Genomic DNA, 72089 nt, shown 5'->3' with positions numbered 1-72089 from the left:
TGATTAAAAGAAGTTTAACCGCCGGCAAACGAAAACCCGCCATTTCCCGTAAACCCCGGACTCGGCTCGTATAGTCAAAAGTATACGAAGAAAGTACCCAGGGAGTAAACTCATTTCCCGAACGATTTTTTATATGACTTTTTCACCACTAAAACGCATGAGACTTGTAGTTTTCAAAAATGTTTTCATTTTTGATGGGACGCTGAATAAAAGAAGTTTAATCGCCGGCACACGAAATACCGTGATTTCCCGTAAATCCCGGACTGGGCCCGTATAGTCAAAAGTATACAAAGAGAGTACCCAGGGAGTAAACTCATTTCCCGAACGATTTTTTAAATTATTTTTTCACCACTAAAACGCATGAGACTTGTAGTTTTCAAAAATGTTTTCATTTTTGATGAGACGCTGAATAAAAGGAGTTTAATCGCCGGCAAACGAAAACCTGCGATTTCTTGTCAATCCCGGACTCGGCCCGTATAGTCAAAAGTATACAAAGAAAGTACCCAGGGAGTAAACTCATTTCCCGAACGATTTTTTAAATTATTATTTCACCACTAAAGCCCATGAGACTTGTAGTTTTCAGAAATGTTTTCATTTTTGATGAGACGCTTAGTGAAAGTGGTTTAATCGCCGGCAAACGAAAACCCGCGATTTCCCGTAAATCCCGGGCTTGGCCCGTATAGTCGAATGTATACAAAGAAAATACCCTGTGAGTAAACTCATTTCCAAAACGATTTTTTGAATTATCTTTTCACCACTAAAAGGCATGAGACTTGTAGTTTTCAAAAATCTTTTCATTTTTGATGAGACGCTTAATGAATGTGGTTTAATAGCCGGCAAACGAAAACCCGCGATTTCCTGTAATCCCAGGCTTGGCCCGTATAGTTGAATGTATACAAAGAAAGTACCCAGGGAGTAAACTCATTTCCCGAACGATTTTTTAAATTATTATTTCACCACTAAAGCCAATGAGACTTGTAGTTTTCAGAAATGTTTTCATTTTTGATGAGACGCTTAATGAATGTGGTTTAATAGCCGGCAAACGAAATCCCGCGATTTCTTGTAAATCCCGGGCTTGGCCCGTATAGTCGAATGTATACAAAGAAAGTACCCTGTGAGTAAACTCATTTCCAAAACGGTTTTTTAAATTATCTTTTCACCACTAAAACGCATGAGACTTGTAGTTTTCAGAAATGTTTTCATTTTTAATGAGACGTTTAATGAAAGAGGTTTAATCGCCGGCAAACAAAAACCCGCGTTTTCACGTAAATTCCGGGCTTGGCCCGTATAGTCGAATGTGTACAAAGAAAGTACCCAGGGTTGTAAACTCATTTCCCGAACAATTTTTTAAATTTTTTTTCACCACTAAAACGCATGAGACTTGTAGTTTTTAAAAATGTTTTCATTTTTGATGAGACGCTGATTAAAAGAAGTTTAACCGCCGGCAAACGAAAACCCACCATTTCCCGTAAACCCCGGACTCGGCTCGTATAGTCAAAAGTATACGAAGAAAGTACCCAGGGAGTAAACTCATTTCCCGAACGATTTTTTATATGACTTTTTCACCACTAAAACGCATGAGACTTGTAGTTTTCAAAAATGTTTTCATTTTTGATGGGACGCTGAATAAAAGAAGTTTAATCGCCGGCACACGAAATACCGTGATTTCCCGTAAATCCCGGACTGGGCCCGTATAGTCAAAAGTATACAAAGAGAGTACCCAGGGAGTAAACTCATTTCCCGAACGATTTTTTAAATTATTTTTTCACCACTAAAACGCATGAGACTTGTAGTTTTCAAAAATGTTTTCATTTTTGATGAGACGCTGAATAAAAGGAGTTTAATCGCCGGCAAACGAAAACCTGCGATTTCCCGTCAATCCCGGACTCGGCCCGTATAGTCAAAAGTATACAAAGAAAGTACCCAGGGAGTAAACTCATTTCCCGAACGATTTTTTAAATTAATTATTTCACCACTAAAGCCCATGAGACTTGTAGTTTTCAGAAATGTTTTCATTTTTGATGAGACGCTTAGTGAAAGTGGTTTAATCGCCGGCAAACGAAAACCCGCGATTTCCCGTAAATCCCGGGCTTGGCCCGTATAGTCGAATGTATACAAAGAAAATACCCTGTGAGTAAACTCATTTCCAAAACGATTTTTTGAATTATCTTTTCACCACTAAAAGGCATGAGACTTGTAGTTTTCAAAAATCTTTTCATTTTTGATGAGACGCTGAATCAAAGGAGTTTAATCGCCGGCAAACTAAAACTTGCGATTTCCCGTAAATCCCGGACTCGGCCCGTATAGTTAAAAGTATACAAAGAAAGTACAAAGGGAGTAAACTCAATTCCCGAACGATTTTTTAAATTATTATTTCACCACTAAAGCCCATGAGACTTGTAGTTTTCAGAAATGTTTTCATTTTTGATGAGACGCTTAATGAATGTGGTTTAATAGCCGCAAAGGAAAACCCGCGATTTCCTGTAAATCCCGGGCTTGGCCCGTATAGTCGAATGTATACAAAGAAAGTACCCTGTGGGTAAACTCATTTCCAAAACGATTTTTTAATTTATTGTTTCACCACTAAAACGCATGAGACTTGTTGTTTTCAAAAATGTTTTCATTTTTGTTGAGACGCTGAATAAAAGGAGTTTAATCGCCGGCAATCGAAAACCTGCGATTTCCCGTAAATCCCTGACTCGGCCCGTATAGCCAAAAGTATACAAAGAAAGTACCCAGGGAGTAAACTCATTTTCCGATCGATTTTTTAAATTATTTTGTCACCACTAAAGCCCATGAGACTTGTAGTTTTCAAAAATGTTTTCATTTTTGATGAGACGCTGAATAAAAGGAGTTTAATCGCCGGCAAACGAAAACCTGCGATTTCCCGTCAATCCCGGACTCGGCCCGTATAGTCAAAAGTATACAAAGAAAGTACCCAGGGAGTAAACTCATTTCCCGAACGATTTTTTAAATTATTATTTCACCACTAAAGCCCATGAGACTTGTAGTTTTCAGAAATGTTTTCATTTTTGATGAGACGCTTAGTGAAAGTGGTTTAATCGCCGGCAAACGAAAACCCGCGATTTCCCGTAAATCCCGGGCTTGGCCCGTATAGTCGAATGTATACAAAGAAAATACCCTGTGAGTAAACTCATTTCCAAAACGATTTTTTGAATTATCTTTTCACCACTAAAAGGCATGAGACTTGTAGTTTTCAAAAATCTTTTCATTTTTGATGAGACGCTGAATCAAAGGAGTTTAATCGCCGGCAAACTAAAACTTGCGATTTCCCGTAAATCCCGGACTCGGCCCGTATAGTCAAAAGTATACAAAGAAAGTACAAAGGGAGTAAACTCAATTCCCGAACGATTTTTTAAATTATTATTTCACCACTAAAGCCCATGAGACTTGTAGTTTTCAGAAATGTTTTCATTTTTGATGAGACGCTTAATGAATGTGGTTTAATAGCCGGCAAAGGAAAACCCGCGATTTCCTGTAAATCCCGGGCTTGGCCCGTATAGTCGAATGTATACAAAGAAAGTACCCTGTGGGTAAACTCATTTCCAAAACGATTTTTTAATTTATTGTTTCACCACTAAAACGCATGAGACTTGTTGTTTTCAAAAATGTTTTCATTTTTGTTGAGACGCTGAATAAAAGGAGTTTAATCGCCGGCAATCGAAAACCTGCGATTTCCCGTAAATCCCTGACTCGGCCCGTATAGCCAAAAGTATACAAAGAAAGTACCCAGGGAGTAAACTCATTTTCCGATCGATTTTTTAAATTATTTTGTCACCACTAAAGCCCATGAGACTTGTAGTTTTTAAAAATGTTTTCATTTTTGATGAGACGCTGAATAAAAGAAGTTTAATTGCCGGCAAACGAAAACCCACGACTTCCCGTAACTCCCGGACTCGTCCCGTATAGTCAAAAGTATACAAAGAAAGTTCCCAGGCAGTAAACTCATTTCCCGAACGATTTTTTAAATTATTTTGTCACCACTAAAACGCATGAGACTTGTACTTTTCAAAAATGTTTTCATTTTTTATGAGACGCTGAATAAAAGAAGTTTAATCGCAGGCAAACGAAAACCTGCGATTTCCCGTAAATCCCGGACTCGGTCTGTAAAGTCAAAAGTATACAAAAAAAGTACCCAGGAAGTAAACTCATTTCCCGAACGATTTTTTAAATCATTATTTCACCACTAAAGCCCATGAGACTTGTAGTTTTTAAAAATGTTTTCATTTTTGATAGATGCTTAATGAAAGTGGTTTAATCGCCGGCAAACGAAAACCCGCGATTTCCCGTAAATCCCGGTCTTGGCCCGTATAGCCGAATATATACAAAGAAAGTACCCTGTGAGTAAACTCATTTCCAAAACGATTTTTTAAATTATCTTTTTACCACTAAAACGCATGAGACTTGTAGTTTTCAGAAATGTTTTCATTTTTGATGAGACGTTTAGTGAAAGTGGTTTAATCGCCTGCAAACGAAAACCCGCGATTTCCCGTAAATCCCGGGCTTGGCCGTATAGTCGAATGTATACAAAGAAAGTACCCTGTGAGTAAACTCATTTCCAAAACGGTTTTTTAAATTATCTTTTCACCACTAAGACGCATGAGACTTGTAGTTTTTAAAAATGTTTTCATTTTTGATGAGACGCTGAATAAAAGGAGTTTAATCGCCGGCAATCGAAAACCTGCGATTTCCCGTAAATCCCGGACTCGGCCCGTATAGTCAAAAGTATACAAATAAAGTACCCAGGGAGTAAACTCATTTCCCGAACGATTTTTAAAATTATTATTTCACCACTAAAGCCCATGAGACTTGTAGTTTTTAAAAATGTTTTCATTTTTGATGAGACGCTGAATAAAAGAAGTTTAATTGCCGGCAAACGAAAACCCACGACTTCCCGTAACTCCCGGACTCGTCCCGTATAGTCAAAAGTATACAAAGAAAGTTCCCAGGGAGTAAACTCATTTCCCGAACGATTTTTTAAATCATTATTTCACCACTAAAGCCCATGAGACTTGTAGTTTTTAAAAATGTTTTCATTTTTGATGAGATGCTTAATGAAAGTGGTTTAATCGCCGGCAAACGAAAACCCGCGATTTCCCGTAAATCCCGGTCTTGGCCCGTATAGTCGAATGTATACAAAGAAAGTACCCTGTGAGTAAACTCATTTCCAAAACGATTTTTTAAATTATCTTTTCACCACTAAAACGCATGAGACTTGTAGTTTTCAGAAATGTTTTCATTTTTGATGAGACGCTTAATGAATGTGGTTTAATAGCCGGCAAACGAAAACCCGCGATTTCCTGTAATCCCGGGCTTGGCCCGTATAGTTGAATGTATACAAAGAAAGTACCCAGGGAGTAAACTCATTTCCCGAACGATTTTTTAAATTATTATTTCACCGCTAAAGCCCATGAGACTTGTAGTTTTCAGAAATGTTTTCATTTTTGATGAGACGCTTAATGAATGTGGTTTAATAGCCGGCAAACGAAATCCCGCGATTTCTTGTAAATCCCGGGCTTCGCCCGTATAGTCGAATGTATACAAAGAAAGTACCCTGTGAGTAAACTCATTTCCAAAACGGTTTTTTAAATTATCTTTTCACCACTAAAACGCATGAGACTTGTAGTTTTCAGAAATGTTTTCATTTTTAATGAGACGTTTAATGAAAGAGGTTTAATCGCCGGCAAACAAAAACCCGCGTTTTCACGTAAATTCCGGGCTTGGCCCGTATAGTCGAATGTGTACAAAGAAAGTACCCAGGGTTGTAAACTCATTTCCCGAACAATTTTTTAAATTTTTTTTCACCACTAAAACGCATGAGACTTGTAGTTTTTAAAAATGTTTTCATTTTTGATGAGACGCTGATTAAAAGAAGTTTAACCGCCGGCAAACGAAAACCCGCCATTTCCCGTAAACCCCGGACTCGGCTCGTATAGTCAAAAGTATACGAAGAAAGTACCCAGGGAGTAAACTCATTTCCCGAACGATTTTTTATATGACTTTTTCACCACTAAAACGCATGAGACTTGTAGTTTTCAAAAATGTTTTCATTTTTGATGGGACGCTGAATAAAAGAAGTTTAATCGCCGGCACACGAAATACCGTTATTTCCCGTAAATCCCGGACTGGGCCCGTATAGTCAAAAGTATACAAAGAGAGTACCCAGGGAGTAAACTCATTTCCCGAACGATTTTTTAAATTATTTTTTCACCACTAAAACGCATGAGACTTGTAGTTTTCAAAAATGTTTTCATTTTTGATGAGACGCTTAATGAAAGAGGTTTAATCGCCGGCAAACGAAATCCCGCGATTTCACGTAAATCCCGGGCTTGGCCCGTATAGTCAAATGTAAACAAAGAAAGTACCCAGGGTGTAAACTCATTTCCCGAACGATTTTTTAAAATTTTTTTTCACCACTAAAATGCATGAGACTTGTAGTTTTCAAAAATGTTTTCATTTTTGATGAGACGCTTAATGAAAGAAGTTTAATCGCCGGCAAACGAAAACCCGCGATTTCTCGTAAATCCGGGCTTGGCCCGTGTAGTCGAATGTATACAAAGAAAGTACCCTGTGAGTAAACTCATTTCCAGAACGATTTTTTAAATTATTTTTTCACCACTAAAACGCGTAAGACTTGTAGTTTTCAAAAGTGTTTTCATTTTTGATGAGACGCTGAATAAAAGAAGTTTAATCGCCGGCAAACGAAAACCCGCGATTTCCCGTAAATCCCAGGCTTGGCCTGTACAGTTGAATGTATATAAAGAAGGTACCCAGGGAGTAAACTGATTTCCCGAACGATTTTTCAAATTATCTTTTCACCACTAAAGCGCAGGAGACTTGTAGTTTTTAAAAATGTTTTCATTTTTAATGAGACGCTTAATGAAAGAGGTTTAATCGCCGGCAAACGAAATCCCGCGATTTCACGTAAATCCCGGACTCGGCCCGTATAGTCAAAAGTATAAAAAGAAAGTACCCAGGAAGTAAACTCAATTCCCGTACGATTTTTTAAATTATATTTTCACCACTAAAAAGCATGAGACTTGTAGTTTTCAGAAATGTTTTCATTTTTGATGAGACGCTGAATCAAAGGAGTTTAATCGCCGGCAAACGAAAACCCGCGATTTCCCGTAAATCCCGGACTCGGCCCGTAAAGTCAAAAGTATACAAAGAAAGTACCCAGGGAGTAAACTCATTTCCCGGACGATTTTTTTAATTATTATTTCACCACTAAAGCCCATGAGACTTGTAGTTTTCAGAAATGTTTTCATTTTTGATGAGACGCTTAATGAATGTGGTTTAATAGCCGGCAAACGAAAACCCGCGATTTCCCGTAAATCCCGGGCTTGGCCCGTGTAGTCGAATGTATACAAAGAAAGTACCCTGTGAGTAAACTCATTTTCAAAACGATTTTTTAAATTTTCTTTTCACCACTAAAGCCCATGAGACTTGTAGTTTTCAGAAATGTCTTCATTTTTGATGAGACGCTTAGTGAAAGTGGTTTAATCGCCGGCAAACGAAAACCCGCGATTTCCTGTAATCCCGGGCTTGGCCCGTATAGTCGAATGTATACAAAGAAAGTACCCTGTGAGTAAACTCATTTCCAAAACGATTTTTTAAATTATCTTTTCACCACTAAAACGCATGAGACTTGTAGTTTTCAGAAATGTTTTCATTTTTGATGAGACGCTTAATGAATGTGGTTTAATAGCCGGCAAACGAAAACCCGCGATTTCCTGTAATCCCGGGCTTGGCCCGTATAGTTGAATGTATACAAAGAAAGTACCCAGGGAGTAAACTCATTTCCCGAACGATTTTTTAAATTATTATTTCACCACTAAAGCCCATGAGACTTGTAGTTTTCAGAAATGTTTTCATTTTTGATGAGACGCTTAATGAATGTGGTTTAATAGCCGGCAAACGAAATCCCGCGATTTCTTGTAAATCCCGGGCTTGGCCCGTATAGTCGAATGAATACAAAGAAAGTACCCTGTGAGTAAACTCATTTCCAAAACGGTTTTTTAAATTATCTTTTCACCACTAAAACGCATGAGACTTGTAGTTTTCAGAAATGTTTTCATTTTTGATGAGACGCTTAATGAATGTGGTTTAATAGCCGGCAAACGAAAACCCGCCATTTCCCGTAAACCCCGGACTCGGCTCGTATAGTCAAAAGTATACGAAGAAAGTACCCAGGGAGTAAACTCATTTCCCGAACGATTTTTTATATGATTTTTTCACCACTAAAACGCATGAGACTTGTAGTTTTCAAAAATGTTTTCATTTTTGATGGGACGCTGAATAAAAGAAGTTTAATCGCCGGCACACGAAATACCGTGATTTCCCGTAAATCCCGGACTGGGCCCGTATAGTCAAAAGTATACAAAGAGAGTACCCAGGGAGTAAACTCATTTCTTGAACGATTTTTTAAATTATTTTTTCACCACTAAAACGCATGAGACTTGTAGTTTTCAAAAATGTTTTCATTTTTGATGAGACGCTTAATGAAAGAGGTTTAATCGCCGGCAAAGGAAATCCCGCGATTTCACGTAAATCCCGGGCTTGGCCCGTATAGTCAAATGTAAACAAAGAAAGTACCCAGGGTGTAAACTCATTTCCCGAACGATTTTTTAAATTTTTTTTTCACCACTAAAATGCATGAGACTTGTAGTTTTCAAAAATGTTTTCATTTTTGATGGGACGCTTAATGAAAGAAGTTTAATCGCCGGCAAACGAAAACCCGCGATTTCTCGTAAATCCCGGGCTTGGCCCATGTAGTCGAATGTATACAAAGAAAGTACCCTGTGAGTAAACTCATTTCCAGAACGATTTTTTAAATTATTTTTTCACCACTAAAACGCGTAAGACTTGTAGTTTTCAAAAGTGTTTTTATTTTTGATGAGACGCTGAATAAAAGAAGTTTAATCGCCGGCAAACGAAAACCCGCGATTTCCCGTAAATCCCAGGCTTGGCCCGTACAGTTGAATGTATATAAAGAAGGTACCCAGGGAGTAAACTGATTTCCCGAACGATTTTTCAAAGTATCTTTTCACCACTAAAGCGCAGGAGACTTGTAGTTTTTAAAAATGTTTTCATTTTTAATGAGACGCTTAGTGAAAGTGGTTTAATCGCCGGCAAACGAAATACCACGATTTCCCTAAATCCCGGGCTTGTCCCGTATAGTCGAATGTTTACAAAGAAAGTACCCTGTGAGTAAACTCATTTCCAGAACGATTTTTTAAATTATCTTTTCACCACTAAAACGCATGAGACTTGTAGTTTTTAAAAATGTTTTCATTTTTGATGAGACGCTTAGTGAAAGTGGTTTAATCGCCGGCAAACGAAAACCCGCGATTTCCCGTAAATCCCGGGCTTAGCCCGTATAGTCGAATGTATACAAAGAAAGTTCCCAAGGAATAAACTCATTTCCCGTACGATTTTTTAAATTATTTTTTCACCACTAAAACGCATGAGACTTGTAGTTTTCAGAAATGTTTTCATTTTTGTTGAGACGCTTAATGAATGTGGTTTAATAGGCGGCAAACGAAATCCTGCGATTTCTTGTAAATCCCGGGCTTGGCCCGTATAGTCGAATGTATACAAAGAAAGTACCCTGTGAGTAAACTCATTTCCAAAACGGTTTTTTAAATTATCTTTTCACCACTAAAACGCATGAGACTTGTAGTTTTCAGAAATGTTTTCATTTTTAATGAGACGTTTAATGAAAGAGGTTTAATCGCCGGCAAACAAAAACCCGCGTTTTCACGTAAATTCCGGGCTTGGCCCGTATAGTCGAATGTGTACAAAGAAAGTACCCAGGGTTGTAAACTCATTTCCCGAACAATTTTTTAAATTTTTTTTTCACCACTAAAACGCATGAGACTTGTAGTTTTTAAAAATGTTTTCATTTTTGATGAGACGCTGATTAAAAGAAGTTTAACCGCCGGCAAACGAAAACCTGCCATTTCCCGTAAATCCCGGACTCGGCTCGTATAGTCAAAAGTATACGAAAAAAGTACCCAGGGAGTAAACTCATTTCCCGAACAATTTTTTATATGATTTTTTCACCACTAAAACGCATGAGACTTGTAGTTTTCAAAAATGTTTTCATTTTTGATGGGACGCTTAATGAATGTGGTTTAATAGCCGGCAAACGAAAACCCGCGATTTCCTGTAATCCCGGGCTTGGCTCGTATAGTCAAAAGTATACAAAGAAAGTACCCTGTGAGTAAACTCATTTCCAAAACGATTTTTTAAATTATCTTTTCACCACTAAAACGCATGAGACTTGTAGTTTTTAAAAATGTTTTCATTTTTGATGAGACGCTTAGTGAAAGTGGTTTAATCGCCGGCAAACGAAAACCCGCGATTTCCCGTAAATCCCGGGCTTAGCCCGTATAGTCGAATGTATACAAAGAAAGTTCCCAAGGAATAAACTCATTTCCCGAACGATTTTTTAAATTATTTTTTCACCACTAAAACGCATGAGACTTGTAGTTTTCAGAAATGTTTTCATTTTTGTTGAGACGCTTAATGAATGTGGTTTAATAGGCGGCAAACGAAATCCCGCGATTTCTTGTAAATCCCGGGCTTGGCCCGTATAGTCGAATGTATACAAAGAAAGTACCCTGTGAGTAAACTCATTTCCAAAACGGTTTTTTAAATTTTTTTTTCACCACTAAAACGCATGAGACTTGTAGTTTTTAAAAATGTTTTCATTTTTGATGAGACGCTGAATAAAAGAAGTTTAATCGCCGGCACACGAAATACCGTGATTTCCCGTAAATCCCGGACTGGGCCCGTATAGTCAAAAGTATACAAAGAGAGTACCCAGGGAGTAAACTCATTTCCCGAACGATTTTTTAAATTTTTTTTTCACCACTAAAATGCATGAGACTTGTAGTTTTCAAAAATGTTTTCATTTTTGATGAGACGCTTAATGAAAGAGGTTTAATCGCCGGCAAACGAAATCCCGCGATTTCACGTAAATCCCGGGCTTGGCCCGTATAGTCAAATGTAAACAAAGAAAGTACCCAGGGTGTAAACTCATTTCCCGAACGATTTTTTAAATTTTTTTTTCACCACTAAAATGCATGAGACTTGTAGTTTTCAAAAATGTTTTCATTTTTGATGAGACGCTTAATGAAAGAAGTTTAATCGCCGGCAAACGAAAACCCGCGATTTCTCGTAAATCCCGGGCTTGGCCCGTGTAGTCGAATGTATACAAAGAAAGTACACTGTGAGTAAACTCATTTCCAGAACGATTTTTTAAATTATTTTTTCACCACTAAAACGCGTAAGACTTGTAGTTTTCAAAAGTGTTTTCATTTTTGATGAGACGCTGAATAAAAGAAGTTTAATCGCCGGCAAACGAAAACCCGCGATTTCCCGTAAATCCCAGGCTTAGCCCGTACAGTTGAATGTATATAAAGAAGATACCCAGGGAGTAAACTGATTTCCCGAACGATTTTTCAAATTATCTTTTCACCACTAAAGCGCAGGAGACTTGTAGTTTTTAAAAATGGTTTCATTTTTAATGAGACGCTTAGTGAAAGTGGTTTAATCGCCGGCAAACGAAATACCACGATTTCCCTAAATCCCGGGCTTGTCCCGTATAGTCGAATGTTTACAAAGAAAGTACCCTGTGAGTAAACTCATTTCCAGAACGATTTTTTAAATTATCTTTTCACCACTAAAACGCATGAGACTTGTAGTTTTTAAAAATGTTTTCATTTTTGATGAGACGCTTAGTGAAAGTGGTTTAATCGCCGGCAAACGAAAACCCGCGATTTCCCGTAAATCCCGGGCTTAGCCCGTATAGTCGAATGTATACAAAGAAAGTTCCCAAGGAATAAACTCATTTCCCGAACGATTTTTTAAATTATTTTTTCACCACTAAAACGCATGAGACTTGTAGTTTTCAAAAATGTTTTCATTTTTGATGAGACGCTTAATGAAAGAGGTTTAATCGCCGGCAAACGAAATCCCGCGATTTCACGTAAATCCCGGGCTTGGCCCGTATAGTCAAATGTAAACAAAGAAAGTACCCAGGGTGTAAACTCATTTCCCGAACGATTTTTTAAATTTTTTTTTCACCACTAAAATGCATGAGACTTGTAGTTTTCAAAAATGTTTTCATTTTTGATGGGACGCTTAATGAAAGAAGTTTAATCGCCGGCAAACGAAAACCCGCGATTTCTCGTAAATCCCGGGCTTGGCCCATGTAGTCGAATGTATACAAAGAAAGTACCCTGTGAGTAAACTCATTTCCAGAACGATTTTTTAAATTATTTTTTCACCACTAAAACGCGTAAGACTTGTAGTTTTCAAAAGTGTTTTCATTTTTGATGAGACGCTGAATAAAAGAAGTTTAATCGCCGGCAAACGAAAACCCGCGATTTCCCGTAAATCCCAGGCTTGGCCCGTACAGTTGAATGTATATAAAGAAGGTACCAGGGAGTAAACTGATTTCCCGAACGATTTTTCAAACTATCTTTTCACCACTAAAGCGCAGGAGACTTGTAGTTTTTAAAAATGTTTTCATTTTTAATGAGACGCTTAGTGAAAGTGGTTTAATCGCCGGCAAACGAAATACCACGATTTCCCTAAATCCCGGGCTTGTCCCGTATAGTCGAATGTTTACAAAGAAAGTACCCTGTGAGTAAACTCATTTCCAGAACGATTTTTTAAATTATCTTTTCACCACTAAAACGCATGAGACTTGTAGTTTTTAAAAATGTTTTCATTTTTGATGAGACGCTTAGTGAAAGTGGTTTAATCGCCGGCAAACGAAAACCCGCGATTTCCCGTAAATCCCGGGCTTAGCCCGTATAGTCGAATGTATACAAAGAAAGTTCCCAAGGAATAAACTCATTTCCCGAACGATTTTTTAAATTATTTTTTCACCACTAAAACGCATGAGACTTGTAGTTTTCAGAAATGTTTTCATTTTTGTTGAGAGGCTTAATGAATGTGGTTTAATAGGCGGCAAACGAAATCCCGCGATTTCTTGTAAATCCCGGGCTTGGCCCGTATAGTCGAATGTATACAAAGAAAGTACCCTGTGAGTAAACTCATTTCCAAAACGGTTTTTTAAATTATCTTTTCACCACTAAAACGCATGAGACTTGTAGTTTTCAGAAATGTTTTCATTTTTAATGAGACGTTTAATGAAAGAGGTTTAATCGCCGGCAAACAAAAACCCGCGTTTTCACGTAAATTCCGGGCTTGGCCCGTATAGTCGAATGTGTACAAAGAAAGTACCCAGGGTTGTAAACTCATTTCCCGAACAATTTTTTAAATTTTTTTTTCACCACTAAAACGCATGAGACTTGTAGTTTTTAAAAATGTTTTCATTTTTGATGAGACGCTGATTAAAAGAAGTTTAACCGCCGGCAAACGAAAACCTGCCATTTCCCGTAAACCCCGGACTCGGCTCGTATAGTCAAAAGTATACGAAGAAAGTACCCAGGGAGTAAACTCATTTTCCGAACAATTTTTTATATGATTTTTTCACCACTAAAACGCATGAGACTTGTAGTTTTCAAAAATGTTTTCATTTTTGATGGGACGCTGAATAAAAGAAGTTTAATCGCCGGCACACGAAATACCGTGATTTCCCGTAAATCCCGGACTGGGCCCGTATAGTCAAAAGTATACAAAGAGAGTACCCAGGGAGTAAACTCATTTCCCGAACGATTTTTTAAATTATTTTTTCACCACTAAAACGCATGAGACTTGTAGTTTTCGAAAATGTTTTCATTTTTGATGAGACGCTAAATGAAAGAGGTTTAATCGCCGGCAAACGAAATCCCGCGATTTCACGTAAATCCCGGGCTTGGCCCGTATAGTCAAATGTAAACAAAGAAAGTACCCAGGGTGTAAACTCATTTCCCGAACGATTTTTTAAATTTTTTTTTCACCACTAAAATGCATGAGACTTGTAGTTTTCAAAAATGTTTTCATTTTTGATGAGACGCTTAATGAAAGAAGTTTAATCGCCGGCAAACGAAAACCCGCGATTTCTCGTAAATCCCGGGCTTGGCCCGTGTAGTCGAATGTATACAAAGAAAGTACACTGTGAGTAAACTCATTTCCAGAACGATTTTTTAAATTATTTTTTCACCACTAAAACGCGTAAGACTTGTAGTTTTCAAAAGTGTTTTCATTTTTGATGAGACGCTGAATAAAAGAAGTTTAATCGCCGGCAAACGAAAACCCGCGATTTCCCGTAAATCCCAGGCTTGGCCCGTACAGTTGAATGTATTTAAAGAAGATACCCAGGGAGTAAACTGATTTCCCGAACGATTTTTCAAATTATCTTTTCACCACTAAAGCGCAGGAGACTTGTAGTTTTTAAAAATGTTTTCATTTTTAATGAGACGCTTAGTAAAAGTGGTTTAATCGCCGGCAAACGAAATACCACGATTTCCCTAAATCCCGGGCTTGTCCCGTATAGTCGAATGTTTACAAAGAAAGTACCCTGTGAGTAAACTCATTTCCAGAACGATTTTTTAAATTATCTTTTCACCACTAAAACGCATGAGACTTGTAGTTTTTAAAAATGTTTTCATTTTTGATGAGACGCTTAGTGAAAGTGGTTTAATCGCCGGCAAACGAAAACCCGCGATTTCCCGTAAATCCCGGGCTTAGCCCGTATAGTCGAATGTATACAAAGAAAGTTCCCAAGGAATAAACTCATTTCCCGAACGATTTTTTAAATTATTTTTTCACCACTAAAACGCATGAGACTTGTAGTTTTCAGAAATGTTTTCATTTTTGTTGAGACGCTTAGTGAAAGTGGTTTAATCGCCGGCAAACGAAAACCTGCGATTTCCCGTAAATCCCGGGCTTGGCCCGTATAGTCGAATGTATACAAAGAAAGTACCCTGTGAGTAAACTCATTTCCAAAACGATTTTTTAAATTATTTTTTCACCACTAAAACGCGTGAGACTTGTAGTTTTCAAAAGTGTTTTCATATTTGATGAGACGCTGAATAAAAGAAGTTTAATTGCCGGCAAACGAAAAACCGCGATTTCCCGTAAATCCCAGGCTTGGCCCGTATAGTTGAATTTATATAAAGAAAGTACCCAGGGAGTAAACTGATTCCCGAACAATTTTTCAAATTATTATTTCACCACTAAAGCCCATGAGACTTGTAGTTTTCAGAAATGTTTTCATTTTTAATGAGACGCTTAATGAATGTGGTTTAATAGCCGGCAAACGAAAACCCGCGATTTCCTGTAAATCCCGGGCTTGGCCCGTATAGTCAAAAGTATACAAAGAAAGTACCCAGGAAGTAAACTCATTTCCCAAACGATTTTTTAAATTATCTTTTCACCACTAAAACGCATGAGACTTGTAGTTTTTAAAAATGTTTTCATTTTTGATGAGACGCTTAGTGAAAGTGGTTTAATCGCCGGCAAACGAAAACCCGCGATTTCCCGTAAATCCCGGGCTTAGCCCGTATAGTCGAATGTATACAAAGAAAGTTCCCAAGGAATAAACTCATTTCCCGAACGATTTTTTAAATTATTTTTTCACCACTAAAACGCATGAGACTTGTAGTTTTCAGAAATGTTTTCATTTTTGTTGAGACGCTTAGTGAAAGTGGTTTAATCGCCGGCAAACGAAAACCTGCGATTTCCCGTAAATCCCGGGCTTGGCCCGTATAGTCGAATGTATACAAAGAAAGTACCCTGTGAGTAAACTCATTTCCAAAACGATTTTTTAAATTATTTTTTCACCACTAAAACGCGTGAGACTTGTAGTTTTCAAAAGTGTTTTCATATTTGATGAGACGCTGAATAAAAGAAGTTTAATTGCCGGCAAACGAAAAACCGCGATTTCCCGTAAATCCCAGGCTTGGCCCGTATAGTTGAATTTATATAAAGAAAGTACCCAGGGAGTAAACTGATTCCCGAACAATTTTTCAAATTATTATTTCACCACTAAAGCCCATGAGACTTGTAGTTTTCAGAAATGTTTTCATTTTTAATGAGACGCTTAATGAATGTGGTTTAATAGCCGGCAAACGAAAACCCGCGATTTCCTGTAAATCCCGGGCTTGGCCCGTATAGTCAAAAGTATACAAAGAAAGTACCCAGGAAGTAAACTCATTTCCCAAACGATTTTTTAAATTATTATTTCACCACTAAAGCCCATGAGACTTGTAGTTTTCAGAAATGTTTTCATTTTTGATGAGACGCTTAATGAATGTGGTTTAATAGCCGGCAAACGAAAACCCCCGATTTCCTGTAAATCCCGGGCTTGGCCCGTATATCGAATGTATACAAAGAAAGTACCCTGTGAGTAAACTCATTTCCAAAAAGGGTTTCTAAATTATCTTTTCACCACTAAAACGCATGAGACTTGTAGTTTTCAAAAATGTTTTCATTTTTGATGAGACGCTTAATGAAAGAGGTTTAATCGCCAGCAAACGAAAACCCGCGATTTCACGTAAATTCCGGGCTTGGCCCGTATAGTCAAATGTATACAAAGAAAGTACCCAGGGTGTAAACTCATTTCCCGAACGATTTTTTAAATTATTTCTGTACACTAGAACGAATGAGACTTGTAGTTTCCAAAAATGTTTTCATTTTTAATGAGACGCTTAATGACAGAGGTTTAATCGCCAGCAAACGAAATACCACGATTTCCCTAAATCCCGGGCTTGTCCCGTATAGTCGAATGTTTACGAAGAAAGTATCCTGTGAGTAAACTCATTTCCAGAACGATTTTTTAAATTATTATTTCACCACTAAAGCCCATGAGACTTGTAGTTTTCAGAAATGTTTTCATTTTTGATGAGACGCTTAATAAATGTGGTTTAATAGCCGGCAAACGAAAACCCCTCGATTTCCTGTAAACCCCGGGCTTGGCCCGAATAGTCGAATGTATACAAAGGAAGTACCCTGTGAGTTAACTCATTTCCGAAACGATTTTTTAAATTATCGTTTCACCACTAAAACGCATGAGACTTGTAGTTTTCAAAAATGTTTTCATTTTTGATGAGACGCTGAATGAAAGGAGTTTAATCGCCGGCAAACGAAAACCTACGATTTCCCGTAAATCCCGGAGTCGGCCCGTATAGTCAAAAGTATACAAAGAAAGTACCCAGGGAGTAAACTCATTTCCAGAACGATTTTTTAAATTATCTTTTCACCACTAAAACGCATGAGACTTGTAGTTTTCAAAAATGTTCTCATTTTTGATGAGACGCTGAATAAAAAGACTTTAATAACCGGCAAACGAAAACCCGCGATTTCCCGTAAATCCCGGACTCGGCCCGTATAGTCAAAAGTATACAAAGAAAGTACCCAGGGAGTAAACTCATTTCCCGAACGATTTTTTAAATTATTATTTCACCACTAAAGCCCATGAGACTTGTAGTTTTCAGAAATGTTTTCATTTTTGATGACACGCTTAATGAATGTGGTTTAATAGCCGGCAAACGAAAACCCGCCATTTCCCGTAAACCCCGGACTCGGCTCGTATAGTCAAAAGTATACGAAGAAAGTACCCAGGGAGTAAACTCATTTCCCGAACGATTTTTTATATGATTTTTTCACCACTAAAACGCATGAGACTTGTAGTTTTCAAAAATGTTTTCATTTTTGATGGGACGCTGAATAAAAGAAGTTTAATCGCCGGCACACGAAATACCGTGATTTCCCGTAAATCCCGGACTGGGCCCGTATAGTCAAAAGTATACAAAGAGAGTACCCAGGGAGTAAACTCATTTCTTGAACGATTTTTTAAATTATTTTTTCACCACTAAAACGCATGAGACTTGTAGTTTTCAAAAATGTTTTCATTTTTGATGAGACGCTTAATGAAAGAGGTTTAATCGCCGGCAAACGAAATCCCGCGATTTCACGTAAATCCCGGGCTTGGCCCGTATAGTCAAATGTAAACAAAGAAAGTACCCAGGGTGTAAACTCATTTCCCGAACGATTTTTTAAATTTTTTTTTCACCACTAAAATGCATGAGACTTGTAGTTTTCAAAAATGTTTTCATTTTTGATGAGACGCTGAATAAAAGAAGTTTAATCGCCGGCAAACGAAAACCCGCTATTTCCCGTAAATCCCAGGCTTGGCCCGTACAGTTGAATGTATATAAAGAAGGTACCCAGGGAGTAAACTGATTTCCCGAACGATTTTTCAAATTATCTTTTCACCACTAAAGCGCAGGAGACTTGTAGTTTTTAAAAATGTTTTCATTTTTAATGAGACGCTTAGTGAAAGTGGTTTAATCGCCGGCAAACGAAATACCACGATTTCCCTAAATCCCGGGCTTGTCCCGTATAGTCGAATGTTTACAAAGAAAGTACCCTGTGAGTAAACTCATTTCCAGAACGATTTTTTAAATTATCTTTTCACCACTAAAACGCATGAGACTTGTAGTTTTTAAAAATGTTTTCATTTTTGATGAGACGCTTAGTGAAAGTGGTTTAATCGCCGGCAAACGAAAACCCGCGATTTCCCGTAAATCCCGGGCTTAGCCCGTATAGTCGAATGTATACAAAGAAAGTTCCCAAGGAATAAACTCATTTCCCGAACGATTTTTTAAATTATTTTTTCACCACTAAAACGCATGAGAATTGTAGTTTTCAGAAATGTTTTCATTTTTGTTGAGAGGCTTAATGAATGTGGTTTAATAGGCGGCAAACGAAATCCCGCGATTTCTTGTAAATCCCGGGCTTGGCCCGTATAGTCGAATGTATACAAAGAAAGTACCCTGTGAGTAAACTCATTTCCAAAACGGTTTTTTAAATTATCTTTTCACCACTAAAACGCATGAGACTTGTAGTTTTCAGAAATGTTTTCATTTTTAATGAGACGTTTAATGAAAGAGGTTTAATCGCCGGCAAACAAAAACCCGCGTTTTCACGTAAATTCCGGGCTTGGCCCGTATAGTCGAATGTGTACAAAGAAAGTACCCAGGGTTGTAAACTCATTTCCCGAACAATTTTTTAAATTTTTTTTTCACCACTAAAACGCATGAGACTTGTAGTTTTTAAAAATGTTTTCATTTTTGATGAGACGCTGATTAAAAGAAGTTTAACCGCCGGCAAACGAAAACCTGCCATTTCCCGTAAACCCCGGACTCGGCTCGTATAGTCAAAAGTATACGAAGAAAGTACCCAGGGAGTAAACTCATTTCCCGAACAATTTTTTATATGATTTTTTCACCACTAAAACGCATGAGACTTGTAGTTTTCAAAAATGTTTTCATTTTTGATGAGACGCTTAATGAAAGAAGTTTAATCGCCGGCAAACGAAAACCCGCGATTTCTCGTAAATCCCGGGCTTGGCCCGTGTAGTCGAATGTATACAAAGAAAGTACACTGTGAGTAAACTCATTTCCAGAACGATTTTTTAAATTATTTTTTCACCACTAAAACGCGTAAGACTTGTAGTTTTCAAAAGTGTTTTCATTTTTGATGAGACGCTGAATAAAAGAAGTTTAATCGCCGGCAAACGAAAACCCGCGATTTCCCGTAAATCCCAGGCTTGGCCCGTACAGTTGAATGTATATAAAGAAGATACCCAGGGAGTAAACTGATTTCCCGAACGATTTTTCAAATTATCTTTTCACCACTAAAGCGCATGAGACTTGTAGTTTTCAAAAATGTTTTCATTTTTGATGGGACGCTGAATAAAAGAAGTTTAATCGCCGGCACACGAAATACCGTGATTTCCCGTAAATCCCGGACTGGGCCCGTATAGTCAAAAGTATACAAAGAGAGTACCCAGGGAGTAAACTCATTTCCCGAACGATTTTTTAAATTATTTTTTCACCACTAAAACGCATGAGACTTGTAGTTTTCGAAAATGTTTTCATTTTTGATGAGACGCTAAATGAAAGAGGTTTAATCGCCGGCAAACGAAATCCCGCGATTTCACGTAAATCCCGGGCTTGGCCCGTATAGTCAAATGTAAACAAAGAAAGTACCCAGGGTGTAAACTCATTTCCCGAACGATTTTTTAAATTTTTTTTTCACCACTAAAATGCATGAGACTTGTAGTTTTCAAAAATGTTTTCATTTTTGATGAGACGCTTAATGAAAGAAGTTTAATCGCCGGCAAACGAAAACCCGCGATTTCTCGTAAATCCCGGGCTTGGCCCGTGTAGTCGAATGTATACAAAGAAAGTACACTGTGAGTAAACTCATTTCCAGAACGATTTTTTAAATTATTTTTTCACCACTAAAACGCGTAAGACTTGTAGTTTTCAAAAGTGTTTTCATTTTTGATGAGACGCTGAATAAAAGAAGTTTAATCGCCGGCAAACGAAAACCCGCGATTTCCCGTAAATCCCAGGCTTGGCCCGTACAGTTGAATGTATATAAAGAAGATACCCAGGGAGTAAACTGATTTCCCGAACGATTTTTCAAATTATCTTTTCACCACTAAAGCGCAGGAGACTTGTAGTTTTTAAAAATGTTTTCATTTTTAATGAGACGCTTAGTGAAAGTGGTTTAATCGCCGGCAAACGAAATACCACGATTTCCCTAAATCCCGGGCTTGTCCCGTATAGTCGAATGTTTACAAAGAAAGTACCCTGTGAGTAAACTCATTTCCAGAACGATTTTTTAAATTATCTTTTCACCACTAAAACGCATGAGACTTGTAGTTTTTAAAAGTGTTTTCATTTTTGATGAGACGCTTAGTGAAAGTGGTTTAATCGCCGGCAAACGAAAACCCGCGATTTCCCGTAAATCCCGGGCTTAGCCCGTATAGTCGAATGTATACAAAGAAAGTTCCCAAGGAATAAACTCATTTCCCGAACGATTTTTTAAATTATTTTTTCACCACTAAAACGCATGAGACTTGTAGTTTTCAGAAATGTTTTCATTTTTGTTGAGACGCTTAGTGAAAGTGGTTTAATCGCCGGCAAACGAAAACCTGCGATTTCCCGTAAATCCCGGGCTTGGCCCGTATAGTCGAATGTATACAAAGAAAGTACCCTGTGAGTAAACTCATTTCCAAAACGATTTTTTAAATTATTTTTTCACCACTAAAACGCGTGAGACTTGTAGTTTTCAAAAGTGTTTTCATATTTGATGAGACGCTGAATAAAAGAAGTTTAATTGCCGGCAAACGAAAAACCGCGATTTCCCGTAAATCCCAGGCTTGGCCCGTATAGTTGAATTTATATAAAGAAAGTACCCAGGGAGTAAACTGATTCCCGAACAATTTTTCAAATTATTATTTCACCACTAAAGCCCATGAGACTTGTAGTTTTCAGAAATGTTTTCATTTTTAATGAGACGCTTAATGAATGTGGTTTAATAGCCGGCAAACGAAAACCCGCGATTTCCTGTAAATCCCGGGCTTGGCCCGTATAGTCAAAAGTATACAAAGAAAGTACCCAGGAAGTAAACTCATTTCCCAAACGATTTTTTAAATTATTATTTCACCACTAAAGCCCATGAGACTTGTAGTTTTCAGAAATGTTTTCATTTTTGATGAGACGCTTAATGAATGTGGTTTAATAGCCGGCAAACGAAAACCCCCGATTTCCTGTAAATCCCGGGCTTGGCCCGTATATCGAATGTATACAAAGAAAGTACCCTGTGAGTAAACTCATTTCCAAAAAGGGTTTCTAAATTATCTTTTCACCACTAAAACGCATGAGACTTGTAGTTTTCAAAAATGTTTTCATTTTTGATGAGACGCTTAATGAAAGAGGTTTAATCGCCAGCAAACGAAAACCCGCGATTTCACGTAAATTCCGGGCTTGGCCCGTATAGTCAAATGTATACAAAGAAAGTACCCAGGGTGTAAACTCATTTCCGGAACGATTTTTTAAATTATTTCTGTACACTAGAACGAATGAGACTTGTAGTTTCCAAAAATGTTTTCATTTTTAATGAGACGCTTAATGAAAGAGGTTTAATCGCCAGCAAACGAAATACCACGATTTCCCTAAATCCCGGGCTTGTCCCGTATAGTCGAATGTTTACGAAGAAAGTATCCTGTGAGTAAACTCATTTCCAGAACGATTTTTTAAATTATTATTTCACCACTAAAGCCCATGAGACTTGTAGTTTTCAGAAATGTTTTCATTTTTGTTGAGAGGCTTAATGAATGTGGTTTAATAGGCGGCAAACGAAATCCCGCGATTTCTTGTAAATCCCGGGCTTGGCCCGTATAGTCGAATGTATACAAAGAAAGTACCCTGTGAGTAAACTCATTTCCAAAACGGTTTTTTAAATTATCTTTTCACCACTAAAACGCATGAGACTTGTAGTTTTCAGAAATGTTTTCATTTTTAATGAGACGTTTAATGAGAGAGGTTTAATCGCCGGCAAACAAAAACCCGCGTTTTCACGTAAATTCCGGGCTTGGCCCGTATAGTCGAATGTGTACAAAGAAAGTACCCAGGGTTGTAAACTCATTTCCCGAACAATTTTTTAAATTTTTTTTTCACCACTAAAACGCATGAGACTTGTAGTTTTTAAAAATGTTTTCATTTTTGATGAGACGCTGATTAAAAGAAGTTTAACCGCCGGCAAACGAAAACCTGCCATTTCCCGTAAACCCCGGACTCGGCTCGTATAGTCAAAAGTATACGAAGAAAGTACCCAGGGAGTAAACTCATTTCCCGAACAATTTTTTATATGATTTTTTCACCACTAAAACGCATGAGACTTGTAGTTTTCAAAAATGTTTTCATTTTTGATGGGACGCTGAATAAAAGAAGTTTAATCGCCGGCACACGAAATACCGTGATTTCCCGTAAATCCCGGACTGGGCCCGTATAGGTAAAAGTATACAAAGAGAGTACCCAGGGAGTAAACTCATTTCCCGAACGTTTTTTTAAATTATTTTTTCACCACTAAAACGCATGAGACTTGTAGTTTTCGAAAATGTTTTCATTTTTGATGAGACGCTAAATGAAAGAGGTTTAATCGCCGGCAAACGAAATCCCGCGATTTCACGTAAATCCCGGGCTTGGCCCGTATAGTCAAATGTAAACAAAGAAAGTACCCAGGGTGTAAACTCATTTCCCGAACGATTTTTTAAATTTTTTTTTCACCACTAAAATGCATGAGACTTGTAGTTTTCAAAAATGTTTTCATTTTTGATGAGACGCTTAATGAAAGAAGTTTAATCGCCGGCAAACGAAAACCCGCGATTTCTCGTAAATCCCGGGCTTGGCCCGTGTAGTCGAATGTATACAAAGAAAGTACACTGTGAGTAAACTCATTTCCAGAACGATTTTTTAAATTATTTTTTCACCACTAAAACGCGTAAGACTTGTAGTTTTCAAAAGTGTTTTCATTTTTGATGAGACGCTGAATAAAAGAAGTTTAATCGCCGGCAAACGAAAACCCGCGATTTCCCGTAAATCCCAGGCTTGGCCCGTACAGTTGAATGTATATAAAGAAGATACCCAGGGAGTAAACTGATTTCCCGAACGATTTTTCAAATTATCTTTTCACCACTAAAGCGCAGGAGACTTGTAGTTTTTAAAAATGTTTTCATTTTTAATGAGACGCTTAGTGAAAGTGGTTTAATCGCCGGCAAACGAAATACCACGATTTCCCTAAATCCCGGGCTTGTCCCGTATAGTCGAATGTTTACAAAGAAAGTACCCTGTGAGTAAACTCATTTCCAGAACGATTTTTTAAATTATCTTTTCACCACTAAAACGCATGAGACTTGTAGTTTTTAAAAATGTTTTCATTTTTGATGAGACGCTTAGTGAAAGTGGTTTAATCGCCGGCAAACGAAAACCCGCGATTTCCCGTAAATCCCGGGCTTAGCCCGTATAGTCGAATGTATACAAAGAAAGTTCCCAAGGAATAAACTCATTTCCCGAACGATTTTTTAAATTATTTTTTCACCACTAAAACGCATGAGACTTGTAGTTTTCAGAAATGTTTTCATTTTTGTTGAGACGCTTAGTGAAAGTGGTTTAATCGCCGGCAAACGAAAACCTGCGATTTCCCGTAAATCCCGGGCTTGGCCCGTATAGTCGAATGTATACAAAGAAAGTACCCTGTGAGTAAACTCATTTCCAAAACGATTTTTTAAATTATTTTTCACCACTAAAACGCGTGAGACTTGTAGTTTTCAAAAGTGTTTTCATATTTGATGAGACGCTGAATAAAAGAAGTTTAATTGCCGGCAAACGAAAAACCGCGATTTCCCGTAAATCCGAGGCTTGGCCCGTATAGTTGAATTTATATAAAGAAAGTACCCAGGGAGTAAACTGATTCCCGAACAATTTTTCAAATTATTATTTCACCACTAAAGCCCATGAGACTTGTAGTTTTCAGAAATGTTTTCATTTTTAATGAGACGCTTAATGAATGTGGTTTAATAGCCGGCAAACGAAAACCCGCGATTTCCTGTAAATCCCGGGCTTGGCCCGTATAGTCAAAAGTATACAAAGAAAGTACCCAGGAAGTAAACTCATTTCCCAAACGATTTTTTAAATTATTATTTTACCACTAAAGCCCATGAGACTTGTAGTTTTCAGAAATGTTTTCATTTTTGATGAGACGCTTAATGAATGTGGTTTAATAGCCGGCAAACGAAAACCCCCGATTTCCTGTAAATCCCGGGCTTGGCCCGTATATCGAATGTATACAAAGAAAGTACCCTGTGAGTAAACTCATTTCCAAAAAGGGTTTCTAAATTATCTTTTCACCACTAAAACGCATGAGACTTGTAGTTTTCAAAAATGTTTTCATTTTTGATGAGACGCTTAATGAAAGAGGTTTAATCGCCAGCAAACGAAAACCCGCGATTTCACGTAAATTCCGGGCTTGGCCCGTATAGTCAAATGTATACAAAGAAAGTACCCAGGGTGTAAACTCATTTCCCGAACGATTTTTTAAATTATTTCTTTACACTAGAACGAATGAGACTTGTAGTTTCCAAAAATGTTTTCATTTTTAATGAGACGCTTAATGAAAGAGGTTTAATCGCCAGCAAACGAAATACCACGATTTCCCTAAATCCCGGGCTTGTCCCGTATAGTCGAATGTTTACGAAGAAAGTATCCTGTGAGTAAACTCATTTCCAGAACGATTTTTTAAATTATTATTTCACCACTAAAGCCCATGAGACTTGTAGTTTTCAGAAATGTTTTCATTTTTGATGAGACGCTTAATAAATGTGGTTTAATAGCCGGCAAACGAAAAACCCTCGATTTCCTGTAAACCCCGGGCTTGGCCCGAATAGTCGAATGTATACAAAGGAAGTACCCTGTGAGTAAACTCATTTCCGAAACGATTTTTTAAATTATCGTTTCACCACTAAAACGCATGAGACTTGTAGTTTTCAAAAATGTTTTCATTTTTGATGAGACGCTGAATGAAAGGAGTTTAATCGCCGGCAAACGAAAACCTACGATTTCCCGTAAATCCCGGAGTCGGCCCGTATAGTCAAAAGTATACAAAGAAAGTACCCAGGGAGTAAACTCATTTCCAGAACGATTTTTTAAATTATCTTTTCACCACTAAAACGCATGAGACTTGTAGTTTTCAAAAATGTTCTCATTTTTGATGAGACGCTGAATAAAAAGACTTTAATAACCGGCAAACGAAAACCCGCGATTTCCCGTAAATCCCGGACTCGGCCCGTATAGTCAAAAGTATACAAAGAAAGTACCCAGGGAGTAAACTCATTTCCAGAACGATTTTTTAAATTATCTTTTCACCACTAAAACGCATGAGACTTGTAGTTTTCAGAAATGTTTTCATTTTTGATGAGACGCTTAATGAAAGAGGTTTAATCGCCAGCAAACAAAAACCCGCGATTTCACGTAAATTCCGGGCTTGGCCCGTATAGTCAAATGTATACAAAGAAAGTACCCAGTGTGTAAACTCATTTCCCGAACGATTTTTTAAATTATTTCTGTACACTAGAACGAATGAGACTTGTAGTTTCCAAAAATGTTTTCATTTTTAATGAGACGCTTAATGAAAGAGGTTTAATCGCCGGCAAACGAAATACCACGATTTCCCTAAATCCCGGGCTTGTCCCGTATAGTCGAATGCTTACGAAGAAAGTATCCTGTGAGTAAACTCATTTCCAGAACGATTTTTTAAATTATCTTTTCACCACTAAAACGCATGAGACATGTAGTTTCCAAAATGTTTTCATTTTTGATGAGACGCTGAATAAAAAGACTTTAATCGCCGGCAAACGAAAACCCGCGATTTCCCGTAAATCCCAGACTCGGCCCGTATAGTCAAAAGTATACAAAGAAAGTACCCAGGGAGTAAACTCATTTCCCGAACGATTTTTTAAAATATTATTTCACCACTAAAGCCCATGAGACTTGTAGTTTTCAGAAAAGTTTTCATTTTTGATGAGACGCTTAATAAATGTGGTTTAATAGCCGGCAACCGAAAACCCGCGATTTCCTGTAAATCCCGGGCTTGGCCCGTATAGTGGAATGTATACAAAGAAAGTACCCTGGGAGTAAACTCATTTTCAAAACGGTTTTTTAAATTATCTTTTCACCACTAAAACGCATGAGACTTGTAGTTTTCAGAAATGTTTTAATTTTTGATGAGACGCTTAATGAAAGAGGTTTAATCGCCAGCAAACGAAAACCCGCGATTTCACGTAAATCCCGGGCTTGTCCCGTATAGTCGAATGTTTACAAAGAAAGTACCCTGTGAGTAAACTCATTTCCAGAACGATTTTTTAAATTATCTTTTCACCACTAAAACGCATGAGACTTGTAGTTTTCAGAAATGTTTTCATTTTTGATGAGACGCTTAATGAAAGAGGTTTAATCGCCAGCAAACGAAAACCTGCGATTTCACGTAAATTCCGGGCTTGGCCCGTATAGTCAAATGTATACAAAGAAAGTACCCAGGGTGTAAACTCATTTCCCGAACGATTTTTTAAATTTTTTTTTCACCACTAAAACGCATGAGACTTGTAGTTTTCAAAAATGTTTTCATTCTTGATGAGACGCTTAATGAAAGAAGTTTAATCGCCGGCAAACGAAAACCCGCGATTTCCCGTAAATGCCGGGCTTGGCCCGTATAGTCGAATGTATACAAAGAAAGTACCCTGTGAGTAAACTCATTTCCAGAACGATTTTTTAAATTATTTTTTCACCATTAAAACGCGTGAGACTTGTAGTTTTCAAAAGTGTTTTCATTTTTGATGAGACGCTGAATAAAAGAAGTTTAATCGCCTTCAAACGAAAACCCGCGATTTCCCGTAAATTCCAGGCTTGGCCCGTATAGTTGAATGTATATAAAGAAAGTACCCAGGGAGTAAACTGATTTCCCGAACGATTTTTCAAATTATTTCTGCACACTAGAACGAATGAGACTTGTAGTTTCCAAAAATGTTTTCATTTTTAATGAGACGCTTAATGAAAGAGGTTTAATCGCAGGCAAACGAAATACCACGATTTCCCTAAATCCCGGGCTTGTCCCGTATAGTCGAATGTTTACAAAGAAAGTACCCTGTGAGTAAACTCATTTCCCGAACGATTTTTTAAATTTTTTTTTCACCACTAAAACGCATGAGACTTGTAGTTTTCAAAAATGTTTTCATTCTTGATGAGACGCTTAATGAAAGAAGTTTAATCGCCGGCAAACGAAAACCCGCGATTTCCCGTAAATGCCGGGCTTGGCCCGTATAGTCGAATGTATACAAAGAAAGTACCCTGTGAGTAAACTCATTTCCAGAACGATTTTTTAAAATATTTTTTCACCACTAAAACGCGTGAGACTTGTAGTTTTCAAAAGTGTTTTCATTTTTGATGAGACGCTGAATAAAAGAAGTTTAATCGCCTTCAAACGAAAACCCACGATTTCCCGTAAATTCCAGGCTTGGCCCGTATAGTTGAATGTATATAAAGAAAGTACCCAGGGAGTAAACTGATTTCCCGAACGATTTTTCAAATTATTTCTGCACACTAGAACGAATGAGACTTGTAGTTTCCAAAAATGTTTTCATTTTTAATGAGACGCTTAATGAAAGAGGTTTAATCGCAGGCAAACGAAATACCACGATTTCCCTAAATCCCGGGCTTGTCCCGTATAGTCGAATGTTTACAAAGAAAGTACCCTGAGAGTAAACTCATTTCCAGAACGATTTTTTAAATTATCTTTTCACCACTAAAACGCATGAGACTTGTAGTTTTCAAAAATGTTTTCATTTTTGATGAGACGCTGAATAAAAGGAGTTTAATCGCCGGCAAACGAAAACCTGCGATTTCCCGTAAATCCCGGACTCGGCCCGTATAGTCAAAAGTATACAAAGAAAGTACCCAGGGAGTAAACTCATTTCCCGAACGATTTTTTAAATTATTATTTCACCACTAAAGCCCATGAGACTTGTAGTTTTCAGAAATGTTTTCATTTTTGATGAGGCGCTTAATAAATGTGGTTTAATAGCCGGCAACCGAAATCCCGCGATTTCCCGTAAATTCCAGGCTTGACCCGTATAGTTGAATGTATATAAAGAAAGTACCCTGTGAGTAAACTCATTTCCAAAACGATTTTTTAAATTAACTTTTCACCACTAAAACGCATGAGACTTGTAGTTTTCAAAAATGTTTTTATTTTTGATGAGACGCTGAATAAAAGAAGTTTAATCGCCGGCAAACGAAAACCCACGACTTCCCGTAACTCCTGGACTCGGCCCGTATAGTCAAAAGTATACAAAGAAAGATCCCAGGGAGTAAACTCATTTCCCGAACGATTTTTTAAATTATTTTTTCACCACTAAAAGGCATCAGACTTGTAGTTTTCAGAAATGTTTTCATTTTTGATGAGACGCTTAATGAAAGTGGTTTAATCGCCGGCAAACGAAAACCCGCGATTTCCCGTAAATCCCGGGCTTGGCCGTATAGTCGAATGTATACAAAGAAAGTACCCTGTGAGTAAACTCATTTCCAAAACGATTTTTTAAATTTACTTTTTACCACTGAAACGCATGAGACTTGTAGTTTTCAGAAATGTTTTCATTTTTGATGAGACGCTTAGTGAAAGTGGTTTAATCGCCGGCAAACAAAAACCCGCGATTTCCCGTAAATTCCGGGCTTGGCACGTATAGTCGAATGTATACAAAGAAAGTACCCAGGGTGTAAACTCATTTCCCGAACGATTTTTTAATTTTTTTTTTTCACCACTAAAACGCATGAGACTTGTAGTTTTCAAAAATGTTTTCATTTTTGATGAGACGCTGAATAAAAGAAGTTTAATCGCCTTCAAACGAAAACCCGCGATTTCCCGTAAATACCAGGCTTAGCCCGTATAGTCGCATGTATACAAAGAAAGTACCCTGTGAGTAAACGCATTTCCCGAACGATTTTTTAAATTATTTTTTCACCACTAAAACGCATGAGACTTGTAGTTTTCAGAAATGTTTTCATTTTTGATGAGACGCTTGGTGAAAGTGGTTTAATCGCCGGCAAACGAAAACCCGCGATTTCCCGTAAATTCCGGGCTTGGCCCGTATAGTCGAAAGTATAGTACAAAGAAAGTACCCTGTGAGTAAACTCATTTCCAAAACGACTTTTTAAATTAACTTTTCACCACTAAAACGCATGAGACTTGTAGTTTTCAAAAATGTTTTTATTTTTGATGAGACGCTGAATAAAAGAAGTTTAATCGCCGGCAAACGAAAACCCACGACTTCCCGTAACTCCCGGACTCGGCCCGTATAGTCAAAAGTATACAAAGAAAGTTCCCAGGGAGTAAACTCATTTCCCGAACGATTTTTTAAATTATTTTTTCACCACTAAAAGGCATCAGACTTGTAGTTTTCAGAAATGTTTTCATTTTTGATGAGACGCTTAATGAAAGTGGTTTAATCGCCGGCAAACGAAAACCCGCGATTTCCCGTAAATCCCGGGCTTGGCCGTATAGTGGAATGTATACAAAGAAAGTACCCTGTGAGTAAACTCATTTCCAAAACGATTTTTTAAATTATCTTTTTACCACTGAAACGCATGAGACTTGTAGTTTTCAGAAATGTTTTCATTTTTGATGAGACGCTTAGTGAAAGTGGTTTAATCGCCGGCAAACAAAAACCCGCGATTTCCCGTAAATTCCGGGCTTGGCCCGTATAGTCGAATGTATACAAAGAAAGTACCCAGGGTGTAAACTCATTTCCCGAACGATTTTTTAAACTTTTTATTCACCACTAAAACGCATGAGACTTGTAGTTTTCAAAAACGTTTTCATTTTTGATGAGACGCTTAATGAAAGAAGTTTAATCGCCGGCAAACAAAACCCGCGATTTCCCGTAAATCCCGGGTTTGGCCCGTATAGTCGAATGTATACAAAGAAAGTACCCTGTGAGTAAACTCATTTCCCGAACGATTTTTTAAATTATATTTTCACCACTAAAACGCATGAGACTTGTAGTTTTCAGAAATGTTTTCATTTTTGATGAGACGCTTGGTGAAAGTGGTTTAATCGCCGGCAAACGAAAACCCGCGATTTCCCGTAAATTCCGGGCTTGGCCCGTATAGTCGAAAGTATAGTACAAAGAAAGTACCCTGTGAGTAAACTCATTTCCAAAACGACTTTTTAAATTAACTTTTCACCACTAAAACGCATGAGACTTGTAGTTTTCAAAAATGTTTTTATTTTTGATGAGACGCTGAATAAAAGAAGTTTAATCGCCGGCAAACGAAAACCCACGACTTCCCGTAACTCCCGGACTCGGCCCGTATAGTCAAAAGTATACAAAGAAAGTTCCCAGGGAGTAAACTCATTTCCCGAACGATTTTTTAAATTATTTTTTCACCACTAAAAGGCATCAGACTTGTAGTTTTCAGAAATGTTTTCATTTTTGATGAGACGCTTAATGAAAGTGGTTTAATCGCCGGCAAACGAAAACCCGCGATTTCCCGTAAATCCCGGGCTTGGCCGTATAGTGGAATGTATACAAAGAAAGTACCCTGTGAGTAAACTCATTTCCAAAACGATTTTTTAAATTATCTTTTTACCACTGAAACGCATGAGACTTGTAGTTTTCAGAAATGTTTTCATTTTTGATGAGACGCTTAGTGAAAGTGGTTTAATCGCCGGCAAACAAAAACCCGCGATTTCCCGTAAATTCCGGGCTTGGCCCGTATAGTCGAATGTATACAAAGAAAGTACCCAGGGTGTAAACTCATTTCCCGAACGATTTTTTAAACTTTTTATTCACCACTAAAACGCATGAGACTTGTAGTTTTCAAAAACGTTTTCATTTTTGATGAGACGCTTAATGAAAGAAGTTTAATCGCCGGCAAACAAAACCCGCGATTTCCCGTAAATCCCGGGTTTGGCCCGTATAGTCGAATGTATACAAAGAAAGTACCCTGTGAGTAAACTCATTTCCCGAACGATTTTTTAAATTATATTTTCACCACTAAAACGCATGAGACTTGTAGTTTTCAGAAATGTTTTCATTTTTGATGAGACGCTTAGTGAAAGTGGTTTAATCGCCGGCAAACGAAAACCCGCGATTTCCCGTAAATCCCGGGTTTGGCCCGTATAGTCGAATGTATACAAAGAAAGTACCCTGTGAGTAAACTCATTTCCAAAACGATTTTTTAAATTATCTTTTCACCACTAAAACGCATGAGACTTGTAGTTTTCAAAAATGTTTTCATTTTTGATGAGACGCTTAATGAAAGAAGTTTAATCGCCGGCAAACGAAATACCACGATTTCCCTATATCCCGGGCTTGTCCCGTATAGTCGAATGTTTACAAAGAAAGTACCCTGTGAGTAAACTCATTTCAAGAACGATTTTTTAATTTATCTTTTCACCACTAAAACACATAAGACTTGTAGTTTTTAAAAATGTTTTCATTTTTGATGAGACGCTGAATAAAAGGAGTTTAATCGCCGGCAAACGAAAACCCGCGATTTCCCGTAAATCCCGGACTCGGCCCGTATAGTCAAAAGTATACAAAGAAAGTACCCAGGGAGTAAACTCATTTCCCGAACGATTTTTTAAATTATATTTTCACCACTAAAACGCATGAGACTTGTAGTTTTCAGATATGTTTTCATTTTTGATGAGACGCTTAGTGAAAGTGGTTTAATCGCCGGCAAACGAAAACCCGCGATTTCCAGTAAATCCTGGGCTTGGCCCGTATAGTCGAATGTATACAAAGAAAGTACCCTGTGAGTAAACTCATTTCCAAAACGATTTTTTAAATTATCTTTTCACCACTAAAACGCATGAGACTTGTAGTTTTCAGAAATGTTTTCATTTTTGATGAGACGCTCAATCAAAGGAGTTTAATCGCCGGCAAACGAAAACCTGCGATTTCCCGTAAATCCCGGACTCGGCCCGTATAGTCAAAAGTATACAAAGAAAGTACCCAGGGAGTAAACTCATTTCCAGAACGATTTTTTAAATTATTTTTTCACCACTAAAACGCATGAGACTTGTAGTTTTTAAAAGTGTTTTCATTGTTGATGAGACGCTTAATGAATGTGGTTTAATCGCCGGCAAACGAAAACCCGCGATTTCCCGTAAATCCCGGGCTTTGCCGTATAGTCGAATGTATACAAAGAAAGTACCCATGAGTAAACTCATTTCCAAAACGATTTTTTAAATTATCTTTTCATCACTAAAACGCATGAGACTTGTAGTTTTCAGAAATGTTTTCATTTTTGATGAGACGCTGAATCAAAGGAGTTTAATCGCCGGCAAACGAAAACCTGCGATTTCCCGTAAATCCTGGACTCGGCCCGTATAGTCAAAAGTATACAAAGAAAGTACCCAGGGAGTAAACTCATTTCCCGAACGATTTTTTAAATTATTATTTCACCATTAAAGCCCATGAGACTTGTAGTTTTCAGAAATGTTTTCATTTTTGATGAGACGCTTAATGAATGTGGTTTAATAGCCGGCAAACGAAAACCCGCGATTTCCTGTAACTCCCGGGCTGGGCCCGTATAGTCGAATGTATACAAATAAAGAACCCTGTGGGTAAACTCATTTCCAAAACGATTTTTTAAATTATTTTTTTACCACTAAAACGCATGAGACTTGTAGTTTTCAGAAATGTTTTCATTTTTGATGAGACGCTTAATGAAAGTGGTTTAATCGCCGGCAAACGAAAACCCGCGATTTCCCGTAAATCCCGGGCTTTGCCGTATAGTCGAATGTATACAAAGAAAGTACCCATGAGTAAACTCATTTCCAAAACGATTTTTTAAATTATCTTTTCATCACTAAAACGCATGAGACTTGTAGTTTTCAGAAATGTTTTCATTTTTGATGAGACGCTGAATCAAGGGAGTTTAATCGCCGGCAAACGAAAACCTGCGATTTCCCGTAAATCCTGGACTCGGCCCGTATAGTCAAAAGTATACAAAGAAAGTACCCAGGGAGTAAACTCATTTCCCGAACGATTTTTTAAATTATTATTTCACCATTAAAGCCCATGAGACTTGTAGTTTTCAGAAATGTTTTCATTTTTGATGAGACGCTTAATGAATGTGGTTTAATCGCCGGCAAACGAAAACCCGCGATTTCCCGTAAATCCCGGGCTTTGCCGTATAGTCGAATGTATACAAAGAAAGTACCCATGAGTAAACTCATTTCCAAAACGATTTTTTAAATTATCTTTTCATCACTAAAACGCATGAGACTTGTAGTTTTCAGAAATGTTTTCATTTTTGATGAGACGCTGAATCAAAGGAGTTTAATCGCCGGCAAACGAAAACCTGCGATTTCCCGTAAATCCTGGACTCGGCCCGTATAGTCAAAAGTATACAAAGAAAGTACCCAGGGAGTAAACTCATTTCCCGAACGATTTTTTAAATTATTATTTCACCATTAAAGCCCATGAGACTTGTAGTTTTCAGAAATGTTTTCATTTTTGATGAGACGCTTAATGAATGTGGTTTAATAGCCGGCAAACGAAAACCCGCGATTTCCTGTAACTCCCGGGCTGGGCCCGTATAGTCGAATGTATACAAATAAAGAACCCTGTGGGTAAACTCATTTCCAAAACGATTTTTTAAATTATCGTTTCACCACTAAAACGCATGAGACTTGTAGTTTTCAAAAATGTTTTCCTTTTTGATGAGACGCTGAATAAAAGGAGTTTAATCGCCGGCAAACGAAAACCTGCGATTTCCCGTAAATCCCGGACTCGGCCCGTATAGTCAAAAGTATACAAAGAAAGTACCCAGTGAGTAAACTCATTTCCCGAACGATTTTTCAAATTATGTTTTCACCACTAAAACGCATGAGACTTGTAGTTTTCAGAAATGTTTTCATTTTTGATGAGACGCTTAATGAAAGTGGTTTAATCGCCGGCAAACGAAAACCCGCGATTTCCCGTAAATCCCGGGCTTGGCCGTATAGTCGAATGTATACAAAGAAAGTACCCTGTGAGTAAACTCATTTCCAAAACGATTTTTTAAATTATCTTTTTACCACTGAAACGCATGAGACTTGTAGTTTTCAGAAATGTTTTCATTTTTGATGAGACGCTTAGTGAAAGTGGTTTAATCGCCGGCAAACAAAAACCCGCGATTTCCCGTAAATTCCGGGCTTGGCCCGTATAGTCGAATGTATACAAAGAAAGTACCCAGGGTGTAAACTCATTTCCCGAACGATTTTTTAAACTTTTTATTCACCACTAAAACGCATGAGACTTGTAGTTTTCAAAAACGTTTTCATTTTTGATGAGACGCTTAATGAAAGAAGTTTAATCGCCGGCAAACAAAACCCGCGATTTCCCGTAAATCCCGGGTTTGGCCCGTATAGTCGAATGTATACAAAGAAAGTACCCTGTGAGTAAACTCATTTCCCGAACGATTTTTTAAATTATATTTTCACCACTAAAACGCATGAGACTTTTAGTTTTCAGAAATGTTTTCATTTTTGATGAGACGCTTAGTGAAAGTGGTTTAATCGCCGGCAAACGAAAACCCGCGATTTCCCGTAAATCCCGGGCTTGGCCCGTATAGTCGAATGTATACAAAGAAAGTACCCTGTGAGTAAACTCATTTCCAAAACGATTTTTTAAATTATCTTTTCACCACTAAAACGCATGAGACTTGTAGTTTTCAGATATGTTTTCATTTTTGATGAGACGCTTAGTGAAAGTGGTTTAATCGCCGGCAAACGAAAACCCGCGATTTCCCGTAAATCCTGGGCTTGGCCCGTATAGTCGAATGTATACAAAGAAAGTACCCTGTGAGTAAACTCATTTCCAAAACGATTTTTTAAATTATCTTTTCACCACTAAAACGCATGAGACTTGTAGTTTTCAGAAATGTTTTCATTTTTGATGAGACGCTCAATCAAAGGAGTTTAATCGCCGGCAAACGAAAACCTGCGATTTCCCGTAAATCCCGGACTCGGCCCGTATAGTCAAAAGTATACAAAGAAAGTACCCAGGGAGTAAACTCATTTCCAGAACGATTTTTTAAATTATTTTTTCACCACTAAAACGCATGAGACTTGTAGTTTTTAAAAGTGTTTTCATTGTTGATGAGACGCTGAATAAAAGAAGTTTAATCGCCGGCAAACGAAAACCCGCGATTTCCCGTAAATCCCGGACTCGGCCCGTATAGTCAAAAGTATACAAAGAAAGTTCCCAAGGAGTAAACTCATTTCCAGAACGATTTTTTAAATTATTTTTTTACCACTAAAACGCATGAGACTTGTAGTTTTCAGAAATGTTTTCATTTTTGATGAGACGCTTAATGAAAGTGGTTTAATCGCCGGCAAACGAAAACCCGCGATTTCCCGTAAATCCCGGGCTTTGCCGTATAGTCGAATGTATACAAAGAAAGTACCCATGAGTAAACTCATTTCCAAAACGATTTTTTAAATTATCTTTTCATCACTAAAACGCATGAGACTTGTAGTTTTCAGAAATGTTTTCATTTTTGATGAGACGCTGAATCAAGGGAGTTTAATCGCCGGCAAACGAAAACCTGCGATTCCCCGTAAATCCTGGACTCGGCCCGTATAGTCAAAAGTATACAAAGAAAGTACCCTGTGAGTAAACTCATTTTCCGAACGATTTTTTAAATTATTTTTTCACCACTAAAACGCACGAGACTAGTAGTTTTCAGAAATGTTTTCATTTTTGATGAGACGCTTAGTGAAAGTGGTTTAATCGCCGGCAAACGAAAACCCGCGATTTCCCGTAAATCCCGGGCTTGTCCCGTATAGTCGAATGTATACAAAGAAAGTACCCATGAGTAAACTCATTTCCAAAACGATTTTTTAAATTATCTTTTCATCACTAAAACGCATGAGACTTGTAGTTTTCAAAAATGTTTTCATTTTTGATGAGACGCTGAATAAAAGAAGTTTAATCGCCGGCAAACGAAAACCCACGACTTCCCGTAACTCCCGGACTCGGCCCATATAGTCAAAAGTATACAAAGAAAGTACCCAGGGAGTAAACTCATTTCCCGAACGATTTTTTAAATTATTATTTCACCACTAAAGCCCATGAGACTTGTAGTTTTTAAAAATGTTTTCATTTTTGATGAGACGCTGAATAAAAGAAGTTTAATCGCCGGCAAACGAAAACCCACGACTTCCCGTAACTCCCGGACTCGGCCCGTATAGTCAAAAGTATACAAAGAAAGTTCCCAAGGAGTAAACTCATTTCCCGAACGATTTTTTAAATTATTTTTTCACCACTAAAACGCATGAGACTTGTAGTTTTCAGAAATGTTTTCATTTTTGATGAGACGCTTAATGAAAGTGGTTTAATCGCCGGCAAACGAAAACCCGCGATTTCCTGTAAATCCCGGGCTTTGCCGTATAGTCGAATGTAAACAAAGAAAGTACCCTGTGAGTAAACTCATTTCCAAAACGATTTTTTAAATTATCTTTTTAACACTAAAACGCATGAGACTTGTAGTTTTCAAAAATGTTTTCATTTTTAATGAGACGTTGATTAAAAGAGGTTTAATCGCCGGCAAACGAAAACCCGGCATTTCCCGTAACTCCCGGATTCGGCCCGTATAGTCAAAAGTATACAAAGAAAGTTCCCAAGGAGTAAACTCATTTCCCGAACGATTTTTTAAATTATTTTTTCACCACTAAAACGCATGAGACTTGTAGTTTTTAAAAGAGTTTTCATTGTTGATGAGACACTGAATAAAAGAAGTTTAATCGCCGGCAAACGAGAACTCGCGATTTCCCGTAAATCCCGGACTCGGCCCGTATAGTCAAAAGTATACAAAAAAAGTTCCCAAGGAGTAAACTCATTTCCCGAAAGATGTTTTAAATTATTTTTTCACCACTAAAACGCATGAGACTTGTAGTTTTCAGAAATGTTTTCATTTTTGATGAGACGCTTAGTGAAAGTGGTTTAATCGCCGGCAAACGAAAACCCGCGATTTCCCGTAAATACCGGGCTTTGCCGTATAGTCGAATGTATACAAAGAAAGTACCCTGTGAGTAAACTCATTTCCAAAACGATTTTTTAAATTATCTTTTTACCACTAAAACGCATGAGACTTGTAGTTTTTAAAAGAGTTTTCATTGTTGATGAGACGCTGATTAAAAGAAGTTTAATCGCCGGCAAACGAAAACCCGCCATTTCCCGTAAACCCCGGATTCGGCCCGTATAGTCAAAAGTATACAAAGAAAGTTCCCAAGGAGTAAACTCATTTCCCGAACGATTTTTTAAATTATTTTTTCACCACTAAAACGCATGAGACTTGTAGTTTTTAAAAGAGTTTTCATTGTTGATGAGACACTGAATAAAAGAAGTTTAATCGCCGGCAAACGAGAACTCGCGATTTCCCGTAAATCCCGGACTCGGCCCGTATAGTCAAAAGTATACAAAAAAAGTTCCCAAGGAGTAAACTCATTTCCCGAAAGATGTTTTAAATTATTTTTTCACCACTAAAACGCATGAGACTTGTAGTTTTTAAAAGTGTTTTCATTGTTGATGAGACGCTGAATAAAAGAAGTTTAATCGCCGGCAAACGAAAACTCATGAGACTTGTAGTTTTCAGAAATGTTTTTATTTTTGATGAGACGCTTAGTGAAAGTGGTTTAATCGCCGGCAAACGAAAACCCGCGATTTCCCGTAAATACCGGGCTTAGCCCGTATAGTCGAATGTTTACAAAGAAAGTACCCTGTGAGTAAACTCATTTCCCGAACGATTTTTTAAATTATTTTTTCACCACTAAAACGCATGAGACTTGTAGTTTTTAAAAGAGTTTTCATTGTTGATGAGACACTGAATAAAAGAAGTTTAATCGCCGGCAAACGAGAACCCGCGATTTCCCGTAAATCCCGGACTCGGCCCGTATAGTCAAAAGTATACAAAGAAAGTTCCCAAGGAGTAAACTCCTTTCCCGAACGATTTTTTAAATTATTTTTTCACCACTAAAACGCATGAGACTTGTAGTTTTCAAAAATGTTTTCATTTTTGATGAGACGCTTAGTGAAAGTGGTTTAATTGCCGCCAAACGAAAACCCGCGATTTCCCGTAAATCCCGGGCTTTGCCGTATAGTCGAATGTATACAAAGAAAGTACCCTGTGAGTAAACTCATTTCCAAAACGATTTTTTAAATTATCTTTTTACCACTAAAACGCATGAGACTTGTAGTTTTCAAAAATGTTTTCATTTTTGATGAGACGCTGATTAAAAGAAGTTTAATCGCCGGCAAACGAAAACCCGCCATTTCCCGTAAACCCCGGACTCGGCCCGTATAGTCAAAAGTATACGAAGAAAGTACCCAGGGAGTAAACTCATTTCCCGAACGATTTTTTATATTATTTTTTAACCACTAAAACGCATGAGACTTGTAGTTTTTAAAAGTGTTTTCATTGTTGATGAGACGCTGAATAAAAGAAGTTTAATCGCCGGCAAACGAAAACCCGCGATTTCCCGTAAATCCCGGGCTTGGCCCGTATAGTCGAATGTTTACAAAGAAAGTACCCTGTGAGTAAACTCATTTCCCGAACGATTTTTTAAATTATTTTTTCACCACTAAAACGCATGAGACTTGTAGTTTTCAGAAATGTTTTTATTTTTGATAGGACGCTTAGTGAAAGTGGTTTAATCGCCGGCAAACGAAAACCCGCGATTTCCCGTAAATACCGGGCTTAGCCCGTATAGTCGAATGTTTACAAAGAAAGTTTCCAAGGAGTAAACTCATTTCCCGAACAATTTTTTAAATTATTTTTTCACCACTAAAACGCATGAGACTTGTAGTTTTTAAAAGAGTTTTCATTGTTGATGAGACACTGAATAAAAGAAGTTTAATCGCCGGCAAACGAAAACCCGCGATTTCCCGTAAATCCCGGACTCGGCCCGTATAGTCAAAAGTATACAAAGAAAATTCCCAAGGAGTAAACTCAATTCCCGAACGATTTTTTAAATTATTTTTTCACCACTAAAACGCATGAGACTTGTAGTTTTCAGAAATGTTTTCATTTTTGATGAGACGCTTAGTGAAAGTGGTTTAATCGCCGGCAAACGAAAACCCGCGATTTCCCGTAAATCCCGGGCTTTGCCGTATAGTCGAATGTATACAAAGAAAGTACCCTGTGAGTAAACTCATTTCCAAAACGATTTTTTAAATTATCTTTTTACCACTAAAACGCATGAGACTTGTAGTTTTCAAAAATGTTTTCATTTTTAATGAGACGCTGATTAAAAGAAGTTTAATCGCCGGCAAACGAAAACCCGCCATTTCCCGTAAACCCCGGACTCGGCCCGTATAGTCAAAAGTATACGAAGAAAGTACCCAGGGAGTAAACTCATTTTCCGAACGATTTTTTATATTATTTTTTCACCACTAAAACGCATGAGACTTGTAGTTTTTAAAAGTGTTTTCATTGTTGATGAGACGCTGAATAAAAGAAGTTTAATCGCCGGCAAACGAAAACCCGCGATTTCCCGTAAATCCCGGGCTTGGCCCGTATAGTCGAATGTTTACAAAGAAAGTACCCTGTGAGTAAACTCATTTCCCGAACGATTTTTTAAATTATTTTTTCACCACTAAAACGCATGAGACTTGTAGTTTTCAGAAATGTTTTTATTTTTGATGAGACGCTTAGTGAAAGTGGTTTAATCGCCGGCAAACGAAAACCCGCGATTTCCCGTAAATACCGGGTTAGCCCGTATAGTCGAATGTTTACAAAGAAAGTACCCTGTGAGTAAACTCATTTCCCGAACGATTTTTTATATTATTTTTTCACCACTAAAACGCATGAGACTTGTAGTTTTTAAAAGTGTTTTCATTGTTGATGAGACGCTGAATAAAAGAAGTTTAATCGCCGGCAAACGAAAACCCGCGATTTCCCGTAAATCCCGGCCTTGGCCCGTATAGTCGAATGTTTACAAAGAAAGTACCCTGTGAGTAAACTCATTTCCCGAACGATTTTTTAAATTATTTTTTCACCACTAAAACGCATGAGACTTGTAGTTTTCGGAAATGTTTTTATTTTTGATGAGACGCTTAGTGAAAGTGGTTTAATCGCCGGCAAACGAAAACCCGCGATTTCCCGTAAATACCGGGCTTAGCCCGTATAGTCGAATGTTTACAAAGAAAGTACCCTGTGAGTAAACTCATTTCCCGAACGATTTCTTAAATTATTTTTTCACCACTAAAACGCATGAGACTTGTAGTTTTTAAAAGAGTTTTCATTGTTGATGAGACACTGAATAAAAGAAGTTTAATCGCCGGCAAACGAAAACCCGCGATTTCCCGTAAATCCCGGGCTTGGCCCGTATAGTCGAATGTTTACAAAGAAAGTACCCTGTGAGTAAACTCATTTCCCGAACGATTTTTTAAATTATTTTTTCACCACTAAAACGCATGAGACTTGTAGTTTTCAGAAATGTTTTTATTTTTGATGAGACGCTTAGTGAAAGTGGTTTAATCGCCGGCAAACGAAAACCCGCGATTTCCCGTAAATACCGGGCTTAGCCCGTATAGTCGAATGTTTACAAAGAAAGTACCCTGTGAGTAAACTCATTTCCCGAACGATTTTTTAAATTATTATTTCACCACTAAAGCCCATGAGACTTGTAGTTTTTAAAAATGTTTTCATTTTTGATGAGACGCTGAATAAAAGAAGTTTAATCGCCGGCAAACGAAAACCCAGGACTTCCCGTAACTCCCGGATTCGGCCCGTATAGTCAAAAGTATGCAAAGAAAGTTGCCAAGGAGTAAACTCATTTCCCGAACGATTTTTTAAATTATTTTTTCACCACTAAAACGCATGAGACTTGTAGTTTTTGAAAGAGTTTTCATTGTTGATGAGACACTGAATAAAAGAAGTTTAATCGCCGGCAAACGAGAACCCGCGATTTCCCGTAAATCCCGGACTCGGCCCGTATAGTCAAAAGTATACAAAGAAAGTTCCCAAGGAGTAAACTCATTTCCCGAACGATTTTTTAAATTATTTTTTCACCACTAAAACGCATGAGACTTGTAGTTTTCAGAAATGTTTTCATTTTTGATGAGACGCTTAGTGAAAGTGGTTTAATTGCCGGCAAACGAAAACCCGCGATTTCCCGTAAATCCCGGGCTTTGCCGTATAGTCGAATGTATACAAAGAAAGTACCCTGTGAGTAAACTCATTTCCAAAACGATTTTTTAAATTATCTTTTTACCACTAAAACGCATGAGACTTGTAGTTTTCAAAAATGTTTTCATTTTTGATGAGACGCTGATTAAAAGAAGTTTAATCGCCGGCAAACGAAAACCCGCCATTTCCCGTAAACCCCGGACTCGGCCCGTATAGTCAAAAGTATACGAAGAAAGTACCCAGGGAGTAAATTTATTTCCCGAACGATTTTTTATATTATTTTTTAACCACTAAAACACATGAGACTTGTAGTTTTTAAAAGTGTTTTCATTGTTGATGAGACGCTGAATAAAAGAAGTTTAATCGCCGGCAAACGAAAACCCGCGATTTCCCGTAAATCCCAGGCTTGGCCCGTATAGTCGAATGTTTACAAAGAAAGTACCCTGTGAGTAAACTCATTTCCCGAACGATTTTTTAAATTATTTTTTCACCACTAAAACGCATGAGACTTGTAGTTTTCAGAAATGTTTTTATTTTTGATGGGACGCTTAGTGAAAGTGGTTTAATCGCCGGCAAACGAAAACCCGCGATTTCCCGTAAATACCGGGCTTAGCCCGTATAGTCGAATGTTTACAAAGAAAGTTCCCAAGGAGTAAACTCATTTCCCGAACGATTTTTTAAATTATTTTTTCACCACTAAAACGCATGAGACTTGTAGTTTTTAAAAGAGTTTTCATTGTTGATGAGACACTGAATAAAAGAAGTTTAATCGCCGGCAAACGAAAACCCGCGATTTCCCGTAAATCCCGGACTCGGCCTGTATAGTCAAAAGTATACAAAGAAAATTCCCAAGGAGTAAACTCATTTCCCGAACGATTTTTTAAATTATTTTTTCACCACTAAAACGCATGAGACTTGTAGTTTTCAGAAATGTTTTTATTTTTGATGGGACGCTTAGTGAAAGTGGTTTAATCGCCGGCAAACGAAAACCCGCGATTTCCCGTAAATACCGGGCTTAGCCCGTATAGTCGAATGTTTACAAAGAAAGTTCCCAAGGAGTAAACTCATTTCCCGAACGATTTTTTAAATTATTTTTTCACCACTAAAACGCATGAGACTTGTAGTTTTTAAAAGAGTTTTCATTGTTGATGAGACACTGAATAAAAGAAGTTTAATCGCCGGCAAACGAAAACCCGCGATTTCCCGTAAATCCCGGACTCGGCCCGTATAGTCAAAAGTATACAAAGAAAATTCCCAAGGAGTAAACTCATTTCCCGAACGATTTTTTAAATTATTTTTTCACCACTAAAACGCATGAGACTTGTAGTTTTCAGAAATGTTTTCATTTTTGATGAGACGCTTAGTGAAAGTGGTTTAATCGCCGGCAAACGAAAACCCGCGATTTCCCGTAAATCCCGGGCTTTGCCGTATAGTCGAATGTATACAAAGAAAGTACCCTGTGAGTAAACTAATTTCCAAAACGATTTTTTAAATTATCTTTTTACCACTAAAACGCATGAGACTTGTAGTTTTCAAAAATGTTTTCATTTTTAATGAGACGCTGATTAAAAGATGTTTAATCGCCGGCAAACGAAAACCCGCCATTTCCCGTAAACCCCGGACTCGGCCCGTATAGTCAAAAGTATACGAAGAAAGTACCCAGGGAGTAAACTCATTTCCCGAACGATTTTTTATATTATTTTTTTACCACTAAAACGCATGAGACTTGTAGTTTTTAAAAGTGTTTTCATTGTTGATGAGACGCTGAATAAAAGAAGTTTAATCGCTGGCAAACGAAAACCCGCGATTTCCCGTAAATCCCGGGCTTGGCCCGTATAGTCGAATGTTTACAAAGAAAGTACCCTGTGAGTAAACTCATTTCCCGAACGATTTTTTAAATTATTTTTTCACCACTAAAACGCATGAGACTTGTAGTTTTCAGAAATGTTTTTATTTTTGATGAGACGCTTAGTGAAAGTGGTTTAATCGCCGGCAAACGAAAACCCGCGATTTCCCGTAAATACCGGGCTTAGCCCGTATAGTCGAATGTTTACAAAGAAAGTACCCTGTGAGTAAACTCATTTCCCGAACGATTTTTTATATTATTTTTTCACCACTAAAACGCATGAGACTTGTAGTTTTTAAAAGTGTTTTCATTGTTGATGAGACGCTGAATAAAAGAAGTTTAATCGCCGGCAAACGAAAACCCGCGATTTCCCGTAAATCCCGGGCTTGGCCCGTATAGTCGAATGTTTACAAAGAAAGTACCCTGTGAGTAAACTCATTTCCCGAACGATTTTTTAAATTATTTTTTCACCACTAAAACGCATGAGACTTGTAGTTTTCAGAAATGTTTTTATTTTTGATAAGACGCTTAGTGAAAGTGGTTTAATCGCCGGCAAACGAAAACCCGCGATTTCCCGTAAATACCGGGCTTAGCCCGTATAGTCGAATGTTTACAAAGAAAGTACCCTGTGAGTAAACTCATTTCCCGAACGATTTTTTATATTATTTTTTCACCACTAAAACGCATGAGACTTGTAGTTTTCAGAAATGTTTTTATTTTTGATGAGACGCTTAGTGAAAGTGGTTTAATCGCAGGCAAACGAAAACCCGCGATTTCCCGTAAATACCGGGCTTAGCCCGTATAGTCGAATGTTTACAAAGAAAGTACCCTGTGAGTAAACTCATTTCCCGAACGATTTTTTAAATTATTTTTTCACCACTAAAACGCATGAGACTTGTAGTTTTCAGAAATGTTTTTATTTTTGATGAGATGCTTAGTGAAAGTGGTTTAATCGCCGGCAAACGAAAACCCGCGATTTCCCGTAAATACCGGGCTTAGCCCGTATAGTCGAATGTATACAAAGAAAGTACCCTGTGAGTAAACTCATTTTCCGAACGATTTTTTAAATTATTTTTTCACCACTAAAACGCACGAGACTTGTAGTTTTCAGAAATGTTTTCATTTTTGATGAGACGCTTAGTGAAAGTGGTTTAATCGCCGGCAAACGAAAACCCGCGATTTCCCGTAAATCCCGGGCTTGTCCCGTATAGTCGAATGTATACAAAGAAAGTACCCTGTGGGTAAACTAATTTCCAAAACGATTTTTTAAATTATCGTTTCACCACTAAAACGCATGAGACTTGTAGTTTTCAAAAATGTTTTCCTTTTTGATGAGACGCTGAATAAAAGGAGTTTAATCGCCGGCAAACGAAAACCTGTGATTTCCCGTAAATCCCGGACTCGGCCCGTATAGTCAAAAGTATACAAAGAAAGTACCCTGTGAGTAAACTCATTTCCAAAACGATTTTTTAAATTATCTTTTTACCACTAAAACGCATGAGACTTGTAGTTTTCAAAAATGTTTTCATTTTTGATGAGACGCTGATTAAAAGAAGTTTAATCGCCGGCAAACGAAAACCCGCCATTTCCCGTAAACCCCGGACTCGGCCCGTATAGTCAAAAGTATACGAAGAAAGTACCCAGGGAGTAAACTCATTTCCCGAACGATTTTTTATATTATTTTTTCACCACTAAAACGCATGAGACTTGTAGTTTTTAAAAGTGTTTTCATTGTTGATGAGACGCATAGTGAAAGTGGTTTAATCACCGGCAAACGAAAACCCGCGATTTCCCGTAAATCCCGGGCTTGTCCCGTAAAGTCAAAAGTATACAAAGAAAGTACCCAGGGAATAAACTCATTTCCCGAACGATTTTTTAAATTATTTTTTCACCACTAAAACGCATGAGACTTGTAGTTTTCAGAAATGTTTTTATTTTTGATGAGACGCTTAGTGAAAGTGGTTTAATCGCCGGCAAACGAAAACCCGCGATTTCCCGTAAATACCGGGCTTAGCCCGTATAGTCGAATGTATACAAAGAAAGTACGCTGTGAGTAAACTCATTTCCAAAACGATTTTTTAAATTATCGTTTCACCACTAAAACGCATGAGACTTGTAGTTTTCAAAAATGTTTTCCTTTTTGATGAGACGCTGAATAAAAGGAGTTTAATCGCCGGCAAACGAAAACCTGCGATTTCCCGTAAATCCCGGACTCGGCCCGTATAGTCCAAAGTATACAACGAAAGTACCCAGGGAGTAAACTCATTTCCCGAACGATTTTTTAAATTATTATTTCACCACTAAAGCCCATAAGACTTGTAGTTTTCAGAAATGTTTTCATTTTTGATGAGACGCTTAATGAAAGTGGTTTAATCGCCGGCAAACGAAAACCCGCGATTTCCCGTAAATCCCGGGCTTTGCCGTATAGTCGAATGTATACAAAGAAAGTACCCTGTGAGTAAACTCATTTCCAAAACGATTTTTTAAATTATCTTTTTACCACTAAAACGCATGAGACTTGTAGTTTTCAAAAATGTTTTCATTTTTGATGAGACGCTGATTAAAAGAACTTTAATCGCCGGCAAACGAAAACCCGGCATTTCCCGTAAACCCCGGACTCGGCCCAAATAGTCAAAAGTATACGAAGAAAGTACCCAGGGAGTAAACTCATTTCCCGAACGATTTTTTATATTATTTTTTCACCACTAAAACGCATGAGACTTGTAGTTTTTAAAAGTGTTTTCATTGTTGATGAGGCGCTGAATAAAAGAAGTTTAATCGCCGGCAAACGAAAACCCGCGATTTCCCGTAAATCCCGGGCTTGGCCCGTATAGTCGAATGTTTACAAAGAAAGTACCCTGTGAGTAAACTCATTTCCCGAACGATTTTTTAAATTATTTTTTCACCACTAAAACGCATGAGACTTGTAGTTTTCAGAAATGTTTTCATTTTTGATGAGACGCTTAGTGAAAGTGGTTTAATTGCCGGCAAACGAAAACCCGCGATTTCCCGTAAATCCCGGGCTTTGCCGTATAGTCGAATGTATACAAAGAAAGTACCCTGTGAGTAAACTCATTTCCAAAACGATTTTTTAAATTATCTTTTTACCACTAAAACGCATGAGACTTGTAGTTTTCAAAAATGTTTTCATTTTTGATGAGACGCTGATTAAAAGAAGTTTAATCGCCGGCAAACGAAAACCCGCCATTTCCCGTAAACCCCGGACTCGGCCCGTATAGTCAAAAGTATACGAAGAAAGTACCCAGGGAGTAAATTTATTTCCCGAACGATTTTTTATATTATTTTTTAACCACTAAAACACATGAGACTTGTAGTTTTTAAAAGTGTTTTCATTGTTGATGAGACGCTGAATAAAAGAAGTTTAATCGCCGGCAAACGAAAACCCGCGATTTCCCGTAAATCCCAGGCTTGGCCCGTATAGTCGAATGTTTACAAAGAAAGTACCCTGTGAGTAAACTCATTTCCCGAACGATTTTTTAAATTATTTTTTCACCACTAAAACGCATGAGACTTGTAGTTTTCAGAAATGTTTTTATTTTTGATGGGACGCTTAGTGAAAGTGGTTTAATCGCCGGCAAACGAAAACCCGCGATTTCCCGTAAATACCGGGCTTAGCCCGTATAGTCGAATGTTTACAAAGAAAGTTCCCAAGGAGTAAACTCATTTCCCGAACGATTTTTTAAATTATTTTTTCACCACTAAAACGCATGAGACTTGTAGTTTTTAAAAGAGTTTTCATTGTTGATGAGACACTGAATAAAAGAAGTTTAATCGCCGGCAAACGAAAACCCGCGATTTCCCGTAAATCCCGGACTCGGCCTGTATAGTCAAAAGTATACAAAGAAAATTCCCAAGGAGTAAACTCATTTCCCGAACGATTTTTTAAATTATTTTTTCACCACTAAAACGCATGAGACTTGTAGTTTTCAGAAATGTTTTTATTTTTGATGGGACGCTTAGTGAAAGTGGTTTAATCGCCGGCAAACGAAAACCCGCGATTTCCCGTAAATACCGGGCTTAGCCCGTATAGTCGAATGTTTACAAAGAAAGTTCCCAAGGAGTAAACTCATTTCCCGAACGATTTTTTAAATTATTTTTTCACCACTAAAACGCATGAGACTTTTAGTTTTTAAAAGAGTTTTCATTGTTGATGAGACACTGAATAAAAGAAGTTTAATCGCCGGCAAACGAAAACCCGCGATTTCCCGTAAATCCCGGACTCGGCCCGTATAGTCAAAAGTATACAAAGAAAATTCCCAAGGAGTAAACTCATTTCCCGAACGATTTTTTAAATTATTTTTTCACCACTAAAACGCATGAGACTTGTAGTTTTCAGAAATGTTTTCATTTTTGATGAGACGCTTAGTGAAAGTGGTTTAATCGCCGGCAAACGAAAACCCGCGATTTCCCGTAAATCCCGGGCTTTGCCGTATAGTCGAATGTATACAAAGAAAGTACCCTGTGAGTAAACTAATTTCCAAAACGATTTTTTAAATTATCTTTTTACCACTAAAACGCATGAGACTTGTAGTTTTCAAAAATGTTTTCATTTTTAATGAGACGCTGATTAAAAGATGTTTAATCGCCGGCAAACGAAAACCCGCCATTTCCCGTAAACCCCGGACTCGGCCCGTATAGTCAAAAGTATACGAAGAAAGTACCCAGGGAGTAAACTCATTTCCCGAACGATTTTTTATATTATTTTTTTACCACTAAAACGCATGAGACTTGTAGTTTTTAAAAGTGTTTTCATTGTTGATGAGACGCTGAATAAAAGAAGTTTAATCGCTGGCAAACGAAAACCCGCGATTTCCCGTAAATCCCGGGCTTGGCCCGTATAGTCGAATGTTTACAAAGAAAGTACCCTGTGAGTAAACTCATTTCCCGAACGATTTTTTAAATTATTTTTTCACCACTAAAACGCATGAGACTTGTAGTTTTCAGAAATGTTTTTATTTTTGATGAGACGCTTAGTGAAAGTGGTTTAATCGCCGGCAAACGAAAACCCGCGATTTCCCGTAAATACCGGGCTTAGCCCGTATAGTCGAATGTTTACAAAGAAAGTACCCTGTGAGTAAACTCATTTCCCGAACGATTTTTTATATTATTTTTTCACCACTAAAACGCATGAGACTTGTAGTTTTTAAAAGTGTTTTCATTGTTGATGAGACGCTGAATAAAAGAAGTTTAATCGCCGGCAAACGAAAACCCGCGATTTCCCGTAAATCCCGGGCTTGGCCCGTATAGTCGAATGTTTACAAAGAAAGTACCCTGTGAGTAAACTCATTTCCCGAACGATTTTTTAAATTATTTTTTCACCACTAAAACGCATGAGACTTGTAGTTTTCAGAAATGTTTTTATTTTTGATAAGACGCTTAGTGAAAGTGGTTTAATCGCCGGCAAACGAAAACCCGCGATTTCCCGTAAATACCGGGCTTAGCCCGTATAGTCGAATGTTTACAAAGAAAGTACCCTGTGAGTAAACTCATTTCCCGAACGATTTTTTATATTATTTTTTCACCACTAAAACGCATGAGACTTGTAGTTTTCAGAAATGTTTTTATTTTTGATGAGACGCTTAGTGAAAGTGGTTTAATCGCCGGCAAACGAAAACCCGCGATTTCCCGTAAATACCGGGCTTAGCCCGTATAGTCGAATGTTTACAAAGAAAGTACCCTGTGAGTAAACTCATTTCCCGAACGATTTTTTAAATTATTTTTTCACCACTAAAACGCATGAGACTTGTAGTTTTCAGAAATGTTTTTATTTTTGATGAGATGCTTAGTGAAAGTGGTTTAATCGCCGGCAAACGAAAACCCGCGATTTCCCGTAAATACCGGGCTTAGCCCGTATAGTCGAATGTATACAAAGAAAGTACCCTGTGAGTAAACTCATTTTCCGAACGATTTTTTAAATTATTTTTTCACCACTAAAACGCACGAGACTTGTAGTTTTCAGAAATGTTTTCATTTTTGATGAGACGCTTAGTGAAAGTGGTTTAATCGCCGGCAAACGAAAACCCGCGATTTCCCGTAAATCCCGGGCTTGTCCCGTATAGTCGAATGTATACAAAGAAAGTACCCTGTGGGTAAACTAATTTCCAAAACGATTTTTTAAATTATCGTTTCACCACTAAAACGCATGAGACTTGTAGTTTTCAAAAATGTTTTCCTTTTTGATGAGACGCTGAATAAAAGGAGTTTAATCGCCGGCAAACGAAAACCTGTGATTTCCCGTAAATCCCGGACTCGGCCCGTATAGTCAAAAGTATACAAAGAAAGTACCCTGTGAGTAAACTCATTTCCAAAACGATTTTTTAAATTATCTTTTTACCACTAAAACGCATGAGACTTGTAGTTTTCAAAAATGTTTTCATTTTTGATGAGACGCTGATTAAAAGAAGTTTAATCGCCGGCAAACGAAAACCCGCCATTTCCCGTAAACCCCGGACTCGGCCCGTATAGTCAAAAGTATACGAAGAAAGTACCCAGGGAGTAAACTCATTTCCCGAACGATTTTTTATATTATTTTTTCACCACTAAAACGCATGAGACTTGTAGTTTTTAAAAGTGTTTTCATTGTTGATGAGACGCATAGTGAAAGTGGTTTAATCACCGGCAAACGAAAACCCGCGATTTCCCGTAAATCCCGGGCTTGTCCCGTAAAGTCAAAAGTATACAAAGAAAGTACCCAGGGAGTAAACTCATTTCCCGAACGATTTTTTAAATTATTTTTTCACCACTAAAACGCATGAGACTTGTAGTTTTCAGAAATGTTTTTATTTTTGATGAGACGCTTAGTGAAAGTGGTTTAATCGCCGGCAAACGAAAACCCGCGATTTCCCGTAAATACCGGGCTTAGCCCGTATAGTCGAATGTATACAAAGAAAGTACGCTGTGAGTAAACTCATTTCCAAAACGATTTTTTAAATTATCGTTTCACCACTAAAACGCATGAGACTTGTAGTTTTCAAAAATGTTTTCCTTTTTGATGAGACGCTGAATAAAAGGAGTTTAATCGCCGGCAAACGAAAACCTGCGATTTCCCGTAAATCCCGGACTCGGCCCGTATAGTCCAAAGTATACAACGAAAGTACCCAGGGAGTAAACTCATTTCCCGAACGATTTTTTAAATTATTATTTCACCACTAAAGCCCATAAGACTTGTAGTTTTCAGAAATGTTTTCATTTTTGATGAGACGCTTAATGAAAGTGGTTTAATCGCCGGCAAACGAAAACCCGCGATTTCCCGTAAATCCCGGGCTTTGCCGTATAGTCGAATGTATACAAAGAAAGTACCCTGTGAGTAAACTCATTTCCAAAACGATTTTTTAAATTATCTTTTTACCACTAAAACGCATGAGACTTGTAGTTTTCAAAAATGTTTTCATTTTTGATGAGACGCTGATTAAAAGAACTTTAATCGCCGGCAAACGAAAACCCGGCATTTCCCGTAAACCCCGGACTCGGCCCAAATAGTCAAAAGTATACGAAGAAAGTACCCAGGGAGTAAACTCATTTCCCGAACGATTTTTTATATTATTTTTTCACCACTAAAACGCATGAGACTTGTAGTTTTTAAAAGTGTTTTCATTGTTGATGAGACGCTGAATAAAAGAAGTTTAATCGCCGGCAAACGAAAACCCGCGATTTCCCGTAAATCCCGGGCTTGGCCCGTATAGTCGAATGTTTACAAAGAAAGTACCCTGTGAGTAAACTCATTTCCCGAACGATTTTTTAAATTATTTTTTCACCACTAAAACGCATGAGACTTGTAGTTTTCAGAAATGTTTTTATTTTTGATGAGACGCTTAGTGAAAGTGGTTTAATCGCCGGCAAACGAAAACCCGCGATTTCCCGTAAATACCGGGCTTAGCCCGTATAGTCGAATGTTTACAAAGAAAGTACCCTGTGAGTAAACTCATTTCCCGAACGATTTTTTAAATTATTTTTTCACCACTAAAACGCATGAGACTTGTAGTTTTCAGAAATGTTTTTATTTTTGATGAGACGCTTAGTGAAAGTGGTTTAATCGCCGGCAAACGAAAACCCGCGATTTCCCGTAAATCCCGGACTCGGCCCGTATAGTCAAAAGTATACAAAGAAAGTACCCAGGGAGTAAACTCATTTCCCGAACGATTTTTTAAATTATTATTTCACCACTAAAGCCCATAAGACTTGTAGTTTTTAAAGATGTTTTCATTTTTGATGAGACGCTGAATAAAAGAAGTTTAATCGCCGGCAAACAAAAACCCACGACTTCCCGTAACTCCCGGACTCGGCCCGTATAGTCAAAAGTACACAAAGAAAGTTCCCAAGGAGTAAACTCATTTCCCGAACGATTTTTTAAATTATTTTTTCACCACTAAAACGCATGAGGCTTGTAGTTTTCAGAAATGTTTTCATTTTTGATGAGACGCTTAATGAAAGTGGTTTAATCGCCGGCAAATGAAAACCCGCGATTTCCCGTAAATCCCGGGCTTTGCCGTATAGTCGAATGTATACAAAGAAAGTACCCTGTGAGTAAACTCATTTCCAAAACGATTTTTTAAATTATCTTTTTACCACTAAAACGCATGAGGCTTGTAGTTTTCAGAAATGTTTTCATTTTTGATGAGACGCTGATTAAAAGAAGTTTAATCGCCGGCAAACGAAAACCCGCCATTTCCCGTAAACCCCGGACTCGGCCCGTATAGTCAAAAGTATACGAAGAAAGTACCCAGGGAGTAAACTCATTTCCCGAACGATTTTTTATATTATTTTTTCACCACTAAAACGCATGAGACTTGTAGTTTTTAAAAGTGTTTTCATTGTTGATGAGACGCTTAGTGAAAGTGGTTTAATCACCGGCAAACGAAAACCCGCGATTTCCCGTAAATCCCGGGCTTGTCCCGTATAGTCAAAAGTATACAAAGAAAGTACCCAGGGAGTAAACTCATTTCCCGAACGATTTTTTAAATTATTTTTTCACCACTAAAACGCATGAGACTTGTAGTTTTCAGAAATGTTTTTATTTTTGATGAGACGCTTAGTGAAAGTGGTTTAATCGCCGGCAAACGAAAACCCGCGATTTCCCGTAAATACCGGGCTTAGCCCGTATAGTCGAATGTATACAAAGAAAGTACCCTGTGAGTAAACTCATTTCCAAAACGATTTTTTAAATTATCGTTTCACCACTAAAACGCATGAGACTTGTAGTTTTCAAAAATGTTTTCCTTTTTGATGAGACGCTGAATAAAAGGAGTTTAATCGCCGGCAAACGAAAACCTGCGATTTCCCGTAAATCCCGGACTCGGCCCGTATAGTCAAAAGTATACAAAGAAAGTACCCAGGGAGTAAACTCATTTCCCGAACGATTTTTTAAATTATTATTTCACCACTAAAGCCCATAAGACTTGTAGTTTTTAAAGATGTTTTCATTTTTGATGAGACGCTGAATAAAAGAAGTTTAATCGCCGGCAAACGAAAACCCGCGATTTCCCGTAAATCCCGGGCTTTGCCGTATAGTCGAATGTATACAAAGAAAGTACCCTGTGAGTAAACTCATTTCGAAAACGATTTTTTAAATTATCTTTTTACCACTAAAACGCATGAGACTTGTAGTTTTCAGAAATGTTTTCATTGTTGATGAGACGCTTAGTGAAAGTGGTTTAATCACCGGCAAACGAAAACCCGCGATTTCCCGTAAATCCCGGGCTTGTCCCGTATAGTCAAAAGTATACAAAGAAAGTACCCAGGGAGTAAACTCATTTCCCGAAGGATTTTTTAAATTATTTTTTCACCACTAAAACGCATGAGACTTGTAGTTTTCAGAAATGTTTTTATTTTTGATGAGACGCTTAGTGAAAGTGGTTTAATCGCCGGCAAACGAAAACCCGCGATTTCCCGTAAATACCGGGCTTAGCCCGTATAGTCGAATGTATACAAAGAAAGTACCCTGTGAGTAAACTCATTTCCCGAACGATTTTTTATATTATTTTATCACCACTAAAACGCATGAGACTTGTAGTTTTCAGAAATGTTTTTATTTTTGATGAGACGCTTAGTGAAAGTGGTTTAATCGCCGGCAAACGAAAACCCGCGATTTCCCGTAAATACCGGGCTTAGCCCGTATAGTCGAATGTAGACAAAGAAAGTACCCTGTGAGTATACTCATTTCCCGAACGATTTTTTAAATTATTTTTTCACCACTAAAACGCATGAGACTTGTAGTTTTTAGAAATGTTTTCATTTTTGATGAGACGCTTAGTGAAAGTGGTTTAATCGCCGGCAAACGAAAACCCGCGATTTCCCGTAAATCCCGGGTTTGTCCCGTATAGTCAAAAGTATACAAAGAAAGTACCCAGGAAGTAAACTCATTTCCCGAACGATTTTTTAAATTATTATTTCACCACTAAAGCCCATGAGACTTGTACTTTTCAGAAATGTTTTCATTTTTGATGAGACGCTTAATGAAAGTGGTTTAATCGCCGGCAAACGAAAACCCGCGATTTCCCGTAAATCCCGGGCTTTGCCGTATAGTCGAATGTATACAAAGAAAGTACCCTGTGAGTAAACTCATTTCCAAAACGATTTTTTGAATATCTTTTTACCACTAAAACGCATGAGACTTGTAGTTTTCAAAAGTGTTTTCATTTTTGATGAGACGCTGATTAAAAGAAGTTTAATCGCCGGCAAACGAAAACCCACGACTTCCCGTAACTCCCGGACTCGGCCCGTATAGTCAAAAGTATACGAAGAAAGTACCCAGGGAGTAAACTCATTTCCCGAACGATTTTTTATATTATTTTTTCACCACTAAAACGCATGAGACTTGTAGTTTTTAAAAGTGTTTTCATTGTTGATGAGACGCTTAGTGAAAGTGGTTTAATCACCAGCAAACGAAAACCCGCGATTTCCCGTAAATCCCGGGCTTGTCCCGTATAGTCAAAAGTATACAAGTAAAGTACATAGGGAGTAAACTCATTTCCCGAACGATTTTTTAAATTATTTTTTCACCACTAAAACGCATGAGACTTGTAGTTTTCAGAAATGTTTTTATTTTTGATGAGACGCTAAGTGAAAGTGGTTTAATCGCCGGCAAACGAAAACCCGCGATTTCCCGTAAATACCGGGCTTAGCCCGTATAGTCGAATGTATACAAAGAAAGTACCCTGTGAGTAAACTCATTTCCCGAACGATTTTTTATATTATTTTTTCACCACTAAAACGCATGAGACTTGTAGTTTTCAGAAATGTTTTTATTTTTGATGAGACGCTTAGTGAAAGTGGTTTAATCGCCGGCAAACGAAAACCCGCGATTTCCCGTAAATACCGTGCTTAGCCCGTATAGTCGAATGTATACAAAGAAAGTACCCTGTGAGTATACTCATTTCCCGAACGATTTTTTAAATTATTTTTTCACCACTAAAACGCATGAGACTTGTAGTTTTCAGAAATGTTTTCATTTTTGATGAGACGCTTAGTGAAAGTGGTTTAATCGCCGGCAAACGAAAACCCGCGATTTCCAGTAAATCCCGGGCTTGTCCCGTACAGTCAAAAGTATACAAAGAAAGTACCCAGGGAGTAAACTCATTTCCGGAACGATTTTTTAAATTATTATTTCACCACTAAAGCCCATGAGACTTGTACTTTTCAGAAATGTTTTCATTTTTGATGAGACGCTTAATGAAAGTGGTTTAATCGCCGGCAAACGAAAACCCGCGATTTCCCGTATATCCCGGGCTTTGCCGTATAGTCGAATGTATACAAAGAAAGTACCCTGTGAGTAAACTCATTTCCAAAACGATTTTTTAAATTATCTTTTTACCACTAAAACTCATGAGACTTGTAGTTTTCAAAAATGTTTTCATTTTTGATGAGACGCTGATTAAAAGAAGTTTAATCGCCGGCAAACGAAAACCCGGCATTTCCCGTAAACCCCGGACTCGGCCCGTATAGTCAAAAGTATACGAAGAAAGTACCCTGTGAGTAAACTCATTTCCCGAACGATTTTTTATATTATTTTTTCACCACTAAAACGCATGAGACTTGTAGTTTTCAGAAATGTTTTTATTTTTGATGAGACGCTTAGTGAAAGTGGTTTAATCGCCGGCAAACGAAAACCCGCGATTTCCCGTAAATACCGTGCTTAGCCCGTATAGTCGAATGTATACAAAGAAAGTACCCTGTGAGTATACTCATTTCCCGAACGATTTTTTAAATTATTTTTTCACCACTAAAGCCCATGAGACTTGTACTTTTCAGAAATGTTTTCATTTTTGATGAGACGCTTAATGAAAGTGGTTTAATCGCCGGCAAACGAAAACCCGCGATTTCCCGTATATCCCGGGCTTTGCCGTATAGTCGAATGTATACAAAGAAAGTACCCTGTGAGTAAACTCATTTCCAAAACGATTTTTTAAATTATCTTTTTACCACTAAAACTCATGAGACTTGTAGTTTTCAAAAATGTTTTCATTTTTGATGAGACGCTGATTAAAAGAAGTTTAATCGCCGGCAAACGAAAACCCGGCATTTCCCGTAAACCCCGGACTCGGCCCGTATAGTCAAAAGTATACGAAGAAAGTACCCAGGGAGTAAACTCATTTCCCGAACGATTTTTTATATTATTTTTTCACCACTAAAACGCATGAGACTTGTAGTTTTTAAAAGTGTTTTCATTGTTGATGAGACGCTTAGTGAAAGTGGTTTAATCGCCGGCAAACGAAAACCCGCGATTTCCCGTAAATCCCGGGCTTCTCCCGTATAGTCAAAAGTATACAAAGAAAGTACCCAGGGAGTAAACTCATTTCCCGAACGATTTTTTAAATTATTTTTTCACCACTAAAACGCATGAGACTTGTAGTTTTCAGAAATGTTTTTATTTTTGATGAGACGCTTAGTGAAAGTGGTTTAATCGCCGGCAAACGAAAACCCGCGATTTCCCGTAAATACCGGGCTTAGCCCGTATAGTCGAATGTATACAAAGAAAGTACCCTGTGAGTAAACTCATTTCCCGAACGATTTTTTATATTATTTTTTCACCACTAAAACGCATGAGACTTGTAGTTTTCAGAAATGTTTTTATTTTTGATGAGACACTTAGTGAAAGTGGTTTAATCGCCGGCAAACGAAAACCCGCGATTTCCCGTAAATACCGGGCTTAGCCCGTATAGTCGAATGTATACAAAGAAAGTACCCTGTGAGTATACTCATTTCCCGAACGATTTTTTAAATTATTTTTTCACCACTAAAACGCATGAGACTTGTACTTTTCAGAAATGTTTTCATTTTTGATGAGACGCTTAATGAATGTGGTTTAATAGCCGGCAAACGAAAACCCGCGATTTCCCTTAAATCCCGGGCTTGTCCCGTATAGTCCAATGTATACAAAGAAAGTACCCTGTGAGTTAACTCATTTCCAGAACGATTTTTTAAATTATCTTTTCACCACTAAATCGCATGAGACTTGCAGTTTTCAAAAATGTTTTCATTTTTCATAAGACGCTGAATAAAAGAAGTTTAATCGCCGGCAAACGAAAACCTGCGATTTCCTGTAAATCCCAGACTCGGCCCGTATAGTCAAAAGTATACAAAGAAAGTACCCAGGGAGTAAACTCATTTCCCGAACGATTTTTTAAAATATTATTTCACCACTAAAGCCCATGAGACTTGTAGTTTTCAAAATGTTTTCATTTTTGATGAGGCGCTGAATAAAAGAAGTTTAATCGCCGGCAAACGAAAACCCACGACTTCCCGTAACTCCCGGACTCGGCCCGTATAGTCAAAAGTATACGAAGAAAGTACCCAGGGAGTAAATTCATTTCCCGAACGATTTTTTAAATTATTATTTCACCACTAAAGCCCATGAGACTTGTAGTTTTCAGAAATATTTTCATTTTTGATGAGACGCTTAGTGAAAGTGGTTTAATCGCCGGCAAACGAAAACCCGCGATTTCCCGTAAATACAGGGCTTGTCCCGTATAGTCGAATGTATACAAAGAAAGTACCCTGTGAGTAAACTCATTTCCAAAACGATTTTTTAAATTATCTTTTTACCACTAAAACGCATGAGACTTGTAGTTTTCAAAAATGTTTTCATTTTTGATGAGACGCTGATTAAAAGAAGTTTAATCGCCGGCAAACGAAAACCCGGCATTTCCCGTAAACCCCGGACTCGGCCTGTATAGTCAAAAGTATACGAAGAAAGTACCCAGGGAGTAAACTCATTTCCCGAACGATTTTTTATATTATTTTTTCACCACTAAAACGCATGAGACTTGTAGTTTTTAAAAGTGTTTTCATTGTTGATGAGACGCTTAGTGAAAGTGGTTTAATCACCGGCAAACGAAAACCCGCGATTTCCCGTAAATCCTGGGCTTGTCCCGTAAAGTCAAAAGTATACAAAGAAAGTACCCAGGGAGTAAACTCATTTCCCGAACGATTTTTTAAATTATTTTTTCACCACTAAAACGCATGAGACTTGTAGTTTTCAGAAATGTTTTTATTTTTGATGAGACGCTTAGTGAAAGTGGTTTAATCGCCGGCAAACGAAAACCCGCGATTTCCCGTAAATACCGGGCTTAGCCCGTATAGTCAAATGTATACAAAGAAAGTACCCTGTGAGTATACTCATTTCCCGAACGATTTTTTATATTATTTTTTCACCACTAAAACGCATGAGACTTGTAGTTTTTAAAAGTGTTTTCATTGTTGATGAGACGCTTAGTGAAAGTGATTTAATCACCGGCAAACGAAAACCCGCGATTTCCCGTAAATCCTGGGCTTGTCCCGTAAAGTCAAAAGTATACAAAGAAAGTACCCAGGGAGTAAACTCATTTCCTGAACGATTTTTTATATTATTTTTTCACCACTAAAACGCATGAGACTTGTAGTTTTTAAAAGTGTTTTCATTCTTGATGAGACGCTTAGTGAAAGTGGTTTAATCGCCGGCAAACGAAAACCCGCGATTTCCCGTAAATCCCGGGTTTGTCCCGTATAGTCAAAAGTATACAAAGAAAGTACCCAGGGAGTAAACTCATTTCCCGAACGATTTTTTAAATTATTTTTTCACCACTAAAACGCATGAGACTTGTAGTTTTCAGAAATGTTTTTATTTTTGATGAGACGCTTAGTGAAAGTGGTTTAATCGCCGGCAAACGAAAATCCGCGATTTCCCGTAAATACCGGGCTTAGCCCGTATAGTCGAATGTATACAAAGAAAGTACCCTGTGAGTAAACTTATTTCCCGAACGATTTTTTATATTATTTTTTCACCACTAAAACGCATGAGACTTGTAGTTTTCAGAAATGTTTTTATTTTTGATGAGACGCTTAGTGAAAGTGGTTTAATCGCCGGCAAACGAAAACCCGCGATTTCCCGTAAATACCGGGCTTAGCCCGTATAGTCGAATGTATACAAAGAAAGTACCCAGTGAGTATACTCATTTCCCGAACGATTTTTTAAATTATTTTTTCACCACTAAAACGCATGAGACTTGTAGTTTTCAGAAATGTTTTTATTTTTGATGAGACGCTTAGTAAAAGTGGTTTAATTGCCGGCAAACGAAAACCCGCGATTTCCCGTAAATACCGGGCTTAGCCCGTATAGTCAAATGTATACAAAGAAAGTACCCTGTGAGTATACTCATTTCCCGAACGATTTTTTAAATTATTTTTTCACCACTAAAACGCATGAGACTTGTAGTTTTCAGAAATGTTTTCATTTTTGATGAGACGCTTAGTGAAAGTGGTTTAATCGCCGGCAAACGAAAACCCGCGATTTCCCGTAAATCCCGGGCTTGTCCCGTATAGTCAAAAGTATACAAAGAAAGTACCCAGGGAGTAAACTCATTTCCCGAACGATTTTTTAAATTATTATTTCACCACTAAAGCCCATGAGACTTGTACTTTTCAGAAATGTTTTCATTTTTGATAAGACGCTTAATGAAAGTGGTTTAATCGCCGGCAAACGAAAACCCGCGATTTCCCGTAAATCCCGGGCTTTGCCGTATAGTCGAATGTATACAAAGAAAGTACCCTGTGAGTAAACTCATTTCCAAAACGATTTTTTAAATTATCTTTTTACCACTAAAACTCATGAGACTTGTAGTTTTCAAAAATGTTTTCATTTTTGATGAGACGCTGATTAAAAGAAGTTTAATTGCCGGCAAACGAAAACCCGGCATTTCCCGTAAACCCCGGACTCGGCCCGTATAGTCAAAAGTATACGAAGAAAGTACCCAGGGAGTAAACTCATTTCCTGAACGATTTTTTATATTATTTTTTCACCACTAAAACGCATGAGACTTGTAGTTTTTAAAAGTGTTTTCATTGTTGATGAGACGCTTAGTGAAAGTGGTTTAATCGCCGGCAAACGAAAACCCGCGATTTCCCGTAAATCCCGGGTTTGTCCCGTATAGTCAAAAGTATACAAAGAAAGTACCCAGGGAGTAAACTCATTTCCCGAACGATTTTTTAAATTATTTTTTCACCACTAAAACTCATGAGACTTGTAGTTTTCAGAAATGTTTTTATTTTTGATGAGACGCTTAGTGAAAGTGGTTTAATCGCCGGCAAACGAAAACCCGCGATTTCCCGTAAATACCGGGCTTAGCCCGTATAGTCGAATGTATACAAAGAAAGTACCCTGTGAGTAAACTCATTTCCCGAACGATTTTTAATATTATTTTTTCACCACTAAAACGCATGAGACTTGTAGTTTTCAGAAATGTTTTTATTTTTGATGAGACGCTTAGTGAAAGTGGTTTAATCGCCGGCAAACGAAAACCCGCGATTTCCCGTAAATACCGGGCTTAGCCCGTATAGTCGAATGTATACAAAGAAAGTACCCTGTGAGTATACTCATTTCCAGAACGATTTTTTAAATTATCTTTTCACCACTAAATCGCATGAGACTTGCAGTTTTCAAAAATGTTTTCATTTTTCATGAGACGCTGAATAAAAGAAGTTTAATCGCCGGCAAACGAAAACCTGCGATTTCCTGTAAATCCCAGACTCGGCCCGTATAGTCAAAAGTATACAAAGAAAGTACCCAGGGAGTAAACTCATTTCCCGAACGATTTTTTAAAATATTATTTCACCACTAAAGCCCATGAGACTTGTAGTTTTCAAAATGTTTTCATTTTTGATGAGGCGCTGAATAAAAGAAGTTTAATCGCCGGCAAACGAAAACCCACGACTTCCCGTAACTCCCGGACTCGGCCCGTATAGTCAAAAGTATACGAAGAGAGTACCCAGGGAGTAAATTCATTTCCCGAACGATTTTTTAAATTATTATTTCACCACTAAAGCCCATGAGACTTGTAGTTTTCAGAAATATTTTTATTTTTGATGAGACGCTTAATGAATGTGGTTTAATAGCCGGCAAACGAAACCCACGATTTCCCTTAAATCGCGGGCTTGTCCCGTATAGTCCAATGTATACAAAGAAAGTACCCTGTGAGTTAATTCATTTCCAGAACGATTTTTTAAATTATCTTTTCACCACTAAATCGCATGAGACTTGTAGTTTTCAAAAATGTTTTCATTTTTCATGAGACGCTGAATAAAAGAAGTTTAATTGCCGGCAAACGAAAACCTGCGATTTCCCGTAAATCCCAGACTCGACCCGTATAGTCAAAAGTATACAAAGAAAGTACCCAGGGAGTAAACTCATTTCCCGAACGATTTTTTAAATTATTATTTCACCACTAAAGCCCATGAGACTTGTAGTTTTCAAAATGTTTTCATTTTTGATGAGACGCTGATTAAAAGAAGTGTAATCGCCGGCAAACGAAAACCTGCGATTTCCCGTAAATCCCAGACTCGGCCCGTATAGTCAAAAGTATACAAAGAAAGTACCCAGGGGGTAAACTCATTTCCCGAACGATTTTTTAAAATATTATTTCACCACTAAAGCCCATGAGACTTGTAGTTTTCAAAATGTTTTCATTTTTGATGAGACGTTGAATAAAAGAAGTTTAATCGCCGGCAAACGAAAACCCACGACTTCCCGTAACTCCCGGACTCGGCCCGTATAGTCAAAAGTATACGAAGAAAGTACCCAGGGAGTAAACTCATTTCCCGAACGATTTTTTAAATTATTATTTCACCACTAAAGCCCATGAGACTTGTAGTTTTCAGAAATGTTTTCATTTTTGATGAGACGCTTAGTTAAAGTGGTTTAATCGCCGGCAAACGAAAACCTGCGATTTCCCGTAAATCCCAGACTCGGCCCGTATAGTCAAAAGTATACAAAGAAAGTACCCAGGGAGTAAACTCATTTCCCGAACGATTTTTTAAAATATAATTTCACCACTAAAGCCCATGAGACTTGTAGTTTTCAAAATGTTTTCATTTTTGATGAGACGCTGAATAAAAGAAGTTTAATCGCCGGCAAACGAAAACCCACGACTTCCCGTAACTCCCGGACTCGGCCCGTATAGTCAAAAGTATACGAAGAAAGTACCCAGGGAGTAAACTCATTTCCCGAACGATTTTTTAAATTATTATTTCACCACTAAAGCCCATGAGACTTGTAGTTTTCTGAAATGTTTTCATTTTTGATGAGACGCTTAATGAATGTGGTTTAATAGCCGGCAAACGAAAACCCGCGATTTCCCTTAAATCGCGGGCTTGTCCCGTATAGTCCAATGTATACAAAGAAAGTACCCTGTGAGTTAACTCATTTCCAGAACGATTTTTTAAATTATCTTTTCACCACTAAATCGCATGAGACTTGTAGTTTTCAAAAATGTTTTCATTTTTCATGAGACGCTGAATAAAAGAAGTTTAATCGCCGGCAAAAGAAAACCTGCGATTTCCCGTAAATCCCAGACTCGACCCGTATAGTCAAAAGTATACAAAGAAAGTACCCAGGGAGTAAACTCATTTCCCAAACGATTTTTTAAATTATTATTTCACCACTAAAGCCCATGAGACTTCTAGTTTTCAAAATGTTTTCATTTTTGATGAGACGCTGATTAAAAGAAGTTTAATCGTCTGCAAACGAAAACCCGCCACCTCCCGTAAACCCCGGACTCGGCCCGTATAGTCAAAAGTATACAAAGAAAGTACCCAGGGAGTAAACTCATTTCCCGAACGATTTTTTAAATTATTATTTCACCACTAAAGCCCATGAGACTTGTAGTTTTCAGAAATATTTTCATTTTTGATGAGACGCTTAGTGAAAGTGGTTTAATCGCCGGCAAACGAAAACCCGCGATTTCCCGTAAATCCCGGGCTTGTCCCGTATAGTCGAATGTATACAAAGAAAGTACCCTGTGAGTAAACTCATTTCCAAAACGCTTTTTTGAATTAACTTTTCACCACTAAAACGCATGAGACTTGCAGTTTTCAAAAATGTTTTCATTTTTGATGAGACGCTGAATAAAATGAGTTTAATCGCCGGCAAAGGAAAACCTGCGATTTCCCGTAAATCCCGGAATCGGCCCGTATAGTCAAAAGTATACAAAGAAAGTACCCAGGGAGTAAACTCATTTCCCGAACGATTTTTTAAATTATTATTTCACCACTAAAGCCCATGAGACTTGTAGTTTTCAGAAAAGTTTTCATTTTTGATGAGACGCTTAATGGATTTGGTTTAATAGCCGGCAAACGAAAACCGGCGATTTCCCTTAAATCGCGGGCTTGTCCCGTATAGTCCAATGTATACAAAGAAAGTGCCCTGTGAGTTAACTCATTTCCAGAACGATTTTTTAAATTATCTTTTCACCACTAAATCGCATGAGACTTGCAGTTTTCAAAAATGTTTTCATTTTTCATGAGACGCTGAATAAAAGAAGTTTAATCGCCGGCAAACGAAAACCTGCGATTTCCCGTAAATCCCAGACTCGACCCGTATAGTCAAAAGTATACAAAGAAAGTACCCAGGGAGTAAACTCATTTCCCGAACGATTTTTTAAATTATTATTTCACCACTAAAGCCCATGAGACTTGTAGTTTTCAAAATGTTCTCATTTTTGATGAGACGCTGATTAAACGAAGTTTAATCGCCGGCAAACGAAAACCTGCGATTTTCCGTAAATCCCAGACTCGGCCCGTATAGTCAAAAGTATACAAAGAAAGTACCCAGGGAGTAAACTCATTTCCCGAACGATTTTTTAAAATATTATTTCACCACTAAAGCCCATGAGACTTGTAGTTTTCAAAATGTTTTCATTTTTGATGAGACGCTGAATAAAAGAAGTTAAATCGCCGGCAAACGAAAACCCACGACTTCCCGTAACTCCCGGACTCGGCCCGTATAGTCAAAAGTATACAAAGAAAGTACCCAGGGAGTAAACTCATTTCCCGAACGATTTTTTAAATTAACTTTTCACCACTAAAACGCATGAGACTTGCAGTTTTCAAAAATGTTTTCATTTTTGATGAGACGCTGAATAAAATGAGTTTATTTGCCGGCAAAGGAAAACCTGCGATTTCCCGTAAATCCCGGAATCGGCCCGTATAGTCAAAAGTATACAAATAAAGTACCCAGGGAGTAAACTCATTTCCCGAACGATTTTTTAAATTATTATTTCACCACTAAAGCCCATGAGACTTGTAGTTTTCAGAAAAGTTTTCATTTTTGATGAGACGCTTAATGGATTTGGTTTAATAGCCGGCAAACGAAAACCGGCGATTTCCCTTAAATCGCGGGCTTGTCCCGTATAGTCCAATGTATACAAAGAAAGTGCCCTGTGAGTTAACTCATTTCCAGAACGATTTTTTAAATTATCTTTTCACCACTAAATCGCATGAGACTTGCAGTTTTCAAAAATGTTTTCATTTTTCATGAGACGCTGAATAAAAGAAGTTTAATCGCCGGCAAACGAAAACCTGCGATTTCCCGTAAATCCCAGACTCGACCCGTATAGTCAAAAGTATACAAAGAAAGTACCCAGGGAGTAAACTCATTTCCCGAACGATTTTTTAAATTATTATTTCACCACTAAAGCCCATGAGACTTGTAGTTTTCAAAATGTTCTCATTTTTGATGAGACGCTGATTAAACGAAGTTTAATCGCCGGCAAACGAAAACCTGCGATTTTCCGTAAATCCCAGACTCGGCCCGTATAGTCAAAAGTATACAAAGAAAGTACCCAGGGAGTAAACTCATTTCCCGAACGATTTTTTAAAATATTATTTCACCACTAAAGCCCATGAGACTTGTAGTTTTCAAAATGTTTTCATTTTTGATGAGACGCTGAATAAAAGAAGTTAAATCGCCGGCAAACGAAAACCCACGACTTCCCGTAACTCCCGGACTCGGCCCGTTTAGTCAAAAGTATACGAAGAAAGTACCCAGGGAGTAAACTCATTTCCCGAACGATTTTTTAAATTATTATTTCACCACTAAAGCCCATGAGACTTGCAGTTTTCAAAAATGTTTTTATTTTTGATGAGACGCTGAATAAAATGAGTTTAATCGCCGGCAAAGGAAAACCTGCAATTTCCCGTAAATCCCGGAATCGGCCCGTATAGTCAAAAGTATACAAAGAAAGTACCCAGGGAGTAAACTCATTTCCCGAACGATTTTTTAAATTATTATTTCACCACTAAAGCCCATGAGACTTGTAGTTTTCAGAAAAGTTTTCATTTTTGATGAGACGCTTAATGAATGTGGTTTAATAGCCGGCAAACGAAAACCCGCGATTTTCCTTAAATCGCGGGCTTGTCCCGTATAGTCCAATGTATACAAAGAAAGTGCCCTGTGAGTTAACTCATTTCCAGAACGATTTTTTAAATTATCTTTTCACCACTATATCGCATGAGACTTGCAGTTTTCAAAAATGTTTTCATTTTTGATGAGACGCTGAATAAAATGAGTTTAATCGCCGGCAAAGGAAAACCTGCGATTTCCCGTAAACCCCGGAATCGGCCCGTATAGTCAAAAGTATACAAAGAAAGTACCCAGTGAGTAAACTCATTTCCCGAACGATTTTTTAAATTATTATTTCACCACTAAAGCCCATGAGACTTGTAGTTTTCAGAAATGTTTTTATTTTTGATGAGACGCTTAATGAATGTGGTTTAATAGCCGGCAAACGAAACCCACGATTTCCCTTAAATCGCGGGCTTGTCTCGTATAGTCCAATGTATACAAAGAAAGTACCCTGTGAGTTAATTCATTTCCAGAACGATTTTTTAAATTATCTTTTCACCACTAAATCGCATGAGACTTGTAGTTTTCAAAAATGTTTTCATTTTTCATGAGACGCTGAATAAAAGAAGTTTAATTGCCGGCAAACGAAAACCTGCGATTTCCCGTAAATCCCAGACTCGACCCGTATAGTCAAAAGTATACAAAGAAAGTACCCAGGGAGTAAACTCATTTCCCGAACGATTTTTTAAATTATTATTTCACCACTAAAGCCCATGACACTTGTAATTTTCAAAATGTTTTCATTTTTGATGAGACGCTGATTAAAAGAAGTGTAATCGCCGGCAAACGAAAACCTGCGATTTCCCGTAAATCCCAGACTCGGCCCGTATAGTCAAAAGTATACAAAGAAAGTACCCAGGGAGTAAACTCATTTCCCGAACGATTTTTTAAAATATTATTTCACCACTAAAGCCCATGAGACTTGTAGTTTTCAAAATGTTTTCATTTTTGATGAGACGTTGAATAAAAGAAGTTTAATCGCCGGCAAACGAAAACCCACGACTTCCCGTAACTCCCGGACTCGGCCCGTATAGTCAAAAGTATACGAAGAAAGTACCCAGGGAGTAAACTCATTTCCCGAACGATTTTTTAAATTATTATTTCACCACTAAAGCCCATGAGACTTATAGTTTTCAGAAATGTTTTCATTTTTGATGAGACGCTTAGTTAAAGTGGTTTAATCGCCGGCAAACGAAAACCTGCGATTTCCCGTAAGTCCCAGACTCGGCCCGTATAGTCAAAAGTATACAAAGAAAGTACCCAGGGAGTAAACTCATTTCCCGAACGATTTTTTAAAATATTATTTCACCACTAAAGCCCATGAGACTTGTAGTTTTCAAAATGTTTTCATTTTTGATGAGACGCTGAATAAAAGAAGTTTAATCGCCGGCAAACGAAAACCCACGACTTCCCGTAACTCCCGGACTCGGCCCGTATAGTCAAAAGTATACGAAGAAAGTACCCAGGGAGTAAACTCATTTCCCGAACGATTTTTTAAATTATTATTTCACCACTAAAGCCCATGAGACTTGTAGTTTTCTGAAATGTTTTCATTTTTGATGAGACGCTTAATGAATGTGGTTTAATAGCCGGCAAACGAAAACCCGCGATTTCCCTTAAATCGCGGGCTTGTCCCGTATAGTCCAATGTATACAAAGAAAGTACCCTGTGAGTTAACTCATTTCCAGAACGATTTTTTAAATTATCTTTTCACCACTAAATCGCATGAGACTTGTAGTTTTCAAAAATGTTTTCATTTTTGATGAGACGCTGATTAAAAAAAATTTAATCGTCTGCAAACGAAAACCCGCCACCTCCCGTAAACCCCGGACTCGGCCCGTATAGTCAAAAGTATACAAAGAAAGTACCCAGGGAGTAAACTCATTTCCCGAACGATTTTTTAAATTATTATTTCACCACTAAAGCCCATGAGACTTGTAGTTTTCAGAAATGTTTTCATTTGTGATGAGACGCTTAATGCATGTGGTTTAATAGCCGGTAAACGAAAACCCGCGTTTTCCTGTAAATCCCGGGCTTGGCCCGTATATCGAATGTATACAAAGAAAGTACCCTGTGAGTAAACTCATTTCCAAAACGGTTTTTTAAATTATCTTTTCACCACTAAAACGCATGAGACTTGTAGTTTTCAGAAATGTTTTCATTTTTGATGAGACGCTTAATGAAAGAGGTTTAATCGCCAGCAAACGAAAACCCGCGATTTCACGTAAATTCCGGGCTTGGCCCGTATTGTCAAATGTATACAAAGAAAGTACCCAGGGTGTAAACTCATTTCCCGAACGATTTTTTAAATTTTTTTTTCGCCACTAAAACGCATGAGACTTGTAAATTTCAAAAATATTTTCATTCTTGATGAGACGCTTAATGAAAGAAGTTTAATCGCGGCAAACGAAAACCCTCGATTTCCCGTAAATCCCGGTCTTGGCCCGTATAGTCGAATGTATACGAAGAAAGTACCCTGTGAGTAAACTCATTTCCAGAACGATTTTTTAAATTATTTTTTCACCACTAAAACGCGTGAGACTTGTAGTTTTCAAAAGTGTTTTCATTTTTGATGAGACGCTGAATAAAAGAAGTTTAATCGCCTTCAAACGAAAACCCGCGATTTCCCGTAAATTCCAGGCTTGGTCCGTATAGTTGAATGTATATAAAGAAAGTACCCAGGGAGTAAACTGATTTCCTGAACGATTTTTCAAATTATTTCTGCACACTAGAACGAATGAGACTTGTAGTTTCCAAATATGTTTTCATTTTTAATGAGACGCTTAATGAATGTGGTTTAATAGCCGGCAAACGAAAACCAGCGATTTCCCTTAAATCCCGGGCTTGTCCCGTATAGTCCAATGTATACAAAGAAAGTACCCTGTGAGTAAACTCATTTCCAGAACGATTATTTAAATTATTTTTTCACCACTAAAACGCGTGAGACTTGTAGTTTTCAAAAGTGTTTTCATTTTTGATGAGACGCTGAATAAAAGAAGTTTAATCGCCTTCAAACGAAAACCCGCGATTTCCCGTAAATTCCAGGCTTGGTCCGTATAGTTGAATGTATATAAAGGAAGTACCCAGGGAGTAAACTGATTTCCCGAACGATTTTTCAAATTATTTCTGCACACTAGAACGAATGAGACTTGTAGTTTCCAAAAATGTTTTCATTTTCAATGAGACGCTTAATGAATGTGGTTTAATAGCCGGCAAACGAAAACCCGCGATTTCCCTTAAATCCCGGGCTTGTCCCGTTTAGTCCAATGTATACAAAGAAAGTACCCTGTGAGTTAACTCATTTCTAGAACGATTTTTTAAATTATCTTTTCACCACTAAATCGCATGAGACTTGCAGTTTTCAAAAATGTTTTCATTTTTCATGAGACGCTGAATAAAAGAAGTTTAATCGCCGGCAAACGAAAACCTGCGATTTCCTGTAAATCCCAGACTCGGCCCGTATAGTCAAAAGTATACAAAGAAAGTACCCAGGGAGTAAACTCATTTCCCGAACGATTTTTTAAAATATTATTTCACCACTAAAGCCCATGAGACTTGTAGTTTTCAAAAATGTTTTCATTTTTCATGAGACGCTGAATAAAAGAAGTTTAATCGCCGGCAAACGAAAACCTGCGATTTCCTGTAAATCCCAGACTCGGCCCGTATAGTCAAAAGTATACAAAGAAAGTACCCAGGGAGTAAACTCATTTCCCGAACGATTTTTTAAAATATTATTTCACCACTAAAGCCCATGAGACTTGTAGTTTTCAAAAATGTTTTCATTTTTCATGAGACGCTGAATAAAAGAAGTTTAATTGCCGGCAAACGAAAACCTGCGATTTCCCGTAAATCCCAGACTCGACCCGTATAGTCAAAAGTATACAAAGAAAGTACCCAGGGAGTAAACTCATTTTCCGAACGATTTTTTAAATTATTATTTCACCACTAAAGCCCATGAGACTTGTAGTTTTCAAAATGTTTTCATTTTTGATGAGACGCTGAATAAAAGAAGTGTAATCGCCGGCAAACGAAAACCTGCGATTTCCCGTAAATCCCAGACTCGGCCCGTATAGTCAAAAGTATACAAAGAAAGTACCCAGGGAGTAAACTCATTTCCCGAACGATTTTTTAAAATATTATTTCACCACTAAAGCCCATGAGACTTGTAGTTTTCAAAATGTTTTCATTTTTGATGAGACGTTGAATAAAAGAAGTTTAATCGCCGGCAAACGAAAACCCACGACTTCCCGTAACTCCCGGACTCGGCCCGTATAGTCAAAAGTATACGAAGAAAGTACCCAGGGAGTAAACTCATTTCCCGAACGATTTTTTAAATTATTATTTCACCACTAAAGCCCATGAGACTTGTAGTTTTCAGAAATGTTTTCATTTTTGATGAGACGCTTAGTTAAAGTGGTTTAATCGCCGGCAAACGAAAACCTGCGATTTCCCGTAAATCCCAGACTCGGCCCGTATAGTCAAAAGTATACAAAGAAAGTACCCAGGGAGTAAACTCATTTCCCGAACGATTTTTTAAAATATTATTTCACCACTAAAGCCCATGAGACTTGTAGTTTTCAAAATGTTTTCATTTTTGATGAGACGCTGAATAAAAGAAGTTTAATCGCCGGCAAACGAAAACCCACGACTTCCCGTAACTCCCGGACTCGGCCCGTATAGTCAAAAGTATACGAAGAAAGTACCCAGGGAGTAAACTCATTTCCCGAACGATTTTTTAAATTATTATTTCACCACTAAAGCCCATGAGACTTGTAGTTTTCTGAAATGTTTTCATTTTTGATGAGACGCTTAATGAATGTGGTTTAATAGCCGGCAAACGAAAACCCGCGATTTCCCTTAAATCGCGGGCTTGTCCCGTATAGTCCAATGTATACAAAGAAAGTACCCTGTGAGTTAACTCATTTCCAGAACGATTTTTTAAATTATCTTTTCACCACTAAATCGCATGAGACTTGTAGTTTTCAAAAATGTTTTCATTTTTGATGAGACGCTGATTAAAAGAAGTTTAATCGTCTGCAAACGAAAACCCGTCACCTCCCGTAAACCCCGGACTCGGCCCGTATAGTCAAAAGTATACAAAGAAAGTACCCAGGGAGTAAACTCATTTCCCGAACGATTTTTTAAATTATTATTTCACCACTAAAGCCCATGAGACTTGTAGTTTTCAGAAATGTTTTCATTTTTGATGAGACGCTTAATGCATGTGGTTTAATAGCCGGTAAACGAAAACCCGCGTTTTCCTGTAAATCCCGGGCTTGGCCCGTATATCGAATGTATACAAAGAAAGTACCCTGTGAGTAAACTCATTTCCAAAACGGTTTTTTAAATTATCTTTTCACCACTAAAACGCATGAGACTTGTAGTTTTTAGAAATGTTTTCATTTTTGATGAGACGCTTAATGAAAGAGGTTTAATCGCCAGCAAACGAAAACCCGCGATTTCACGTAAATTCCGGGCTTGGCCCGTATTGTCAAATGTATACAAAGAAAGTACCCAGGGTGTAAACTCATTTCCCGAACGATTTTTTAAATTTTTTTTTCGCCACTAAAACGCATGAGACTTGTAAATTTCAAAAATATTTTCATTCTTGATGAGACGCTTAATGAAAGAAGTTTAATCGCCGGCAAACGAAAACCCTCGATTTCCCGTAAATCCCGGTCTTGGCCCGTATAGTCGAATGTATACGAAGAAAGTACCCTGTGAGTAAACTCATTTCCAGAACGATTTTTTAAATTATTTTTTCACCACTAAAACGCGTGAGACTTGTAGTTTTCAAAAGTGTTTTCATTTTTGATGAGACGCTGAATAAAAGAAGTTTAATCGCCTTCAAACGAAAACCCGCGATTTCCCGTAAATTCCAGGCTTGGTCCGTATAGTTGAATGTATATAAAGAAAGTACCCAGGGAGTAAACTGATTTCCTGAACGATTTTTCAAATTATTTCTGCACACTAGAACGAATGAGACTTGTAGTTTCCAAATATGTTTTCATTTTTAATGAGACGCTTAATGAATGTGGTTTAATAGCCGGCAAACGAAAACCAGCGATTTCCCTTAAATCCCGGGCTTGTCCCGTATAGTCCAACGTATACAAAGAAAGTACCCTGTGAGTTAACTCATTTCCAGAACGATTTTTTAAATTATCTTTTCACCACTAAATCGCATGAGACTTGTAGTTTTCAAAAATGTTTTCATTTTTCATGAGACCCTGAATAAAAGAGGTTTAATCGCCAGCAAACGAAAACCCGCGATTTCACGTAAATTCCGAGCTTGGCCCGTATAGTCAAATGTATACAAAGAAAGTACCCAGGGAGTAAACTCATTTCCCGAACGATTTTTTAAATTTTTTTTTTGCCACTAAAACGCATGAGACTTGTAGTTTTTAAAAATATTTTCATTCTTGATGAGACGCTTAATGAAAGAAGTTTAATCGCCGGCAAACGAAAACCCTCGATTTCCCGTAAATCCCGGGCTTGGCCCGTATAGTCGAATGTATACAAAGAAAGTACCCTGTGAGTAGACTCATTTCCAGAACGATTATTTAAATTATTTTTTCACCACTAAAACGCGTGAGACTTGTAGTTTTCAAAAGTGTTTTCATTTTTGATGAGACGCTGAATAAAAGAAGTTTAATCGCCTTCAAACGAAAACCCGCGATTTCCCGTAAATTCCAGGCTTGGTCCGTATAGTTGAATGTATATAAAGGAAGTACCCAGGGAGTAAACTGATTTCCCGAACGATTTTTCAAATTATTTCTGCACACTAGAACGAATGAGACTTGTAGTTTCCAAAAATGTTTTCATTTTCAATGAGACGCTTAATGAATGTGGTTTAATAGCCGGCAAACGAAAACCCGCGATTTCCCTTAAATCCCGGGCTTGTCCCGTTTAGTCCAATGTATACAAAGAAAGTACCCTGTGAGTTAACTCATTTCTAGAACGATTTTTTAAATTATCTTTTCACCACTAAATCGCATGAGACTTGCAGTTTTCAAAAATGTTTTCATTTTTCATGAGACGCTGAATAAAAGAAGTTTAATCGCCG

This window comes from Hydractinia symbiolongicarpus, chromosome 5 (genome assembly GCF_029227915.1).
Source record: "Hydractinia symbiolongicarpus strain clone_291-10 chromosome 5, HSymV2.1, whole genome shotgun sequence".
Lineage (NCBI taxonomy): Eukaryota > Metazoa > Cnidaria > Hydrozoa > Anthoathecata > Hydractiniidae > Hydractinia > Hydractinia symbiolongicarpus.
This window is presented reverse-complemented; position numbering follows the sequence as displayed.